The sequence below is a fragment of the Adiantum capillus-veneris genome, chromosome 1 (genome assembly GCF_014529385.1).
Source record: "Adiantum capillus-veneris isolate H3 chromosome 1, ASM1452938v2, whole genome shotgun sequence".
In the NCBI taxonomy this organism is placed as follows: domain Eukaryota; kingdom Viridiplantae; phylum Streptophyta; class Polypodiopsida; order Polypodiales; family Pteridaceae; genus Adiantum; species Adiantum capillus-veneris.
In genome coordinates this window covers 141251594-141323682 of record NC_140931.1, presented here as the reverse complement: position 1 = coordinate 141323682, position 72089 = coordinate 141251594, and the positions used below count along the sequence as shown (strand labels likewise).

General features: G+C 42.3%; 2 protein-coding genes across 5 annotated transcripts in view; both read left to right on the top strand.

Annotated features, from left to right (window-relative positions):
- Positions 1 to 22131, top strand: part of LOC147465707 (signal peptide peptidase 2-like) — a 32074-nt gene extending 9943 nt beyond the window's left edge. The window contains exons 6-9 of the mRNA XM_086521522.1: positions 11250 to 11349; positions 11833 to 11889; positions 11981 to 12215; positions 21775 to 22131. Of these exons, the coding sequence (XP_086377648.1) occupies positions 11250 to 11349; positions 11833 to 11889; positions 11981 to 12215; positions 21775 to 21923 (541 nt within the window). The 3' untranslated portion in view covers positions 21924 to 22131. The remainder of the gene's footprint in view (positions 1 to 11249; positions 11350 to 11832; positions 11890 to 11980; positions 12216 to 21774) is intronic.
- Positions 22132 to 37882: 15751 nt separating this feature from the next.
- RLF (reduced lateral root formation) lies at positions 37883 to 66412 on the top strand. 4 transcript variants are annotated; one of them, XM_086521509.1, is made up of 5 exons: positions 37922 to 38393; positions 39006 to 39426; positions 65414 to 65548; positions 65640 to 65690; positions 66055 to 66412. In XM_086521509.1, exons 1-5 carry the CDS (start codon positions 38361 to 38363, stop codon positions 66372 to 66374), a joined length of 960 nt encoding a protein of 319 aa, XP_086377635.1. In that variant the 5' UTR covers positions 37922 to 38360; the 3' UTR covers positions 66375 to 66412. The 4 variants fall into 4 exon arrangements, with proteins under 4 accessions (XP_086377642.1, XP_086377635.1, XP_086377645.1 ...); XM_086521519.1 differs by having other exon boundaries at positions 37951 to 38393; positions 66062 to 66376; XM_086521512.1 differs by lacking the exon at positions 37922 to 38393 and adding an exon at positions 38474 to 38663.
- Positions 66413 to 72089: the final 5677 nt, after the last annotated feature.

Below are 72089 nucleotides of genomic sequence, written 5' to 3'. Positions count from 1 at the left end.
TGAGTCACGGCCAAAAGAAGTATCTCTCTACCCCTTTCATGGTGGTAGCAATGCCGCGGTGACTAGTAAAAGGTGGACAGTGGCATTCAGTCATAACCTTATCCCTCACCGGCTGTGTAACGCACAACATAGTCTTTTTCATCAAGTAGCCTTCCCGAAGGGAGTATCCCGCTACTGTCTCCCCATCTCGTATCCGTGTGAAAATATCTGCAAAATCTGTATCTGTGGCATACTGATCGACCATATCCTTGAAGCTCCTATGATGTATTGCGGAAATAGCCAGAACCAACGGTTTCCGAGACAAAGCATCTTCCACCACATTCTTCTGTCCCTGCACATTGACAATCTGGAAGTGGAACTGTGACAAGATGTTCGCCCACCGCATCTGCTTTTCCGAAAGCTGCTTCTGTGACAAGTAGCGCAAACTCTGATGGTCTGTAAAGACATTAAAATCCGCTCCGAGTAGGTAATGCCGCCACTGAGTAAGAGCATGGATAACCGCCAAAAGCTCTTTCTCATAGATCTGTGCTGTCATCTCCGGCCTAGAGAACAAACGGCTCTCGTAAGCAATGACATGGCCTTCTTGCATCAAGACCGCACCCAGACTACGACCAAAAGCATCACAAAATACTTCAAATGACTTTTGCAAGTCCGGCAAAGTCAAATCTGGTCCTGTAGTCAATTTCTCTTTCAATGTCCGAAAGGCAGTCACCTCTGTGGGTCCCCACGAAAAAGGTACTCCTTTCTGGGTCAAGGTATGCAAAGGGGAAGCAACCTCTGCAAACTTTCGTATGAACCGCCTATAGTACGAACACAGTCCCAAGAAGCTTCTAACTTCATGGACATTCCTCAAATCGGGCCAATCACGGATAGTCTCTATCTTGGCCGGGTCCATTTGCACTCCTGCTGCTGCTGACACAATGTGTCCCAAAAAAGCGTATCTTTGGTAGGAAAAATTCACTTTTCTTTTTGCATTAATCACTAACGTGTGATCTCGTAATGCCTGAAAGACTTGAAGCAGATGATCTCTGTGTTCTGCCTCATTCTTGGAGAAAACAATGATGTCGTCAAAGAAAGTGCCAACAAATAGATTGTACTCTCGAAAAATCCTGTCCATCATCCGGTTAAATGTCGCAGGAGTATTGGTTAAGCCAAAAGGCATCACCAAAAACTCAAATAACCCAAAAGTCTTGTAGACATCTCCTGGCGCTATCCCGATGTGATGATATCCACTCTTCAAGTCAATCCTGCTAAAGCACGAGGATCCCTGTAACTTGTCGAGTATATCATCGATCCTAGGAATCGGAAATCTGTTCTTGATGGTGATTTCGTTGAGAGTGCTATAATCGATGCACATTCTCCAAGATCCGTCTTTCTTCAAAACCAACAACACTGGAGAGCAATACGGTGAAGTACTAGGTTGGACAAGACCCTTTTCCAAGAGGTATTTCACTGGGTTCATAATCTTTTCATTCTGTACTTGGCTCACACGGTAAGGTGGCCGATTCGGTGGCGTGCTTCCAGGTATCAAATCAATGGTTTGATCTTCAGGCCCTCTGAAAAGCAATCGGCATGAGTGTGGAGAAAAATCTTGGCGTTCTTTTGATCAGGTCAAAACATATTCAACCTTTATCCATCGTTCAGTTCTCTTCCAAAAGAATGAGTAAGAAACTGAAGTTCATCAAATACAATCTCTAAGCCCTTCATTTATCAAAGTCGCTTTCTCGGCCTGGTAGTCAACCACGGCGTAGTTCTTATGGTACCAAGGGATCCTGAGTAGAACGTCACTCGCGTGCCCTGAACACCCCTGTCATTGCAAACGAAGTTTGCCAATGCTCGGTGTAATGGTAACATCCCATCCGGGTGCCAGTCGAACTACCTCCGTCTATGGCGTTAGTCTGTTGGGCGTAATTCCAAATCGAGCCGCCAATTCCAAGTGAAAAGAAGTTGGCCTTGGCTCCTTCAAAAGAGCCTCCCGATCCTTCACTTTGCCCCAAAAGCGGCAAAGTTTGTACTTTCATTCATTAAATTCGGTGCAGGTCCCATGCCATGTGGTACCAGTTCTGCTTTTCTATCTGCCTTTTCTGCCACATTCCTCAGCTGCTCTCGAACGCTCAGGCCTGTCGTCGTCTTTATCATTCTGTTCTTTCTGTGCCTTTTTAGGGCACTTCGCGGAGATATGTCCCTGTTTCCCGCATCCAAAGCACTTTCCCTCTCTGATGAAGCGAGCTCTCTCCTCAGGAGTAAGGTTGGGTCGTGCATCATTTTTCTCTGGGTTGCTCTTTTTCTTTCTACTTTCATTCCCAGAAGTCTGTTCGGCTCGTTGTGTCATGGCCTCATCTGTGGGGTAGGTCAGACTGCCAGAGTGAATGGCAAAGCCCCGCTTCGCATGACTCATCAACTCCTGAAAAGAAGCTGACTTCTGTTCCAAGCAGTGATCTCGGATCTCTGTAGGTAGACCCAAGGTAAACCGCTCAATCTGTTCTTTGAACGAGATCTTCTTGAATGAAGAGGCGGGTAGAAAGAGCTCCAGAATCTTTCACAGTAAGTATTTACTGTATCGCTCTTGGTCATCCGAAGATGGTTCCAAGCAGCTCGTATATCTCGTTCAAACTCTTGCATCAACCAAGAAGAAATAAAAAGCCTCTTAAATTTCAGCCATGTAACTGGCGCAGTCTTGTTTAAAAGAAGCGTGGACCACCAAGTACGAGCATTCCCCTTAAAGTAAGAGTCCGCTCTCCGAATCTTGGAGTGCTCTGAATAGCGTCCTCCCGCGAAAGCAATGTCAAACTGCTGAAAAAAGACACAGCCTTCGAAGTATCCGAGTACCCTGAAAAAGTATCAAACTTGATCGAGTGGCCACCTTCCTTAAACTCTCGGACTTTCTTGCTTTTATCTTCGAGAAAGTCATACTGGTTGGCTTTGTAAAAATTCTTCTTGTTCGCATAAAACTTTCCGTCATCGGAATCTGAGCTGTCTGTAGACGAGTCCTCAGTAGAACTGTCAGTCTCTGGGCGAGATGTAGCCTTCTTTGCCTTTTTCTTGCCCTTTCGGAAGCTTTGTGTCTTGCTTCGCTTTTTGCCTTTTCTGTCTTCTTCGCTCTAATCCGAGGAGCTAGAAGAACTGTCAGAAGAAGAAGAAGAAGAACTGGGTACTCCTTCAAATCGAACACGCTTCTTCCGTTCTTTGCCTTATCAAATGTCAACCGACGACCCAAATATCCCGGGAAGTCAGTGCCTTTCTTCTGCTTTTTGCCGTGCTTTTTGCCTTTCTTTTGCACGTCGAAAAGCTGAGCAATCCATGCATCAACCACGGTCTCTAGTTCCTTCTTCGTATATTTCTTGGAGGCAGAAGGTTTCTTGAGAGCGGGTTTCGGGAGTGGTGTTGTGGTTCTCTGCCACTCCTTCTGTACCTCTTCCAAAGAGGTATGGTTCATATATTTTGCCATCTTCGGATCCTTGGCAAAATTGAGCATCATCTTTGTTGCATCGCCAATCAATTGATGACGCTCCATCTCTCTTTGCTCCGCCTGAGTAGGCCGAGGCGGGCCATACTCTCTGTCTGAATCTTCGTTGTGATCCCAACCCGCATCTCCAGATGCAGAGGGAGTCGACTGATCATTGCCTGAAGCCATAGGTGCCGCGGAAAAAAATTTCGGGGATCGGATTTTCCATAGAAGAGAAATCAGTCGTGCTCTGATACCACTGTAACAGACTTGGACACTCCAAGTCAAGAATCAACCGCGATAGCACCAAATAACCACTTCAAAACAATTCACAGATCACAATAGATTTGCACTGGCCCGGCGGAGTTCCGTGCCTAGAGATATTGGCCCCAAAGACTGGCGTCCCTTTCGGTATTTCTTTTTGTATTAATCAATTCAAAGTACAAGAGAGTGGGTCGGGATTCACTCTCAGACTCTGCGTCCAGATGCTCTGAGGAGTGAGGCCCTCACCACTAATTTAAAGGTTACAAGGGATGCCCAAAAGCAGATTCTCTTTCTCTCTCAATGAGAGTCAGTAAAAAGCAAGTTCTCTTTTTCTCTTTCTTTCTCCCAAATCAAAGCGAAAAGCTGAGATTTGCGTCGCTCAAAATTTCCCAAAAAAAATAAATATTTTTTTAAAATAAAATAAAATTAATATTCCGCCTCCGCGATTTTCGGAAATTAGGGTTTTTGGCAGAAATTAGGGTTTGCAGGAATTTTAGGGTTTCTGGCAGAAATTAGGGTTTCTACTGTCCGCCACATCATCACTTTGTGACAGCAGCCCCTTGCAAAAACGCTAATGTCGAGGTGATGTTCGCACTCCAAATCCCTACAGCCCTTCTCCTTCTCGATAGTGCTGATTCTCTGCCATGATCATAGAGACCCATGCTCTGATACCATGTCAAAGTCGACGATGCGGAAGCGTAGAGACCAAGGAGAGAGAGAGAGAAATGAAATGAAATGTTATATTAACGTCTTCAAAAGGCCAAAGTGACCTATGAGACCAGAAAGTTACAATGTGGTGGATCTGATACAAAGTCAGAGTCAAAGTAACAAGATGACAACAAAGACAAAAATGAAATGACAAATGCCACAATAAAATACTATGGAATCCTAAACTACTAGGTGTGAACAGCAGCTAGCTGGGATATCTAGATCACAAGAGATCCAGCATCGGTCGCTGGCGGATCTCATCAATCTCCTCCATGGTCAGTAGTCTGACCGGGCGTCGTGCATGTCGAGCCAAAGTGATCCGAATCCTCTGATGCAGCCTCCGTCGATGCTGTGTAGTCCTCCGCAGTGGTGGGCGTCTGGATCTTCCAAGCTCAGTCGCTCGGTCGATCAGTGTGCCTCTGGTGTGAGACGACAAGCTCTGTTGTGGTAGTAACTCCTCCGGGTGTCCAATGACAGCTCTAAAGAAATCTGTGATCTGTCTCTGGGACTGGCTAGCCTCTCCTCTCATCAGGCTCTCTCTGTGTCTGCGTAGCTCGAGCAAAAACAAGCCCAAGCATCCCTGATCCTCGTACTGCATGACTCTGGAGAATGGTCCAAAGCCCTCTCTGAACAAGCAATGGAAGCGGCCTCGTATCTCATAGTAGACGGGGCAGTGGCATGTGTAGTGCAACTCTGTCTCTGGCTCGATGTCACACAGGGGGCATGTCTTGGCCTCTGCTGGTACTCTGCTGTATCTCCCAGTCTCGATCCGCAGCTGGTGTGAAGATGTACGTATCTGGCCGATAGCACATCGTATCCCATGAGACAAGTGAGTGCATCAGCATATAACAATAATGGAATCCATGTCCCTGCCATCTGTGCACCTCTATCACCATCTCTCTCAATGTAGTCAGAAACCTCATCCACATACATACCAAATAGAGTAGGAGAGAGCGGACAGCCCTGCTTCACCCCAATAGTGGAGTGAATCGGGGTGGATAGACCCTCTGAGGTGCGTACCTGCCCCACTACTGACCTGTATAATGCCATGACCCCCCATATGAGCTCTGTGGGTACTCCCATCTGCTGTAATCTGCGCATCAATCTAGCTCTAGGCACTGTGTCAAAAGCTTTGCGGAAATCCACAAAGCTACAATAGATCCGTTTCCCACGCAATCTACCCTCCTCAATGATGGCTCTGAGTGTCAAGATATGGTCAAGAGTAGAAAAACCCCTCCTAAGGTATGTCTATTGTATTCTTAGAGAGAGAGAGAGAGAGAGAGAGAGAGAGAGAGAGAGAGAGAGAGAGAGAGAGAGAGAGAGAGAGAGAGAGAGAGAGAGAGAGAGAGAGAGAGAGAGAGAGAGAGAGAGAGAGAGATGAAATGTTATATTAACGTCTTCAAAAGGCTAGAGTGACCTATGAGACCAAACTGATACAAAAGTGGTGAATCTGTTACAATGTCTGAAAAGTGTGGAAGTGTGAAAATAAATGTGAAAAACTAAATACAAAGTATTAGATAAACTTCTTAGGAGCATTCTGGGTGTCTGGCTAGAATGCTTCTAATCCTTTGTTGTAGTCTCCTCCGGTGAAGTGTGCTTCTGCATCTCAGTCGTGGTCGTCTCGATTTCCTAAGCTCAATTGCCCTGTCAATGAGGGTGCCTTTCGTATGAATGTGGGTACTCCTTTGTGCTCGCTGCTGGCCTCTTGCTTCTCCTTCCATTCCTGCTTCTCTCGATCCGAAGAAATCTGTGATGTGCCTCTGAGGCTGTAGTGCTCTTTGTCTTCTCATTAGATTATCCCTGTGCCGATGTAGTTCCAATAGGTACAGGCCTAAGCACCTTTGATCTTGGTATTGCATGACTCTATCTAGAGGTCCAAAGCCTTCTTTAAATAGGCAATGGAAACGCCCACGTATCTCATAGTATACGGTGCAATGACATATGTAGTGTAATTCTGTCTCTGGCTCCATTCCGCATAACTTGCAAATTCTGCTCTCAGGTGGGATTCCCCTAAATCTGCCAAATTCAATTTCCAGTTGGTGTGAGGATGTACGAATCTGACCAATAGCACATCTCAAACCATGAGACAGGTGGGTATCCATGTAGCTCGGGCGAATCACAAAACCATCTTCAGATAGTTGTAGGAAGTTTTCTTTGTTGTCGGCCATCTTCGTGCCCAATTCTTGTGTAGGGTCTACCCATGTCCTCTTAGTGTCCAACTGTATAAGATCCTGGCGGATGATTTTATTATGTAGGGTCTACCCATGTCCTCTTAGTGTCCAACTGTATAAGATCCTGGCGGATGATTTTATTAATCTCCGTTCGTGTGATTGCCAGTGATGGAGCCTCAAGAGAGTATTGGAAGGGGGGTAATCTTTCCATACTGAACCCGTGTCTCTGAAACCACGAGGACAGTTGCGCATACCAGCATGATGTATCTCCTTTCATTGCTAATTGTCGAGAGGATTCGAGGGCCAATCTAGTATATCGGCAATTATTTGTATCCCTTAAACCATGTATAAAGGACACCGATCTGGTAATAGCTTCAATTTCTATCGGAGGGGCAGCTAGCTCCGCTCGGGTAATTGCGTGTGGTACGGAGGCCTTGGCTCTAATCATTTGGGAAATCATAGATACCAAAGGTCTCTCCATTGACTTCCAATTATCCTGATCCACAGATGGTTCCCAAATCTGGACCCCATAAAGCATAGCCGAAGCCACCACAGTATCAAAGAGCCAAAGTTTTGTTCGTGGTTCCTGAAACTGCACTTGTGAACACATCCTCTCCAACCCTCCCAAGGCCGCAGAGGCTCTGGACAATCTAGCATCCGCTGCTTTCTTAAGAGTAAACTTCGGTCCTGTAAATACCACACCAAGGTATGTGTATGCATCTGTGTACTCTACTGTATCCTGGCCATATGCAAATGTAGGTGCCGATCTCCTAACCCACTGCGGTGTGGTGTTAAACACCATAACTTTGGTTTTACCCAAATTTACCGATAGTCCGTTGTCCTCCGCGAATTTATGTAATGCATCTAACTGCCTCTGCATTCCATCTGGTGATTCTGCTATCAATACAATATCATCTGCATACAACAACAAAGGGATCCATGACCCTGCAAGTTGAGCACCTCTGTCACCCTCTCTATCAATGTAATCTGATACATCATCTATATACATACCAAATAAAGTAGGGGACAGTGGGCATCCCTGCTTTACTCCAACAGTGGAATGAACAATGTCGGAATCCCCTTCTGGAGTACGTACATAACCAGTTACTGACCCATATAAGGCCATGATCCCCCAGATAATCTCTTTGGGGACCCCTAACTCTTGCATTTTGCGCATCAATCTGGCCCTTGGTACTGTATCAAAAGCTTTTCGAAAATCCACAAAGCAACAATACATCCTTCTCCCGCTTGCTCTTCCTTCCTCAATAATGGCTCTGAGCGTAAGAATATGATCTAAAGTGGAATAACCCCTCCTGAATCCAGCTTGTCTTGTTGCCCTTATGCCCTCATTCTCTGCCCATCAACCTCAGCAATGAATACCTGAATGCGTGTATACAATGGAGGCAAGGGGTTGCTGATATAGCAATCTCACTAAATTGCTCTACCCAAGACTTTGACAAATAAGTAAAATAAATACCTAAAAGCCAAACTAAATAATGGGATCACATTGGCAGTTCACTTGAGATGCCAAAACTCTAACTGATCTCTCTTGCTGAGAGTCTCTCCCTGACATAGTGATAATGCACCTCAATGTGCTTTGTGCGAACATGAAGAACTGGATTCCTCGCAACAGCCAGTGCGCTCTGACTGTCTGTGTAGATGAAATTGCAATGTCGTGTCAAACACCCAAATCAACCGTAAGGTGTCTGAGCCATACACACTCAACTGTAGCTGTGAAGATTGCCTTGTACTCAGCTTCACAAGAGGAAGTGGCCACAGTACATTGCTTCTTGCTCAATGATGATATGCATGAGCTGTCGAGCATGAAACAAAAACCACTTGTGGACACTCATGTGTCATAACATCCAGCCCAATTTGAGTCCGAAAAAGCATGCAAATCTAGCGGCAATGATCCCCCTTGGGATAAAGCAACCCAAGATGTAAAGTGCCACTCAAGTAGCAAAAGATCCTTTTAACAGCCTGCGAATGCTTAGACCCTGGCCTATGCAGAAGTTTGCTAAATTGTGAGACTGCAAACTGAATATTCGGCCTCGTATTGCATACATAAATAAGGAATCTAAGAGCAGTTTGATAAAGAGTGGTATCAATAAGATCTCCAGCGTCATGAAGGCTCAATTTTAAACGTGTTTTTATTGGAGTAGCAATAGGTTTGTAGTCCTCAAGTCCAAACTTACATAATAATGTTTCTATGTATCTTGCTTGAGACAAAGCAATCCCTCTATCACACTTGTCACTGCTTAAACTGTATGCCCAAGCTATGATGCAAAAGCCTCAAGGATTTCGTCTTCAAAGTGGCATTCAATTCAGCCTTGAATTCAACAATGTGCGTCTCAGTTTGAGAAGTAATCAGTAAATCATCTACATACAAAACAAGGATAAAAAATTCATCAGCCTCACGTTTGACATACAAAGTGCTCTCAATTGGATTGTTACGAGACCCTTGTTTAACCAATAGAGTGTCAGCTTTCTCATATCAAGCATGAGAAGATTGCTTAAACCCATACAAAGATTTCTTATATTTGCACACTTTATTTTCTTGTCCTTTCTTGACAAAACAGCGAGGTTGCGTTACATATACTTCCTCAAATATATCACCATTCAAGAAAGCAATTTCAATGTTTGATTGATGTATATTCCGTCCAAAATGAGTTGCCAATGCACATAGAAAACGAACAGTCATCATACAACAAGTGGGAGCAAAAGTCTTTTTTAGTCAATGTCTTTTTGTTGTGCATAACCTTTTGCAACAAGTCTAGCCTTGTAGCGATCAATCTCACCATCCGGCTTATGATTCAACTTGTAAACCCACTTCGTACCAATGGCCTTTTTGCTAGGAGGCAAATCACATAAAGTCCATGTGTCATTGTCTTTAAGTGCACATTATTCTGATTGCATGGCAGCCATCTTTTGGATTTTGTGCTTCGAAAGAGGGTCCTCTTTATCACATAAACTAAAAACAGCCAAAGCATAACAATCTGACGCATATGATGCATGGCGAGAACCTGAGCGAGTATGACTAGATGTAGGTGCATCCGATTATTGTCATGCATAGTATGCACTAGCCATTTTGGCATACCCCTAGACTCTTGCTTCTCAACCCTTTTTACATCATGTACATCATGTGCATCTGTATAAGTAATAGGCTGATCTGTAGCATTTTCCACCATAGGTTGTACATGTGCCTCATTGGAACTTACATTCAAGTTTCCAACATAACAAAGTGTCATAAATGTCTTGTGAGCTTATATTACAATCTCTGATACATGATAACAAAGATTGAAAAGAATCTTGCACAAATACAATATCTTGTGAAACCAAGATACGTTTTGTTTGCGGATGGTATAACTTGAAACCTTTGCTTTCAGGACCGTTATCAACAAAATGCATTTGACAGGCTTATCATTGAATCTTTTGCACTGCGCTTGTGGCACCAAAGCATAAGTAAACAACCAAAAATCGTGCATGTGATCAATAGATGGCTTTTTATCATGTCATGCTTTCTAAGGAGTCATAGACTACAAGGCTTTTGTAGGACACCTGTTAAGTACATAAATAGCACACATGACAGCCTCAAGCTTAAACGAATGTGGTAAAGCTTGACTCTCGACCATACATCGTGCCATCTCCATAAGTGATCTGTTTTTTCTTTCAGCAACACCATTTTGCTGCGGTGTATACGGCACTGTACATTGGTGTTTTATCCCACGATTGGCCAAAAATGCATTAAATTCATGAGACATATACTCCCCCCCTCGATCTAAACGGAGGGTGCCCATAGTGCATTTAGAGACATTTTCATCCATAACCAAAAATTGTTTGAAACACATGAACACTTCGGACTTAGCTTTAAGCAGATACACCCATGCATGCCTACAATAATGATCAATGAAAGTCACGAAGTGCAGGTAATTATCCAAGGATGGAGTTTGCATAGGTCCTAGGCATACTTCATTAAATCATCAATGATGTGAGCACAACCTATTTTGGCTAAACCATCTTGATTACAAATTGCCAACTCTTGTAGTCCGGTTGCTTCACAATCAGAAATCCTAGAGGGATATGGTTCAGCAACACTGACGTTTTCTTTGCTGGACCACTCCGGCTCTCTGTATCGATTCTCTTTCTCTATCTCTCAAGTTGTTTGAGCCATTTAAGCTAAAGTTGTGGCTGTTCTTGGAGTTCTTCTAATATTATTGCAGTGCAATATCTTCACCATCTTCTGCAGTGCCAGAGGCTGGTTATAGTTTACCTGCTGTTGGTGACAGAAGCTTCCCTAGTTGGTGCTTCAAGAGCATGCTATTGGAAAATAAGGATTTAGAAATTATTGAAGTGGTGTTTATAGGAAGGATACTTTTTTGAGGTTTTTGATTGTAACTATCTGAAACGAATGCATTTACCTAGACGATCAAACAAGAAAAACGAAATGTATCACTGGTGTTGGGGACAGTTCTAGCAAATGTAGGGCCATCTTGGACAAGTTGAGAAATGTTCTGAAAGTTGGTGGCAATGCAAGCATGATTGTTTTATGATGAATTGTTTAGTCTTTTCTTGTTTGGTATTAGAAAAAAAATTGTGAAGTACTTTAGTACGCATATAGCATTAACTGCACATAAGGTTTTGATGCCTTTTCCATTTGACAGTTTTACGACAGCTGCTGCAATGCTCTGTGGTTTGCTTCTTTATGATGTATTCTGGGTGTTTGGATCGCCTCATGTATTTGGAGACAACGTGATGCTTACGGTAAACTTGCCATCTGTTTATTCTGGAATTATCTTCCCATCTGTTTGTCAAGGAGACTAGGGAGAAGGAAAGAGGGAATTGTCATGAATAGTGCAAGAATCACCGGTCTTCTTTTCAATGAAACGCACAAGGGAAACATTCGTTCTTTCTGATTGTTGACCAAGCATTCTCATGAACTTGTCAACAGAGCTGTGGCTAGAGACATTAGTATGTAGTTTTGGACATCCTTACTGTTTACGTTAAGGACATCAACTTTTGCAAACTTACCCCGTATGACAAAGCATTCTCTTGAACTTGTCAACTGGGCTTTGATTACAGGCATTAGTATGCAGTTTTGATGTCCTTACTGTTTACAAGGGTCCGGGACTGTAACAAGTCTCACTCAACCAGAGTTTCTTAGGGTTATCAAAGAAGTTAGTTGTTGATCCAAGCAAATGCATCTACACTTGAAAGATATTAGTAAGAGGCCGGTTCTTGCTGCAGGTAGCTACCTCAACAGCCTTTGAAGGTCCAATGAAGCTAATTTTCCCCAGTTGGAATGTAAGTTTCACTCAGCAGGTTTCAATGGCTCAATTTTTAAATTCTTCAGCTTTTTGCTACTTTTATAACCGAGACATAATTCGATTCACAGGTCACTTCAGGCAACCCATATTCTGTGCTGGGCCTGGGTGATATTGCAGCCCCTGGTCTCCTGATTGCCCTAATGTTACGCTTTGATCGATCACGTTCGACGAATTTTGAATCTGATGTTATCCTTGAAAGGATTGCTCCAAAGATTGCAAGTGCAGCTCGCACCCGAAGGGCTGACAAGACTTATTTTGTCACATGCATGGTTGCTTACCTAGTTGGACTGGCAGTCACTTTCGGTATTATCTCAACCAGCGTGTTTCAATCAAATGTGTTTGTCAGTTTAAATGTGATACTTAATGAGAGGCTGCTTTGTACCACCTTTGAGATAAGAGATTTAATGGTGGCACTGAGGTTTTCTCTTTCCAGAGCCATTGGCTATCACGGTAGCTCACTGTTTTAAACATTTTGTACTATTTTTCATGATCAACAAGATGAGGAATTTAATGTCAGTCAAGAAGTAGTTTGATTACTTATGATTTTTGGCTAGTGAGAAGATATCACCAGGTAGATTTTTAGTCCTGCATTAATAGCATTTTTGATTACTCTCCTACTTGCACCTATCTGGCTCCTTGAAAAAGAAATTGATGCATTAAAAGAAAAGACTGAGAAGGATGAATACAAAACAAGAAAAGAACACACACACACACACACGCACGCTGCACGTGCATACTCTCTCTCTCTCTCTCTCTCTCTCTCTCTCTCTCTCTCTCTCTCTCTCGATCGAGACAAGCAGATTTAGAGGAGTACCCGCTGAGTCCAGGATTTGTCAGGTGTGCCAAATAGAGCCAGAGACAGAGCTACATTACATATGTCATTGCCTAGTATACTATGAGATATAAGGCCGCTTTCACTGTCTATTCAGAGAGGGTTTTGGGCCACTTTCTAGAGTCATGAGATACCAGGATCAGAGATGCCTCGGATTATACTTACTGGAGATTCGCAAACACAGAGAGGACCTCTTGAAGGCACAATGAGAGAGATCCAGGGACAGCGGAAGATTACAGATTTCTTTCAGTCACAGACAGAGGAGTTCGAGCAGCCCCCACAACATAACAACACCATAGGCACCAGAGGCATACTGCTTGGTCAGGCGATAGAGTTGGGGCGGTCCAGTCCCCCACGGATGAGGGGGCCCTCTCGATATCGACGCAGATTGCGACAGAGGATCCATACCATACTGGCGCGACATAGGAGCTGTCCCGGATACTGATGTATATGTATATGATGCCTCGACTGTCAGAGAGCCCCATTGTATCAGCTCACCCTTTGTATTTCCTATTCCCTTTGTGTCAGCTTTCACCCCACCCCTACCCACTATTTTCTTTTCAGTTCTTTGTACTTTTTGTACCCAGACCTGGCATTAGATTCACCACATGTAATCTTTTGGTCTCATAGGTCATTTTGGCCTTTTGAAGACGTTAATATTACATTTCATTTCTCTCTCTCTCTCTCTCTCTCTCTCTTTCTATCATGGTGACACTTATCCCCATTTTGTACCTTTGTGGCATTATACCATTGCTCAGCTTACCAGCCACCCATAGGAGTCGGTAGCACTCATCTCAGTTTCTAGTTTGTAGTTTTCTTTGTTTGTACCCAGACTTGGTACTAGACTCACCATTGTAATCAGTTTGGTCTCATAGGTCATTTTGGCCTTTTGTAGACGTTAATATATCATTTCATTTTATTTCTCTCTCTCTCTCTCTCTCTCTCTCTCTCTCTCTCTCTCTCTCTCTCTCTCTCTCAATGCTAGGACTGCCCACCACCAGATAGTATTTTATGATACTTCAGAGGAGATGCTGAGGGAGCTAAATGTTGCAGAGACGGGCCTGTCTAGACTATCATAGGATGTGGAGCATACTGAGTATGGACGACACTCGATAGACATGGGGACTGCACATAAACCGACCATCGTGAATGGCCTAGAGAGATTTCTCGCTACGGGATGTTTTACATGCTTTCCACACAGACACGGAGCCAGCATAGTGGATTATGTCTCTAGTATCAAGTCTCACGGTTGGACCTAGACCTGTTGGTGTGGCAGTAGATCATGCCCTTGTATCGATGACCATCTCTTTTCAGTTTAGTGTAGCACACAGGCTAGGGATAGCAGCCCCTACTCGCTACTCCTTCACGCTGGAGACAGACTCTGTATACATAGATGGGATCTACAGACGCCTGTGCATTGAGGAGCCAGGGCGACCTCTGGAGGAGCTGACTACCCACACACCCAGCCTGAGCAGAGACGACGTTCTCAGAGCATGCCCCAGAACAGTTGGTATGATGAGGAATGTCGTGAGACGAGCCAAACTTGAGAGGGAGGTGCTTTTGGGGGACATCACTCACAGACGGTCACGGATTGATTTCCGACGCCTAGTGCGGCGGAAGAAGAGGGCATTTTTGGCTCGACTAGAGCAGGATCTATACTAGCTACTTGTAAGGTGCAGCGGAAGTGAATGTTGGACTATGCTCAAGATAAGTGCTCTGAATTGTGCTCAAGGTTCCTTTTACTTACGGAAGGGAGAGCCTTCCGTTCCTTTAGTGAGAGAGTGCAATAGACACAAACAAAGTGGTGAACACTGTGAATGAAGGTGCCGAGACTGAGAGATAGAGAGAGAAGAGAATACGACACCAGAATGTTGTCAAAACCCTCCTCCGAAGGCCCCACTCTCTATGGCGAGAGCGGTCTACTTATGATTGCACAAATCTCTACAATGCTTGGACTTGCCGACGATGTCGACGACGATGAGACGGGCTGAAATCTGAAAATGCTAAGGGCTGAAATCTGCAAATCTTTATCTGCTGAATTCTGACTCTATGTCGGTGACGATGTCGATGACGACGGTATGACGACGACGCGCTGAAAACGCAGATGCTGAAATCTGCGTTTTCCGGGCTGAAACTGCAAACTTCGCGGGATCTGACCGTGCGGCGAGGATCCGCTGCAGGAAGGTGAGATCTGCGAGGTTTGGGGGTTCTTGTGCGGGTTCTAAATGCTGAAAACTGAAAAACGCTGATGCTTGTGGGGATTCCGTCGCGAAGATCTGCAAAAACGCTAAAGTGTCTTGCAGGTGCAAAAACGCTTGGGCTGAAATTGGTCTTGCTGTGGAGAATTTGCTAACGCTGGGGCTTGTGCTTGGTCTGCTATCGCCGGGAATCTGCAAGAGCAAAAACACTGGCTAATCAGGTCCAAAAACGCTAGCTTTCTGCTGTGAAGCAAAAACGCTAGGGCATCTGGGGATTCTACTGAGAAGTTGCCTGTTGAGTGAGTGCTCATGCTCCTGCTGCCTCTTCTGCGCAAAAGTGCTAGCACTAGGTTTCTATATATACTTGCTTAGTGAAATTGCCAAACCTAGTTCCCAACAAAAGTCACTTAAAAATAATAAGTGAAAAATGTCAAAAATAGGGAAAATAGGTCTATGCACTGTAAAAATGCTCCTGATGGGAATCTGATGATCATGCTGTGTGCAACCAGAGGATATGTATCTACTCAAAGTGTCTGGACATGCACGGTGTGCGAACAGACTCACAAAAGTGCCAGATCACTTCCTAATCTAATTGAACCGAACCTATGTCATGAAGTAGCTTGTCCGCGTACACATAGGGTTAGATGTGCACGTGACACTATTCTTGAGTCAGGACTCACGTGAGGCATGCAACTCTTTCATGAGCACTCCCCACCCCCTGCCATTACCTCTACAAAGGCCTGGGGCTAGTACGCATCATCTTTGTACACAATTCTTGGACAGCCGCCTCTTCCCGCCTGACCCATTCCCACACACACGTGTCCTTTTTTCACCGTTGAGATGGTGAAGAAGGCCATTTATAGGATGGGGATTGGGAGAGCATATGATCATGATGGCTTAGTGGCTGAGCATTTTATACATGCCAGGGATCTGCTCGCATAGCTTCTAGCAGTTATGTTCAATCGTGCCATGTGTGAAGGCTTGCCTGACACTTGGAGCTTATCTACTATTGTACCTATCTTCAAGTTAGGAGACCCTATGGAGCTTGGGAATTATCACACTATCATGATTGGACACACCCTGGCATCCATTCTTGAGCAGCAATTGAGTAGATGGATAGAGAGGGAGCTTGGGAATTATCACACTATCATGATTGGACACACACTGGCATCCATTCTTGAGCAGCAACTGAGTAGATGGATAGAGAGGGAGGGTATACGCGTAGCCGGGTAGGCAGGGTTTAGGAGAGTTTTTCCTACTCTTGGCCACATCCTGACGCTTAGAGCCATTATTGTGGAGGGCAGATCACATGGGAGACGGATCTATTGTAGCTTTGTGGACTTCCGCAAAGCATTTGACACAGTACCCAAAGGTAGATTGATGCGCAAACTACAGGAAATGGGAGTACCCACAGAGCTGATTTGGGGGATCATGGCATTATACAGGTCTGTAGTGGGGCATGTACGCACTTGAGCGGGGCTATCGACATTAGTTCACTCCACTATCGGAGTGAAGCAGGGCTGCCCGCTCTCTCCTCTATTTGGTATGTATGTGGATGCGGTTTCTGACTATATTGAGAGAGATGGTGATAGAGGTGCACACCTGGCAGGGACATGGATTCCACTATTGTTATGTGTTAATGATATTGTGTTGATCTTTGACTCTCCAAAGGGGATGCAACGTCACTTGGATGCTTTGCATAGGTTTGCCCATGAAAGTGGTTTGTCTGTCAACCTTGGTAAAACCAAGGTTATGGTGTTTAATACCACCCCATATTGGATCAGGAGGTCAACACCTGCATTCACATACAGCCAAGAGATAGTGGAGTATACAGATGCTTACACTTACCTTGGGGTGGTCTTTAGTAGACCAGCATTTTCATTGAGGAGAGCTGGAGAGACTAGACTGACCAGAGCCTATGTAGCATTGGGTAGATTAGAGAGGATGTGTTCACAGGTTCAATTTCAAGAGCCTCGGACGAAGCTTTGGCTCTTTGACACTTAGGTGGCTTCTGCATTGCTCTATGGAGCTTAGATATGGGGACCTTCATTGGACCGTCATGGGAGGTCGGGTTGCACTGATGGATGGGGGGACATGGAGAAGCCTCTGGTCTCTATGGTTGCGCTTGGCCTAGGTGAGCATGCAACTTTCATAGTGAATGGGGTGATCCAGGTTGAATACTTTGCCAACAGGCTGAGTTAGAACAATGCCCACAGCAGTCTGACTAGCATCAATGTGTACATAAAAAGTGAGACCAATCTGGGGCAACTAAAATGGGTGCCTTGGTGAGACGTTTCTTGAGTTAAGCAAAAGCTTGGGCTTCAATCTTGGACCACTAAAAGGGTACAATGGCACTGACCAGGTGGGTCAAGGGCTGCACAACATGTGTATACATGCGAATGAACCTACGATGATAACCTGTATGGTTTACAAAGCTATGAACACCTTTGGGGTTGATTGAGGGAGGCAACCTCAGAAAGGCCACTATCTTGTCAGGGTGAAGAGCTAAACGTTTGGTAGACACTACATGACAAAAAAGGGTATCTTGAGTGACCATTTGTTGGGATTGAGCTTAAGGCGCACCTCTCGATACTTGTGGAATACTATGGAGAGTTGAGCTAGGTGCTCCTTTAAATTCTCTACTGGGGTGGACCATTGGTTGTCCGAGAATATTGAGAAGTTGTCCATGAAGATTCGGAAATTATCAGTGAGCAGAAGACAAAAGATGATGTAGACCATACGATTGAAGGAAGGTGGGGCGTTTTTCAGCCCAAATGACATTCTCTTGTAGAAAAAAATACCCCATGGAGTCGCAAAAGCGGTCTTGATCTGGTCATCAGGGTGAACTGATTGTAGCCACTGAAACCATGCATGCAACTTTAGAGTATGTGCCCAACCACATCTTGGAGGACTCTTTCTATGATAGGTGTCGGAAAGCCATCAAGGATTGTCACCTTATTGAGAGCGCGGTAGTCGATGCAGAGATTTTATTGGACTGCTTCTTGGGGACGATGACCTTTGGTGATAGCGACTCAGAGTGCTCCACGAGCACGATAATACCTGCTTGCATCTTTTCTAGCTCTAGTCTCACAGCTTCTGCAAACTTGGATTGGGCTTGTAAGCTGGGCCTGTGATTGGCTTAGCCCCATCGACCAGAGGAATAGTGTGGAATCCTAGCGTTGGTAGGATCCCTTCCAAATCATGGTAAGACCAGGTAAAAACATTCTTGAAAGAGTGCATAAAAGAAATTACCTGGTCGAGCAGCGCAGGGTGATCCTACAGCCAAGCGGCTAAAAGAAGGGGCTGAGGGTCGTCATGGTCGCCTAGGTTGACTTCCTTTACTGGTTCAAGATGGGGTACTGGCGAGGTTGTCTATGAAGATATAGCTGCTTCTTGGAGCTTTGAGACATCATGAAATCGTGTTTGATCACTGTTGAAATCAACACATGCTTCTTGTAGCGAGCGGTGGGGAAGTGTGTCAAAGGGAAGTTTATCAGACACAGAGGTGAGCTTTGCCTTGGTCGGAGAGTCAGACATAGAGAAGGTTGAGGGTTGAATGAACTCTTGTAAAAGTGATTTTTCCTCTTCTATAGTCCTTTATAGGCTCACTAAGCCCAAAGGCTTTCACCATAGGAGCATCTGAGCCATCAGCCTTATGACCTCAACACCTTTTAGGGTAGGCAACACATTGGGGCCAGCTATCATAAGGACATTGACAATGGGGTATCCTCAGGCAAAGATTGAATAGAAACCACATAACAAGGCATAGACTTGATAGCTTCCAACCATTCAAGCAGGCCTCTGTCTGGCCCCTCAGGTGGGGTAGGCTGTTCCAGTTCGGGGTTGGACTCCATTGACAAAGAACTATGATGCACCACTGGATCCATCCCCCCTTCAAGGCAAATGGATTTCATTGGGGATCCAAGAGTATGAATCCATATCGTGTCATTTCCCCAACCATGTAGCGCTTAAGTGCACGGTAGCCATGGTCTGCCAATGAGCAAGGGGAAGGTGCCCTCGATCTGGGGAAGACGAACCACAACAAAATCTAGGCTGAAGGTGAAGTCTTGTACTTGCAGAGACACCTTGTTCACTATGTCCAAGGGGTAGGCTGTCCTCTGGTCTGCCAAAGTAAGTGTGAATGGGGCGGGTCGGGTAGGTTGGAGACCTAATGCTAGCATAGTGAACTCAGGCATCAGGGTGATGCTAGATCCACCATCAACTATCAAAACTGAGAATTGCCTCCCGAGAATAGACACACTGAGACGAGGGCTTCTGTAATCAGTGAGGGGAGCAGCAGGGTAGGAAATCATGTAAGACTCTGATGGATGCACAGGAAGGTGCTCGCCACTAGGACCTACTCCTGCATAAAGGGACTATATAACTGCAAGGGTGTCACTTTGAAAACCCACATCTAGCCAAAGCATGTCGTAGAGCGACACTTGTTGGAAGGTGTTCTTCAACATATCCTTTGTTGTAGGCTTTTCTCTTTGTATCAGCGCCTTCTCTGGTACCTTGATCTATTGTAGGTTAGATATTGCTTCCCAACGAAATCGGTGAGCAGGTCTATCCTTGGCACTAGTGGATGGCTCGTTAGCTACTCGAGGAGGTGTATTCTTTGGTGAGACACATGGTGGAAGGAAGACCGAGGCCGAGGGTTGCCCTCTGTGCTCGAGTGAGGACACCAGCGGGATTCTCTACATGTTGCAACTTGTCTTGAGGGCAACCACGTGGGTGGAAGGTGGCGGCTAAGGAATGGTGCTAACTGTGATCAAATCAATCTTTGGAAATGAGAGTTCCGGTGGGCTTTGACCTGGGCTTGAATATGTGGATGCTTGTTGTTTTGGATAGTCCTTATAGTAGTGATCCTTGGCATCAAGGCAATGTCTACAGAGAGGAGACCCTTCGGGAAGAGGACATTTACTCTGGTAGCGCTCATATTCCTCGCATCTGTAGCAGAAGATGGGTCGATTGGATGGGCGAGACGAGGGGCAAGGTGGTCTTTGTTCCTGCTGCATGGAGTTGGATGATGACGAAGCTGCGGGGGGACTAACGGAGCTTTGAGGTGGAAAAGTACCTTGCATACCTTGCATAGGAGGGGTAGTCAGCAAAGGGGGCATGTAATTTGGATGACCATAGGGGGAAACCATGTTGGAGGCAGGTGCCAACCCTTGTTGAAGAGTAGGAGCGAGGCTCTGTTGTAGTTTCTATAATCCCTTTAAGTGTTGACAATTTTTGTCTTCATGTCTAGATTTTCACAAAAGTGGCAATAAGCCCAAAAGGTGCATTCTTTTGGAGGATGCCTTGGAGAGCAACATGAGCTACATGAGACCACAGGCTTAGACTCCTACTCAACCTGGAGATCTTATAGCTCTCTCTTGATTTGGTCCAAAACTTCTTGATGTGTGGACTTCTCATTTCAAAGAGAGAAGGACCTCTCCTCTTGAAGAGCTTGTTGTAATTTCGGTGCTTCAAGTTCCGTGCGCATAGAAATCCCTTGGTCAGATGCACTTTCCATGAGAGTTGAGGCGGTCTCTACCTAATGGGGTCCTTGAATATCTTGGTAGCGGCAACGACGAAGTCCTCCAGAGTTGCTTAGGGCGAGAGTCTCACGTAGCTTCTGTTATGAAAGCACCTGTAACAAGAAAAGTGTGCCGTGCTCTCTACTGTGGGTGCTCCTTAGTGCAATGTGCAAGAAGCTTCACTCCAACAAAATGAACACACTATAGAGCAAATGAACAAAGCAAACTCAAAAGAACTCGACTAACTCATGGAACCGGTATAGATTGTGGCTGGCAGCACACTCCAACTCCAAGCCTAGGACTCTTAGGTACAATGGGGTGTCGAGGCTCCAACTATGCAGGAAGAGTGCAGATGTGCGGTGCTTGACGTGGATACAAGACTCAAGACTCTAGACTCATAGAACATCTATAATTCCTGCCATGCCTAAAACCAACTGAGCATATGTATAACCTTAAAGAACAGTCAACGGCTCACAAAATATCCATGACAGCCAGCTACGCCTATCTTCAAACTGTGGTGGCAGTGAACTGGCCACAATGTCCACTAGACCTGTGTGTTCCATGTGTCACTGCCCGAACGAGAGTCCACCTAGTGTGAACCCAGGACCAACTGTAACTGCAGTGCAATAGCCCTGCTACATTGAGAGGTAGATATCTCACCATGTCAAATCTGGTAGCATATCTTCTTGATGCCAGGCAAAGGTGATGAGGCTATAGAGTCACCTGTTGGCTTCTTCCTTCTCTTTGTGTGAAGAGCCAGTAGGATTGGACTTTGGATAGTGCTGGCAGTTACCTTAGGCCCCAGGTCTTGGAGGTCTCACACCGTTTGACTGACCTGGGGGTGACAGACTTGCTAAAGACCTTTTGGCATTTCTCACATTGCTGCTCCTCAGTTCCAGATGGTTGAGGGTTTCGCCACCTAGCTATTCACTTGATTGTTGACCTGCTCTATACTTCTTGCTAATTATTCCTTTATGAGGATTCTTGGCCTTAGGTAGAGGCATGGTAAGCTGCTAGGGGATCTTGGGCTTTGGTTTGACAGCTTTCCTGTCATATCAGTTTTATGTAAGTAATGAGCATGTGCCACTCAGTGTAGAGAGTACTATCAAGAAAAGGGCAAATTACAGACCACAAGACACTCACAAAGTAAGGTTGTTGAATAGGAAATTTGCAGCTATTTTATTCAGCTTAAATGGAGAAGATCAAGTTGTTGATTCAAATTTTGGGTGATGTATCAATATATAACCTGCTGGTTGTTCGTTAAGGATAGAATTGACTGCTTGGTTAACATGTGCTCGTCTCATCAACAGGTGCGAACTCGGTCTCAGGAGCAGCTCAACCAGCATTGCTTTATCTTGTACCATTGCTTCTTGTTGGTATTTTTTTGATGGCATCGTACCGCTCAGAAGCTTCATTGTTACTCGATTTCATGGACGAAACGCCTGTGGGTGAAGAGTAATGCTTCTAATGGACATTTTTTGTCACCTACAATTGAAGATTATGTTGAGGCAGCTGAAGGTGGGGAAATGGCAAGCTTGTACAGTATTGTTTTGCTGCCCTGACAGACACTTGTAGCCATTCTTTTGTGCTGTTAGCACATTGAGTTCAACAGATTTATTCCATGTGTATCTTTAAAAAAATTCGGTAAAAAGCATGTGTTTTCTCTCTCTCTCTCTCTCTCTCTCTCTCTCTCTCTCTCTCTCTCTCTCACATCAATGTATGATAGATCTATATTTCAGATTTTCTGTTCATTTTCTATCTTCATAGCTTTTTTTTTGGGATGTAACTTTTGGAAAAGCTATTTTCATGGAGGTAACTTTTATAGTTCACTTAGGCCTTTTGAAGACGTTTAATATAACATAACATTTCATATCTCTCTCTCCTCCCCCCCCCCAAACAGGGACCCACACACCGGTGCCGCATGCATGCACATGAACTGGGGACGGGTTTTTCACCATGGAAGATCTTGAGGCCGTTCCATTTATGTTGATTTTTACCTTGATTACTTACAAGTGTTTCTGTGAATTCTGATATTCCAACCATGTAAAACAAGGTGAGTTCACTAGGGCCTACATAAGGCTATTGAGAGGGCTTCAATAATTAAAAGAGAGTTCTTTGTGACGGAGAATACGAGATAGAGACACTAGCATTTTAAAACATTTCTTGTCACAATGAAGTATTAGATTATTGAAATGAAATGTTGCAATGGACTATTTAGATTACAATATATTCCAAAAGATTAGAAAATGATGGATGGAAAAACAGTCGGAAGCATTGCAAGAAATTGAAAAAAAACAAGGTGAAATTGGATGGGAAAGATTGTGTGACCCAATAGCCAATGCCCCTTTTTAAAGAGGGAGGTAAACAAATGTCAACACCCTCTCACAAGGGTCTACAAAAAATAATAAAAAGAGGAAGTTTGTCACCATTAGCTCGCCGCGTGGTACTAATCCACAGGCTTTATCCGATGGTCGAGAAATGCACCCATAATCCAACCCTTTACTAAGGACTACTTATGTAGTCCAAAAATTGTATTGGGTGTTGTTTTGCACTACGTTTCTTGTTGAAACATTGGCATGAGTCATTTTTATATACACGTGTGCATGTCGTGGGTACGTATAGATTTCATAACTAGTCACACACAATTAAAAATATTGTAAATCTTTTACACAAGCACACTCTTGCACACACATTGTTTAAATTAAATTGTGTAGGAATCTTTGATTCTTCATCTATTTAAGTGGATGAGCAAAGAAAAAAAATGTTTTTATTAAAAAAGGTTCATCTCATATCTCATTACCATTCTTTAGCCAATCCTCCATTTGTAGCATGCATGGGATCATCAAGATAACTTTGGAAGACGGTTTTTCATCCCATTTTCATTACAACAATCAATACCCTATATGAAAATGCTAGAGTTATGGTCTCTTGGGTGTCTTTGGATGGCTCCTTATCAAACCGTTTTCAACTTGTCAATCAATCAACTTAGAGTGCCTCAGTACTCAAAAAAACCTAGGTTTAGTGTAATCTCACCTATTAATTTTGAAATTTACCTCTAAATTATAGATTCAAAGGTAGAAAAACCTCCAAAATATAGAGAAGTTAGTATAAAAGCTTTCATATTTAAACAATTCCCTAATGGCTCTACAAAAAATAAATTTCCTAGAAAGAATAGGCAGAGGAAACCACCAAGGACATGCCAAAGACTAAATGAATGCAAGAGAAAAGTGAGTACACACGACCTTTCTTATATATGTGGGAAGAAGACTTTTGACTTTGCATATTCTCAACCTTTCATTTCCAATACCATTAGAGATCTCTTGAAGGCTAAAATAGTCAATTTATGTATCTTTTATCTTTGAATATCCCTCTAATGCACATATTTTTCATTTTTCCCAAATTGTGGGAACCTAATTAGACAATTTATATCTAATTTTTTCAACTTGCAAGTTTTCCAAGTTCTTAGTGAAAAGCTTTTTTTGAGCATTGGGACTCCTCTGCTCTTTCATTGATTGTACTGAATGAACCTAATTAAAAATAGAATGTTCAAGTAACGGTGACAAGCTCCTTAACTGTAATGTTTCCCTATTACCAACTTTCCTCGATATGAAGAGCCATGCCGATTTATCCTCTTCTCATCTCTTTTTTTCCCTACTATCCAACATGATGAAGACCTTTCAAAACCAGGCTTAAATGCATCATAGCGATCTACAAAAATGTTCTTCAAGCTGGAAGAAGGCACCTACACTCAAATGTTGCCTATGTTTTGCCCACCTTCCCAACGAATCTGATAGTTTTGTCATTTTCTCTCTAGACATGTTCTTCCCACATCCCATGTTCACCTCCTTCCCCTTTGAGTCCAAGAGGTCCACCTCATGCACTCCCTCTAGAATGCCTAGGATAAACTTTTTTTAATAGCAAAGATTCCATCAATATCTAGCTAAGATAAGATAACGGGGAAGAAATTCAACAAGAAAAGAATACTTTGTTAGTCTAGAACTTGTCATGAAGAAACTTTGGTAGTTTTCACAAACACAATCATGTTATCCTTGAGAGATTGCCCAGGTACGAAGGAAAAAAAAAACTGTATTGTGCCACTTTGAACACCCTCCAAGAATCTTTATTGATCTTTGATGCACATAAAAGAGTAGGCTCTACTTGCTATTTTTTCTAACAATGCTTGCCGAAAGGCATCTATGTAAGTTTGTCCCTTGGGTCCCCTTTCCATGTTCCTCTCAATCTCTTGGAACTCCTGAAGGGACGTTGTTGTTAAGCTAGCCTCTTAATGAAATGGGGTGACCTTGTGATTGAGTTTATATTTAGGCTAAGATTATAGACAACATTACCACGATGATAAGAGGATGTTCAGACAAGTTGACAAACAAGGAACATTTATCCAATACATAGCATGCATAAGATTTATTGTTTAATCCACATAACCACCACAACCAAAATTGTTTCATTCTCTTGATTTGTCGTAGGAAACCTTGTCATGAAGTCCATGGAATTGCTTTTCATTTCCTTGACATATTGACTTGTTAAAACTTCTTACATTTCAACATAAAGTCTTGGGCATCTTGAAGCAAACTCAATTAATAGACTATCTCTTCACCCATGCCTAGGTCCTCTAAATCTTGGGATGACATGTAACCACACTATCTCAATTCTCAAGAATATAAAGTCTTGGGCATCTTGAAGCAAACTCGGTTAATAGACTATCTCTTCACCCATGCCTAGGTCCTCTAAATCTTGGGATGACATGTAACCACACTATCTCAATTCTCAAGAATATAAGTCACCAAGAAACCAACACTTTCTACTTGTATCCCATCATCAAAGTAGTATCTAACATATCTCTCTTTTCAACAAGTATTATTACCAACCCTTAAAGCATTGCCCAAGAGATATGAACAGCCCACTTTTGAGCCCTTTGCTTTAGTTATGCAACAAAGAGATTCGTTTATGGGCTCTAGATTGGCATTTTCTCTCCTTTTTATGGAGATTCCAATTGGTTGTCCCCAGTAAGAATATTATTTTGATGAGGGACATGAATGCTATAAAACTGCAATCATAAATAACACACAAGATCTTAAGAGAAAAAGATGAATCATGTCACATGACCCATGTAAAAACTCAAGTCCTTGATAGCAAGCATGTGGCTTAACACATCTTTCACAACATTAAGTATCCACATTGCTAAATAGATTAATGCGGATGAATTATGTCATATGAACCATGTAAAAACATAAGAACATGTTCTTGAAGAACGTAAAACTTAAGTCATTGATAGAAAGCATGTGGCTCAATGCACTTTCCTTAGCTTTTACCACATTGTCAAGTTTCTGGAGATCTCCAAAGAACTCATGCACAAGCTATGATTTGATATATGAGCTCCTCACAAGGGCAAGCATCCTTAATATCATGTTGTGACATGATGAAAAAACGCTATAGTCTTTCTAGATATGAGGCCACTTCTAGGCATAATGATGGATCTTGGGCTTGAATGGACATGGGCTTTTGCAGAAACAAATCCAAACTTGTCTCCAACTCTTCGGTGTTTAAACTTGTTCCATTGTGCCTTGTCGCCGCAGTCAAAGGTCCTTACTTTGAGTGATCAATTCCTATAGAGCCATTTGTGCTATCCTCTTAGTGTGAGAGTCTACCTATAGAGGCTGCATAGTCCTCTTTCACTAGGATAATCTACCTAGGGGATGAAGCACTATATTCGCTAGGAATAAATAGATTCCAATGTGATCTTGCTAATGAAGGTGGTAAACCCCGCATTATAATTCGGAAATCTAAGAGAATGTATCAATGTCATTAAATTTATTTATTTACAATATTCAACAACTTGATTTTTGCAAGTTGATAGAGGCATCAAGATTAACACGCTCCTTCCTAGTTGTAGTTGTTGCAATAGCAGCTAAGTTGTTATCATTTACATGATTTCCATGTTATTTTATATGTGGTAGTGATGTGTGTGAACACACTTAGGACTGTTGGGGCACTTTTTCCATCACTTTTTCCATCCATGTAACCCTAGTTCCAACAATTGGTATCATAGCAGGTTGTGTCCTCCCGGGCATAGCCGCTAGCATTGTCAGGACCCCCCCTCTTCACTTTCTCTAAATGGGTGATCTTTGATGAGCATCAAAAGGTTGTGTAATAATTTAGATCAGCTCATAGTATTGGGTGTGCTCAAAATTGTGATTCGGGCTCATTTCGACCTCTGTTTCCAATACATGTAATATTGCACAACAATTTTGTCCTTTTGTGTAGATTTTTTGTCACTGCAATTTTTTGTAGAACGGGTCCGTACATTTCTTTTTGTGTTGTGCTATATAGCACGAGTTATTCCTACTTTGTTTTTCCTCTTTAGGAGTATTTTTCACATCTGGTGTAGCCACTCACCATGGCTGACAACAACACATATGTTTGCAAGATGCTTGCTGCTGCTAAGAAAAAATTGGATGGGGATAACTACCCAATGTCGTCTTATATGATGATGCATGTTCTTGTGTCAAAGGGTGTTTGAAATGCTATGCAGGGCATTGATGTACATCACCTTCTATGGATATAGGCTTTGTTGAGGATATTGCAAGTTCTAGCAGAACTATTATTGCTAGAGTTGTTGCCCACAAGGCCCACAAACATCACTATGCACAAGTTGTAACTTGCATGTAGCCCTTACTGAACCATCCTTTTGAAACTTTGAACATTGCATCTTACCCAAATTACAACCTTTACAAACATGCTTAGAAGGTTCTTCAAGAGGTGGAAAATAAGTAACCATATCAGATTTTTGCAAACGTGGCAAACTAGCAAAATTTAGATGCTCAAAACGTGCATTGTTATATGAAAGAGCCTTTGAATCCAAATTTGCATTTTCAAACTTCTATCCACACTTGTCATACAAAGTGAGCTTATACAACCCCATGACGCAAAATGCTAGATGCAACAATTTCATCACCAATATTGAGATCATGAATTGTACATCTGTCATCCACAAATTTCACAACATGACCAAGTCTTGCAAGTGTAGATACATAGAAAAGATTCTTTTTGATACGTGGTACATAAGGTGTATCAATATGTGTGAAAAAATTGCCATTCATAGCAATTAGCACAATCTTTCCAACTCCCCTGACTAGATAAGAGGCATTGTTGGCACAGGTGATTGTTTTCCCATGAGGGACAGCCTTGAAAGAAACAAATCATGATGAAAAGTAATGTGCTTTGTAGCACCGTTATCAAAGCACCAAACATGTGACTCTACAACAACTGACATAGATGCATCATGGACAAAAAGGGTCATAAGTACATTGCATCTGCATCAAAATCAAAATCTCTATTTATAGAAGATTCTATGATAGATGCGCTAGTAGTAGATCCAACATTTTTCTTCTTGGCTTCTTTTGCCTTCAACTTAGGGCATAGCTTTATCTAGTGATCATTAGCCTTGCAATAATGGCAAGGCATCTTCTTCTTGCCTTTTTCACTAGACTTTTAAGATTATTGCCAGTAGAAGCATATCTGCTACTCACAAAATAACCACGAGAAGTGGTTGAATTGCTATTACCACTTGTCTTTGAGCAACAACAAAAGGTTGTTCAATTGCAAGTTCTTTAGCCTCGTTCTTTCTTAAAAGTGACTCTTGTAGTAGCAATGTGCATAATGTTATCAAAATTGATAGGTTGAGGGTTTCCCTAGGTCATGAGCCTCTAAGTACTAGCAAAAGTTTGGTGAGAGTCTTGCAAAGCGTCGAGAACAATCTCCACAAGAAAATTGTCAGAAATAACTTCACCTGTATAAATGAAATGCTCATTGATATCCATGATAGTAGAGCAAGAAAAATGTTCGTGTGATCTTCCTCTTGCATATTCTTTGACTCCAGCTCTTTAAGAAACAATGCAATTTTAGCATGATCATGGCTTGCATAAAGCCCAAGCAAGGCATGCCAAGCATATTTTGCTGATTTTGCTAAGCGAATGTGAAGAGTAATAGTGTGCATCTCTTACATCCCAACGAGATTGCTCATCCATAGATAGATCTGCTAGAACCCGCAACATCATCAATAGAGCTTGTATCCAGAGAAGGCAAACATACATCAATGCGTTGCATAACATTTTACATGCCCTTTGACACAAGAACATGTGTCATGATGTAAGCCCACTTTGGGTAGTTATCCCCATCCAATTGTCCTCATAAAAAACATTTGTGTTGTTGTTAGCCATGGTGAGTGACTGCACCTAATGTGAGTCCACATCATGTAAGCCCACATTGGGTAGTATCCTCCTCCAATTTGTCCTAAGTAGCAAACATCTTGATAACATGTGTGTTGTTGTTAGCCATGGAAAGTGATTGTACATACTGTGAAAATTGCTCCCAAAGAGGAAAAATGAGGTAGGATTAACAATTGCTATGTATCACAACCCGAAGAGGACTGTGAGGGATGTGTTTTGCAAAAAAGAAAAATTGCATTGCAGGACAAGATTGCTTGTGCATTATTGCTTGTAGTGGAAACGGAGGTTGAAATGAGCCCGAATCAAAATTCTGAGCACACGCACCTGTATGAGCTCACTTGAAGTATTACCGAACTTGATAACGCTCACCAAAGCTCACCCAATTTGGAGAAAGTGAGCAAGGGATGTTGGCGAAGGTGGCAACTATGCCCGAAGGACGCAACCTGCTATGATACCAACTATTGGAATAAAGGCTGCAAAGATGCACACACAAATTGGAGAAGGTGAAGAAGCTCAGGGCACACAACACAAAGTGTATTGATTAGTGCGCAAATGTAAAGAAAAGTTGGCCCTAGAATGATGGACGTAAATACAATGCACGGGGGGGGGAACCTCATAAAAGTGTCCCAATGGTCCTAAATGTGTTCACACACATCACTACCACATATATGGTAACATGCAAATCATTTAATGATAGCAACTTAGTTACTATTGCAACAATTACAACTATGAAGGAGCATGTTAATCTTGATGCCTTTATCAACTTGTAAAAGTCAATTGTTGAACGCTGAGAAAACAATTTTTAATGACATTGCTACATTCTCTTATATTTGCAAAGTATAATGAGAGGTCTAGAGTGATGAGTATATATATAATGCATGAGGAAAAAACCTTATAGCGAGGGGAAAAAATGCCTCAACTGTTCTAAGTGTGTTCACTCACATTACCACCACATAATATGGTAACTACAATGTGCAATTGAACAAGCTTTTGTTGCTACTCAAGAGGAGGTGATACTAGCAATTCAACCACTTCTTGTGGTACTTATATTAGTAACATATCACCTGGGTCTAGTGCTTTTGTTGGCAGCAACTTGTCTAGAATTTTTGGCAAGAAGGGCAAGAAGAAGATGCCTTGCCATTATTGCAAGGCTAATAATCACTCGATAAAGCAATGTCGCAAGTTGAAGGCAAAAGGAGCCAAAAAGAAAGAGGTTGGATCTACTTTCAATGTAGCTATTACATAATCTTCTATAAATGGAGATTGTGATGTTGATATAGATGCAGAGTGGGCATTTAGTGTAGAGTGTACTTATGACCCTTTATGTCGATGATGCATGCATGTCAGTTGTTGCAAAGTCATATGTTTGGTACTTTGATAGTGGTGCTAGAAAGCACATTACTTTGCATCATGATTTGTTTGTCTCTCTTGAGGCTCTCCCTCATGGGAATACAATCACTTGTGCCAACAATGCCTCTTATCCAGTCAGGGAAGTGAAGATTGTGCTAGCTACTACGACTGGCAGTTCTTTTACAGTTGTTGATGCACTTTATGTACCAGGGATCAAAAAGAATCTTTTGTCTATGTCTACACTTGCAAGACTTGGCCTTGTTGTCAAATTTGTGTATGATAGATGTACAATTCATGATCTCAATTTTGGTGATGAAATTGTTGCATCTGGTGTTTTGAGTCATGGGTTCCATAAGCTCACTCTGTATGACAAGTGTGGGTAGAAGTTTGCAAATGTAATTGTGGATTCAAAGGCTGTTTCAGATGTTAAACTTTCACGCGCACGTTTTGGGGCATCTGAATTTTTCCAATTTGCTGCATTTGCAAAAATCTGACATGGTTGCTTCTTTGCCGCCTCTTGAAGCACCTTTTAAGCATGTATGTGAAGGCTGTATTTTGGGTAAAATACAACATTCACAGTTTCCAAAGGATGGTTTAGTAAGGGCTACATGTAGGTTGCAACTTGTCAATGGTGATGTTTGTGGGCCTATGCAAACTCCATTCATTACCTATACTTCATACTTTCATTGATGATTAGTCTAGACATGCATTGGTGTATCTGCTTAAAGCTAAGTCCAAACTGTTCATGTGTTTCAAGCAATTTTTGGTTATGAAAATGCCTCTAAATGTACTATGGGCACCCTCCTTTTAGATCGAGTGTGGGAGTATATGTCTCATCAATCTAATGTATTTTTGGCTAGCCATGGGATAAAACACCAATATATAGTGGTGCTTATACCTCAACAAAATGAAGTTGATGAGAGAAAAAACAGGTCACTTATGGAGATGGCACGAAGTATGGTCAATAAATTTACCACATTCGTTTTGGCTTGAAACTGTCATGTGTGCTACTTATGTACTTAACATGTTTCCTACCAAAGCTTTGCAATCTATGACTCCTTATGAAGCTTGACATGATAAGAAGCCATCTATTGATCACATAACATTTTTGGTTGTTTAGCTTATGCTTTGATGCCACAAACGCAACACAAAAAATTGGATGATAAGGCTTTCAAATGCATTTTCCTTGGTTACCATCCTAAAAGAAAAGGTTACAAGTTATACCATCTGCAAACAAAATGTATCTTGGTTTGATGAGAGGTTGTATTTGTGGAGGATTTTGTTCAACCTTTGTTATCATGTACTAGAGGCAACAATGCAAGCTCACACAACATTCATGACACTTTGTTGCCTAATGTGTCCACTTCGAGTTGTGAAGCTAATTCATGTCAATTTTCATAGCTATGGTTTAGTATATATGGACTAGACGCCGTATGGCAGATTTGGGTGTTGGACAAAACATTGCCAACATCATCTACAATGACAAAGTGCACACACTTGCACAAAGCAGATTGAGGTGCATTATCAGACTCCAAGCATGAGGCATCAACTTGGCTTATATGCCAACACATGACAACCTTGCAAATATGTTCACAAAGGCATTGCCTCTTGAGAAGAAGCTTTCCTCAAAGCTTTGGGCTTGCTTCCCTTTGTGGATTGATCATGTCCTTAGGGCAAGGCACTTTCCTATACACTATGTGCCAACTCTCACTCATCGCATCACTCTTAGTGGGGGTTTGCTACCGTATATGTGGTAGTGATGTGTGTGAACACACTTAGGACCATCAAGGCACTCTTTCCCTCACTAGGATGTTTTTTCCCCATGCATTGTATATATGTCCATCACTCTATGGCTAACTTATCTTTTTTTCTTGCACCAAGCAATACACACTCTATTGTGTGCCTTGAGCTTCTTCATCTTCTCCAATTTTTGTGTGCATCCCTGCAACCCTAGTTCCAACATGTCATATGTAATGTTGTCTTCTTATGCATATATCATGGTATTAATGAATCATTATCAATAGGACAAATGCCAACTTCCTATTGGCATCCTCTTCCTCTAAGTTATCCTCTTAAAGCATCTATGCCTTTCCATAGCGAGGTTGGTTAACTACCATTGATCCTCTCTTCTTCATCTCTTACTCTATTTTATTTCATTGACGTTCTTGTCACTTGTAAAATCTTTGGTGCTACTTCTTAGTATCTTTTTAAGGTGTGGGTGGGGTGATTTTCTTAGCTCTTGCTTTTGCTTCTTCCTCTATGTGCTTCCTTTGTCATTTTTTAGTCCTTTGTTCTTCATTCTCCTTACACATATTTGCATCAATATGTGTATCCTTATGATTCTTTTCTCTCACTATTGCAAGGATGTTTTTCCTTTACTTAAACATCCTTCTATTAAAATTTCTATCATCGTTAACATCCTAACATTATCTTGCTTGTCTCTCTTATGTGAAAACAAAATGCTTGCATTTCCTTGGTTCAACATCTTGCTTTGTCCTTCTATTTATCATCATCATCATACTCCTCTTGTCTATCATCGTTAACATCCTGACATTATCTTGCTTGTCTCTCTTATGTAAAAACAAAATGCTTGCATTTCCTTGGTTCAACATCTTGCTTTGTCCTTCTGTTTATCATCATCATCATACTCCTCTTGTCTTGCTTCTATCATACAATAGTCAAAATCCTTCTCTTATGTCAAAACAAAATGCTTGCATCTCCTTGGTTCAACATCTTGCGTTGTCGTTTTTTTCATCATCATCATCATACTCCTCTTGTCTTGCCTCTCTCATACAATAGTCAAAATCCTTACACCTCTCATGAACTTTAACATGAACTCTATCCCTTGCCAAGTTCCTTTTCTTGCTCAACACTATGATCCCTCTCTTGGTGAAAAGTGCTTTTGTGTGCATTTTCTTTTTGTAAGCATCATTTTTTACTAGGAATCGTAGTCACACTCCCTTACACTCATGCTTGTTGTACTTCGCATGGCTCTCCTACTCTATCTTCCCTTCTTCTTATTTTTCCTCTCATTGTCCCCCCCCCCCGGCCCCCAAATCCATCCATCCATCTGTCTCTCTATCAATTTGAAATCTGCTATCTATCTCCCTAGTATCCTTCTTATTCTCTCTTTCTCCCTCACGATTTGCATCATCATTGTGCACCATTTCTTTGGCCTCTCCTTGCCTTAACCTTTGTCAATGATTATGAATATGATGATTGGTTGCTTAACTGGTATTAGGGTAAGACCAGCTTGTGGCACCATGTGGGAAACCTCTTTAGCCACACAGGAAAGATAAAAAGATGACATGGTCCAATAGCAAGAGCGTGCAACTTCTCTAGACAATGATTGTAAAGCACCAAGTCTACTTCAGTGGCTATTTTCTCATGAAGCATTTGCACTTTGGGCATTATCACTGTGTCTACTAGTCTGGCCGACGGACTGCAGCGGCTGCCTCTATGTGTGTGTGTGTGTGTGTGTGTGTGTGTGTGTGTGTGTGTGACGCACTGTGCAATTGAGAGGCGCAGGGCACACAATCGGAGCAACCTGCTTTCGCCATGTGTCAGAGGGGGTGGGGGGGAATCCCCCTTTTATAATAGTATAGATACTCTCTCTATATATGCTCTTGCTCTTGGCATAACCCAATCCTAACCTCCATATCTCTAACCCTAACCCTAACACCATGGTTAAGCTAAGGCTTCACCCTCCATAGCCCAATGCTAAACCATCGGTGATTAGGGAGTAAGCTTCTGCTACGAACCCAACAAGTGCTATCAGAGCCAATGGTTCCATACCTAGGCCTATCTATCAATAAATCCCTACTTGCATTAACATTCCTAATCATACACTCCCTAATCACTACGATCACTAATTAAGTTTGGACACGCTCTTGGCAATACCTATGAGCCACTACCCTTCTTGATCAATGATGTTTTGATTGGTGGCACCCAATAATTGTGTATGTGTATGTAATTTTTTGCTTAGATTGCTTTTATATGCATTCTTTTTTATCCTACTTTGTCGGATCATAACTCTCGTCATAGGCCACACTGCATCTTGCAACTCATGTGTGTGTGCAAAAGTCTCTTCATAAGCTTCACAAGGCATTGATCAAGATATAATTTGAATTAGTGACAAGGGATTAATGTCTTGATTAAAATTCATCAATTTTAATCAAGATTTATGTGAGTTCTGCTTGTTGAAAGTGTGTGTGAAGGATACCTCCATTCCTTTTTGGGGTGTGTGTGTGTGTGTGTGTGTGTGTGAGCAATTTTTGTGTGTGTGTGTGGTCACTTAAATGCGTGTGAATTAGGTGTGGGAACCACATTTACAAAGAAAGTCAACTTGAGCTATAAAGTTTCCCACTTTTACTCTACTCATCTTGGCGTCTTGCAACCTTCCAAAGCCTCGTGCCACATCATGCCCACCTACCTGGCTCAGCCTATCCACTTCTTTCAAGCTGTCAACACCAACAATGTGCTACCTGGTGCCATCTTGCGGTGCCTGCAACTTCTCAAATTGTCAAGCCCATTCTTGTCGCAACTCCGCAACCTGCTCATCTGCAAATGGTTGCAACACACAACCCACAAATTTGCAACTCATTTTTCTCATCTTTGTAGCACCTCAACTCTATGCTCTTCATCAACCGACCCTCATCATCATTAGCTACTCTCGCCTGCAACAACTGTGCAAAGCCTCGTCATCATCTTCATCGTCGGTAGCTCAGCCCCACACGACAATCGGCTATAGATGCTCGTTGGCACCTTCTCATTGGCTTTGCTTCACCCTCGGCTCAACCACAAGTGGCCCATGCTTAACCAAAAGTGGCCCACACTCACTAGCTACCTTCAATCGTCAAATTCTTGCAACATCTGTCAACACCTCTAGTTGCCATCAAGTGCTCGCGCCATCCGTTGAATCACTGCATTGCCATTACCTGCACTTCTCGGCCTCAACCAGTATCATGAATCGTTCACACCTCAAAGCCCCTAGCAAACCTTGACCTGCTAGCTACCTGCATGCTCACCAGCTCGTAATTATCTTGCCTCGTTACTTGCCAACACGATCTGTAAACTGCACATATTTGAAGTTTATTTTTCTCTAGCTTGTGTTCCCACGGGGTCAATGTACTCTTCTGAACCATGGGTGCTGAATCCATTCTGAGAACCACCATGATGTATCAAGTACTACACCTAGATGTATCAGTAGAGCCTAGGAGTATACCATGACATGAATACCATAAAGTCTTTGTATGAACCCCAAGTTTGGCTTAAGGGGACGATTGTTAGGGTAAGCCAAACGTGTGGTACCATGTGGGAAACCCCTTTAGCCATGTAGGAAAGATAAATGATGACATGGTCCAATAGCAAAAGGGTGCAACTTCTCTAGCCAATGATTGTAAAGCACCAATTCTACTTTAGAGGTTGTTTCTAATGAAACATTTGCACTTTGAACATTATCAATGTGTCTATACTCTCTCTCTATGCTTTTGCTCTTGGCATAACCTAATCCTAACCTCCATATCTCTAACCCTAACCCTAACCCTAACACCATGGTTAAGATAAGGCTTCACCCTTCATAGCCCAATGCTAAACCATCAAGGATTAGGGAGTAAGCTTTTGCCCAACAACTAGACAATAATCTGCCTTTGTTTCTTGCAATGTTGCACTCATAGAGCCTTTTGTTTTGTGAAATGTGGACGGATTCTAATTTTTTGTTGTTGTTTTAAATATCTTACTAGGCCATCAAAGTAATAACTTCCCTAAAACCTTCATGTTTTACTCATGGCTTGTTTTTATAGGTGACACAATCTCTTTAGATTGTGATTGCCAATCTATTTGTATAAGAGTACACCCTTCACCCTTTGAAGTGGGGAATTTGTAAATCTCCCTTATGCCTTGTTAATACGTCCTTTGACAAAGCGATACGATGGAAGGTGCATGTTATGTCTATTGGTTTCATGTGATTGGTGAAATGTTGACCCCCTACTTTATTGTCAAAGGTAATGGTCAACAATAGAAGGAGACGTGCATGAAGGAAATTTAATATCTTGATTGATTCATTTGAATACAAAAGTGCTAGATACACAAAGCGCAATAGTGGGTGATTCTTTCTTATTGGTTGGAGAGGTAGATGTCTTAACAATAGAATCAATCGATTGGTAGGTGCAATCAATAAAGAAATAGTACCAAAATTAAAGCATTCTTTGTAAGTGGTCCTCACAAGAATGACAATTAAGAGCTCTAGAGGCTTCACCTCTAAAAAATTATCCATACAACATTTAATTTAGAAAGTAATCTTGTTAAATTTATTTATTTTACAAAATAAATCACCTCTCACATGGTATACTTCCCCAAGAGCAAGAGCAAGACAACAATTTGAATGCAATCAATTTTCATATCCTTCAAAGGGCACTTATATAAAGTCTTTCTCTCACTATCCAAATGCGGAGAGAGAGAGGAGGAGAAGAAGAGAGTTTTAACGTCGTAGGAAACTATCCAAATGCGGGAGAGAGAGAGAGAGAGCACCCCCAATATAGAAAAAGTATTGACATTTTATACACAAGGCCTTCAAATTATTCAAGTATAGTGTAAAATACATGGCTATAAACTAGCCCGCGTCTTTACTCCTAATATTCTTACATGCAATCTAAGCAATCGATGCTCTTTTTCCTCTTCCAAACACCAGAGGGCATGCAAGGGATTTTATTCATGATTGAACCTGCTCTGTAGGGTTTAGGCTTTGCCTTTGATTATATTTTGTGTTACTGAAACCATTTTCTCTCTCATCATGAATATAAGGCCACCCAAGCTTTTCATGTCATTTATATGAATGATCTAAAACTGCACTTTCTTTAATAATATGCAACAAATTTCCATTTAAAAGATTGTCACCACAATTTTAGTGGCATGTGCTCTAGTATATGCTCTTTACATCCTTTGACTTGTCAAAGTTTCTCAAAATCTAACAACATTTGAAGTTTGTGAGGAATTTTCAAAGCTTTCTTTTCATGAATCTCAATGAGATGGTGAAAGGTGTGCTTGATAGGTAGATGCCACATAAGGGGGTATCCATAAGATATAAAAATCTTCATTAGAAGGCACACCTTTCATCATCTCATTGGGCACACCTTTCATCATCTCAATGGTGTGCTTCATAGTTAGATGCCACATAAGGGGATATCCATAAGATATAAAAATCTTCATTAGAGGGCATTTACAAACAAAAAAAGTTTCGATGAATATGCACTCATAACAATAACAAGCTAAGCAGGCCAAAAAACAAGGTAAATTGTGTTTGATCAATCAGTATGGATGTTGGGAAAGGTGAAAGCATATAAAAAAATTTATATGAAAGTGGGTGCATCCTTGACAATCTTAGATGTGTCTACAATCATGCAATAGTTCAACTTTAGCTGTCTGCCATCAAAAGAAGGGTGGTCTCCCAAGTTTCCAAGTTTTGGCCAACAGTTGTAATTGCAACACTTCTCTTCGTAAAAAGAAGCAACCATGGGGAAAATGATATGTCAAACAAAGATACTCATTATTGAATAGGTGCAAAATGAAGACAAATATGTGCCCCTAGATTTTGGAAATTTCCTTATTTATAGGAATGTTGATCGGATTCCTTCTTGTTGATGCATCACATGCCCTTTCATAGAACCCCGGCCAACAACAATTGCAGCACGCACGTCAAGTGGGCTCTTTCCTTCTCTCACACTTCTTGGATGGAGAGCGTGGGCATCACCTTGGGGAGAGGGTAGCTGAGGGGCGATAGGAGGGGGCAAGCTAGGGCAGCTTTTTGTTTTGTTTTTAAAAATAAAAAAGGGACATTGCCAATAGTGTATGGACTCAACCCGAAGGGATAGCTCAGAGGGCATAGTGCCTAGCACTCATCTACCTTTGTTCGAATAAAACTCTCATAATTTTGAGTGAAAAGTATAAAAAGAGAGTAGCTAAGGATCTCCCGAAATTTCCAAAATAAGTTTGTCAGGCAGAAATATTACATGGTGCAAATTGAATTTGTCTATTCATGTAATGAAAGGGGACCAAATTGGAATTGATTTAGCTGTTAGCTTAGTGACTTAGTCCTCCCCCATAGTTTTTTGTTCTTTCTAGAGCTTAGTGGGAGATATCATTTTGAATCTGCAGCAGAGAGCTTTAAGGGCCGCTTCAAACTTGAAGAAGCTCTTCTCCGCAAAAACCTCGAGGAAGGCGCGACAAGTCATCGGACCCAAAATCCACTACGCGTTACTTTGCTGCAAGCTCAAGCTGAAGAAGCTACGGGCCTTCAGAAGTGGGCGATGGATCAGCCTCTCGATTTCTCCTTTCACAAGGCAAGATCGCTTAATTAGCTAAGTCTTCTTCTTGTTTACCTGCTTTGCACTCATTTTTCTGTTGGAGTGTATGTGGCCTTCGTCATTGAATGGGTTCAACTTGAGGTAACCAGACTTCTGCCTTCGTGTGTCAATGGGTCAGAGTGGCACAATTTTGTGTCTGCTCAATGCCCTTGCAGTGGGAATGCTAGAGATGGCCCTTTTTTGTGAAAAAAGAAGGCAGAATCCCCGGCTTGTTGCTATCTTATCACGAAAAATGGCATATCCAAGGTTTTCCCATTTCCATGTTGTTGTCGATGTTCTCTTTGTTGTCATTATTTTAGTTTTGGCATTAGTTGTTTATGCATCTACCTTCTGCAAGCCTTCTTTCCACTAGCTAGGCCCTTGCACCTGGTAGTTGTTGTAAGAAAACAGGTTCAATGAGCAAGGCTGAAAGCTCACTAAAGCAATTCATCATCTTTGTAGAGGTGGATAAGATAATCACTTTATCACTAGCAGGGTCCTTGAAAATGCATCAACATCCTATCTTGTAAAACTTCTTTTTATCCTTTACAAAAAGGTGTCTATATTCAATTGTTTGCTGATTATGGCGAGTATTTTTTTTGTGTGCAGGATAACCCTCTTGCCGTCACCGATGATGAGCTTGAATCTCCTAAGCCCATGCCAAAGCCACAAGTGCTGTTCCATGTAGCTGCTGAGGCCAATGTAGACCCTGTATCGGATGCAAACGAAGTTGCAGCATTTCCATCTATTGCGGTCGAAGTAATGGAGACTCTCAGTATTTCTCCTACAAGGTCATTGACTAGTGATGAAGAAATAAGCCGTCAGCCCTCTACATCATCTGCACTTGACAGTTCAACTTCAGGGCTCGTTGTAGATAATTCAAATGGTTCAATCCCAAAAGTCCCTAAATTTTCTGATGAGAGTCAAACATCATCTCCCAAACCAAAGGCACGAGCTAAGATTCCATTGGAAAGAGGGTTTACTCAGGTGGACTGGTTAAGGATAACTCGTACCCAAACAGACCTTGCAGGTACACTTATTTATTTTGTGGTGTGCATGTAAAAAATCAACTGGATTGCATAAAAGGCATTACTTACCTCAACTTCATTTATGCCCATGCTGGATTTTCCTTAAGATCAAGCTCAAACACAATTTGCATGGTAATCCAAGGGTTTGTATCTTTGCTTTGCAACTTAAATTTGAAGGGACGTCATGAGAATCTTTGAGCTCTGTTTCGTGGATGGCCAATGAAAATTCTACTTTGTAGATTCCTCCTATATTGATGGTTCCTTCTTTATAACCACCACCCCACCACTGCCTCGACCTTTTTTACATCCCATGGCAGGATCTTATCCCATGTATTCGGGTTTTTTCCCTGTTTTTCTCCTATTGTGATGCCTAAACCATTTGAGGATGGCGGATCTACGGTCAAATTTGACATGTTTTTAGTGGTTAAGGATCAATTAAAAGCCTAGTAATTTCTTCGATGATTTGATGTTGTCTTCAACAACAGGTCCTATACAGAATAATCCAAGCTTGGGAGTTTATAAAGACAATGCTCTGCAATGGTGGAGTGCTCTTATTGCCAAACCCAATGCTACTGAAACATGGCAACAATTCAAGATTGCTTTTGCCCAAAAATACCTCCTTGAAGCTTCTGAGTTAAAATTCTGTCAAACTTGGAATCAATTGATGACGTACCCCAATGAAACACATGATGACTACAACCGAAAGTTTTGGGATGCTTACCTTCCTACTTCTATCTTCAAGGAGTGTATACTCGAGGATGCGTGAGAAATACGGTTGTGGACTTCCTTCTCTATATTACAAATTTTTAGGAGTATTTTTTACAATCAAAGTTTCCACAATGTAAGAAGTTATGGATCATGTCGCAATTGGATAGATCATAGAAAAGGATGGAAGACAAACTTACTTTCACGAATGGCAAGTCTCTTTCCAAGACTACGCCTCTTCTACATACACCCACTACTCATTCGTCTCTTGTTCTCAAACCCTTTACAAATACACTACTTGTACCTAACCGAACTAGGCAAATCTTTTAGAACTTCAACTTTACTCCTATGCAATGGAGATTCTTGAGAAAGAACAATTAATGCTCCCATTGTCTCCAAACTGGACATACTTTTTGCCCTTGTCCCTTATTACAACCTATTTTTTTTTTCAAATTTCCAACCTAATATATGTACAAAACCATACGCTAGCTTGGTTGTGTATGAAATTATTAGTGGTACCTTGTCCATACATATCTTGGGGGCTTCTTTGATCTCCGAGCCTCATAAAACTTTCTTTCATAACATTTTGCCGGACATTTTGGATTTGGCTATGCTTAGCTCTCCTATTCTATTCAAGCCTAGTTAGCGACGTGTAACCTGGCTTTGGTATCGCCCTTGCTTGGATCACTTCATGTTAAGGTTCAAGTTTATTCCAACACAATTGACTTCTATATTATGGTGTCATCTCGATGTGCTCTTGGGCATGTCATGGTTATAAAGAATTCTTCTGTCTTAGACTCTTGAAAGAAAGTCATAAATTGGCACAACGAAGATGGACTGTTACATTGGATGTGAAGCTCCTTCCTGAATAAACAACACTTGGATGTATTTTTTTAGTTTTCTTCTTTTAATAAGTATTTGTGATTGATACATTCCAAATTTGGATTGATGTATCAATATTAATCTTACAGGCTTGGCCACTCCAAAGGAGAAATCAATAGCAACATACAAACAAAACTTGCAAATAATTGAACGTGAATATATATATATATATATATATATATATATATATATATATATATATATATATAGAGAGAGAGAGAGAGAGAGAGAGAGAGAGAGAGAGAGAGAGAGAGAGAGAGAGAGAGAAATGAAATGAAATGATATATTAACGTCTTCAAAAGGCCAAAATGACCTATGAGACCATTAGATACAAAGTGGTGAATCTAATGAAATGTCTGAAGTACAAGTACAAAAAGTACTGAATGTAAAATGTGAAAAATGAAAAATGAAGTGTGAAATGTGATGTAGAATAGGCCCTCAATGACACTCTGGGTGTCGTGCTAGAATGCCTCTGATCCTCTACTGGAGTCTCTGTCGATGGAGTGTGCTCCTGTGTCTCAGTTGTGGTCGTCTCAATCTCCCGAGCTCAGTCGCCCTGTCAATGAGGGTGCCTCTGGTATGAATGTGGGTACAACTCTGTGCTGGTGGTTGGTCTGCTGGCTCCCTCGATCCAAAGAAATCTGTGATCTGTCTCTTTGACTGTCGTACTCCATGTCTCCTCAACAGACTATCTCTATGTCGATGTAGCTCAAGTAGATATAAGCCAAGGCATCTCTGATCCTGATACCTCATGACTGTATCTAGGGGTCCAAAACCCTCCCTGAATAAGCAATGGAAGCGCCCTCGTATCTCATAATACACAGTGCAGTGGCATATGTAGTGTAGCTCTGTCTCTGGCTCTCTATCGCATAGTTGGCATATCCTATACTCCGGTGGTATCCTCTGAATCTACCCGTCTCAATCTCCTCTGTGTGTGTGTGTGTGTGTGTGTGTGTGAGAGAGAGAGAGAGAGAGAGAGAGAGAGAGAGAGAGAGAGAGAGAGAGAGAGAGAGAGAGAGAGAGAGAGAGAGAGAGAGAGAGAGAGGGAGTTGACATGGAAGAATGGAACCCTATTCTCGTATGTATTTGCCTCAAAGATTGGCCCCTTCCAGAAGACTGGCCCCTAGGGCACTTAAAAACAGTACAAGGGATGCCCAAAAGCAGAGCCCCAAAAGCTTTAGTTCAAAGGGACTCGACTTCAAAAGCATCCGACCCAGCGCTAAACTGCCAAAATGTGCCAAAAATCAATAGTGCAAATCGTGGAAATCCGTACAACAGTGCCACGTGGCAGTCAATGCAGTTTACGGAATTCTTACCCAAGTCAAGGAGCTTCTAGAGAGAGGTCTAGTATGGCTAAGTACTTCGCCCTACTACTCTCCAGTTCTATTGGTGAAGAAGAAAGATGGCACGTTTTGAATGTGCATAGACTACGGATCTCTAAACAAGATCACAATCAAGAATCGCTTTCCGATTTCTCGGATTTATGACTATCTATACTATTATAAAAGGGGGAGGGATTTGCCCCCCCCCCCCCGGACACGTGGCGAAAGCTCCTTGAAGCGGCTGTGTTTCCTGCAACTCCGACGACTGAGCACCTGAGAGAGAGAGAGAGAGAGAGAGAGAGAGAGAGAGAGAGAGAGAGAGAGAGAGAGAGAGAGAGAGAGGATAAGATTGTTTTAACGCCGTAGGAAACTATCCCAAGAGACCTTAAAGATCTATCCGACGAGGAGAGTTGAACTCAAGACCTGTTGTTCAAGAGGGAAATGGCATAACCAATCTACCACACTTGGGTGATAGAAAGGTTATACTATTTTTCTCTTTTTATTAGAATACACACACACACACACCTACACACACACACACCCAAGAAGAAGATTGTTTTAACGCCGTAGGAAACTATCCCAAGAGACCTCAAAGATCTATCAGACGAGGAGAGTTGAACTCAAGACCTGTATTCAAGAGGGAAATGGCATAAGAGAGAGAGGCGGCTGAAGGTCGTTGGTGTGACAACCTTGGGCACCTTAAGTCAAGATTCTGTCGCGACACAACAGAGATTCACTTCAAAACACTTCACAAATTTTAAGAGACAGAGAGAGTGTCGACTCGGCTCGGCGTAGTTCCGTGTCAAGAGATATTGGCCCCAAAGACTGGCGCCCCTTTCGGTATCTCTTTTGTATTAATCTTTGAGCAAAATACAACTGCCCACGAGTGCTCGCTCTTAGACTCTGCGTCCAGATGCTTTGAGAAGTGAGCCCCTTGGTCACTTATAAACATTACAAGGGATGGTAAAAGCAAAGCCCCAAAAGCAACTTAATCCCAAAAGCAAATGTTTCCAAAATTTGCCAGCCAAAAGCACTAGTGTAATTTGCGGAAATCTATACAGCCAGGCCACATCAACAACGAGCTTAAAATGCCGAGTTTCGCACATTCTGCCACGTCAACAAGTCAGCGTGAATTGCGGGAGTCCGTACAGCTGCCACGTCAGCCAGTCAGCGTGAATTACGAGATTCCTTACAATCACCCACGTCACTGTCCCTATTGTTTTGCCACGTCAAATCCTGCGTGGACATGCCACATCATTAGTTTGTGACAGCTGGCCATACTAGTCTCAATAAGTTACAGGTGCAAGCATCTTTAGTTGCACCACTTTTGGACCTTATGGATTTTTGGTCATTCCTTTCGGCTTAACCAATGCTTCCGCCACATTCAAGGGAACAATGGATCATATTTTCAATCCATACCGAGCCTTTGCGTGTCAGGTGCACATGGCTCTGTGTGCCACGTGGACATGCGTCATCGACTTCGATAGCCAATTTTGTACCTATCTCTAGATAGGAGTGTCTAGAATCCTAGAAGGATTAGTATTGGCAATTTTGTGAGGTTGTTCGGAGGACGTGCGTGTCCAAACGAGTCCATTAGATTAGGTTTTTCAGTTTTGGAACCCTCTTGCATAAATGGTTTGTACAAGCGTTTTCAAAGATGTTATTACACTACAGTGGACATTTGGCATGACGACCATGTAGGTCTAGGTTAGAGGAAAGTGTCGGTCTAGTCGGTTCGCCAAATGGTTCACCGAGCAGTGAGTTACCGACCTAGCCTAAATTTCCTGACCTAGCAACAAAAGTCCTATAAAGGAAGCAGAAGTCTTAGCGTCTTCTCATAAGTGGAGCTAGTGCTACAGATTGGCCAACGTTTTTGCATCAGCTCGCAGATGAGCTGTGGGTTTTCAGTTTCGAGCTGGATTTGTCGCTGCTAGCTTCCCTGTTGCAGCCCATTGAGCCTCTTCTTGGCCATTCCCTCGTTGCATCAGTGCTCCCATGGCTGCCCATCATCGGCTCCATCATCATCTGGATTTTCAGACTTGCTTTGCGTGGCGGATCGACTGCGTTTTTGCAGCCAACTTTCAGCCCTTGTTTTCTCTCACATTTGGAGCGCAAATCAGCCCCAGATCTACCCCTTGGTGGCCATCAATAACCTCTCATCGAGATGGATCCAAAGGTGCATCAAATCAGCCCCGGAGGTGCTTCATCTTGAAGAGTTACCGAGGCGACATTCCCCATTCGAGTCAATAGAGTCTACACTTGAGGTATTGCATGTGTATACATTTCATTTACGCAATCAAAAGCAAATACCACATCAGCAACAGTGTGGGGGCCCCTTGAGAGGGTTGGTATTCTCCTCTCTCTCTCTCTCTCTCTCTCTACACATCTCTACCTCTCTCTCATTCCCTCTCTCCAAGGAAATAAAAGGAACCATCATTCATGCTAAGAAGCAATCAATAATGCAAGGAAAGAAGTAAAGATTTGTGGAAATATAAAGTCTAGATCTTCACCATTTCAATTCCGTTGCACCTGACATTATGGGATTATTCTTCGATGACATACTAATCTTCTCTAAGTCAGAAGAGAAGCATCGGAAGCACTTGGATATAGTGTTTTAGGAACTGCATAAGTATGAGTTGCATATAAATGTAAAGAAAAGGGAGTTATAGTCTCTCACAATTAAGTGAGTATGGATCCAACAAAGATCCAGGTTGTACAAGATTGGCCCACTCCTAGTACTGTACATGATATATGTAGCTTTCTGGGATTGTGTTCATATTATCCACGATTCATTTGAGGCTTTGCTCATGTAGACCACTCCATGACCTTACTAGAAAGAAGATCTCTTTTAAACGGGGAACGAGACAACAAGCTGCCTTTGACAGACTGAAGTACCTATTGAGTCATGGTCCTATCTGATAGTGCCAACTTAAGGAAACCATTTGAGGGTCACTGCGATGCTTCAGGTGATTGCGTTGGTGCTGTGCGTAACCAAGAAGCTTATGATTATGGTTGCGGTTCACGCCTTATCAACTTGGAAGCATTATCTTTTTGTGATCGAAACCGATCATCAGAGTGTGCGGCATTGTTTTACACAACGGAAATTATCTGAGAAGAGAGGCAAATTTCTTGTCCATCGTTCATTTCCATATCCTTCATACGGTTGGAAGTAAGAATGTGGCTATAGACGCACTGTCTAAACGGCCGAGGGTGAATGCAATAACTTTTGTATATCACCAAGAACTGGAATCACTTCTTGCCCTATATCAAGATGACCCAGACTTCTCCATTTGGAGAAAGCTAGAGAACGGAGAGAATGAATATCCCTATTCAGTTCGGTATGGTTACCTCTACCACCCAAACTAAGCCAAAAAGTAGAGTATGATCGGCATAAGATGCCTGGGTTACTCCAACCTTTGCTCGTGCTTGATCAACCATGGGAGAGTATTGCCATGGATTTTATCATGGATCTTTCTAAGATTGAGACTGGAAATGATGCAATCTAGACCATTGTGGACAGATTTAGTAAGCAAGCTCATTTTATTTTAGTAAGGGAAAAAATCAAAGCAGATCATATGCCTAGGGTTTTCTAGCCATATGATCAAAGCAGATCATATGGCTAGGGTTTTTCTAGCACAGATTTTCAAGCATCATGGAATGCCCAAATCTATTATGAGTGATCGAGTTTCTCGCATGACAAGAAAGTTTTAGCATGCATTGTTTAACAACCTTGGTACGAAGTTGAATTTTCCTTTTGCATATCATTCCCAAACAGATGGGCAGAGTGAGATTGCCAATTTCATAGTGTTGGATATGTTGAAATTCTATGTGTCTGGCTCAGAAAAGTATTTGCCTCTTGTGGAGTATGCGTATAACAATATTGTACATTTGTCTATGGGGAAATCTCCTGTTGAGATTCTTAATGGTAAGCCTTTGCTTCAACCAATCCTTTTAACTAAGGATAAGCTATTTGGAGTAGATGAGTTTGTCTAAGATAGGGACATTGCCTGTCGGCAAGTCAAGAGAGCAATATTACGCTCTAGGAAAAACATAAGAAAGTTGTGGACGCACAAAAGGAATGTGGATTTGAGAGTCGGTCAATTGGTCCTACTCAAGTTTGAGAAGGCAAGACTAAAGAAACAAGCGACTCATAAGGGGAAGGTGGTAAAACTTTCCAACCGTTACTATGGGCCGTTTAAGATAATTGATCAAGTAATTGATGCTACTTTCTGATTAGAGCTATTGCCTAATTGGAGGATCCAAAAAGCTTTCCATGTTAGTTTGCTTTGGCCATATGTGGACCCAGAATTACGCGGAATGGGAACGACGATGGGCTTCCTTGTCTGCGGAACGAAGGAACGGCAAGGAGTTCGGAATGAGAATGGTGTGGAACAGGAGGCATAACAAATAATACAAATTTTAGCGTTATGTGTTTGAATACAAGTATGAAGGCTTTGTTTCTTCTAATCTCTTTGTATGCATTTGGCATATTGCAACAAAGAACTTAAGAGAGCAAATTTTCCAAGCTCTTGGAGCTGACATGCATTCCATGCACACATGCAAGTGACACGCCATTGCCCAAACTTAATCATGGTTTTAAGTGGATCATGTCTCCTTTGCTAATACATGTTTCTAGGAACGCTGTCTTACCAAAAGCAAAGGAAGTTCATGTCTTTTGTAGGCAATCAAAACAGAAAAAGCCTAATCCTAAGAGCTTTGCACACGCGCACACGCACGCACACACAATCGCACTTGAGAAAAGGAAAAACCTTCTTGGCTTCTTGTGTAACAGACTTGGACACTCCAAGTCGAGAATCTACCGCGACACCACAAAAGATCACTTCAAAACAGTTCATAGTTCACAATTGATTCGACACTGGCCCGGCGGAGTTCCGTGCCCAGAGATATTGGCCTCAAAGACTGGCGCCCCTTTCGGTATTTCTTTTTGTATTAATCTGTGTTCAAAGTACAAGAGTGCAGGCACGCACTCACATCCAGACTCTGCATCCAGATGCCCTGAGTTATGAGGCCTTGCCCGCATATTTAAAGATTACAAAGGGATGCTAAAAGCAGAGCCCCTAAAAGCTGAAAATCAAAATCCTTCTAAAAATAAAGCATCAAGTCTCTCTCTCTCTCTCTCTCTCTCTCTCTCTCTCTCTCTCTCTCTCTCTCTCTCTCTCTCGCATAAAATAAAGCAAAGGAGTTCTCTCTTTCTCAACTTGCGTGGAATAAAGCAAGATCCAAAAGATGTCCAAAAGCATTCAAAAACTGCCGCAATTAGCGCCGCTTTTTGCAGGCGTCCGTAAAGCTGTCACGTGGCAAGTTTTCCGCAAATTCTGGACCTGTCGTACAGCCAGCCCCGTCAGCTTTTCAAATCATTTCCATTTCCCCGGGGTGTGTGCATACACATGGGGCAGCCAGCCACGTCACTAGTTTGTGACATACCCCCCTCTTAAAAGCATTGTAATCGTCCTCGGTTACGCCTCCAAAACAGACAGAAGCCATAAACTGTCTTAGCAGACACTGACTGTTAGTACCGACGCACCAGGAACACACATCTAGCACATGTACCAATCAACAGGACATCACAAGACATCACATGACAAAATCACATTCAACATTCATTCAGATCTTAGACCATGATTTATCGGCAATGCAATCAGCAATCGTATCTAGATCCACTCAGGACCTCATAGATGCCCGATTGACTAATCCCTATTGCAACCATGTTTATCGAGATCATTCAGACCAAAATGCTGCAGTCATTTTGTCTATCAGTTCCAGCACTAAAAATCAAGTCAAGAACAAATCAGTTTCATATTCGGGAATTCCATTTCATAAAGTCATACAACAGAATATCGTCAGCTCTCAGTATCCCTGAAGCTCAAAGAGACATCAGTGACTCTAGTATTCAAAATCAAGGCATCTGTTGACAAAGGAGCGGAGTAACTCCCCTCTTGTGCAACCCACTGCAACAGATCTCCGGCCAAGCTGAATTCGGGGTTCCATTTGGAGTAGACTATGCTAAACCAAAAGCTTCAAGGTAAAGGTTCACAATCTGAGGAGTATCTGCTAGGTCCTCCTCCTCCATCCGCTTCGCATCCAATGCAAGATAGTTCTTGAATTTAACCAAAAACCGCCTTCTCACTTTACCCTTATTCTTTCTGTCCTTATGTGCCAAAATCTGTTCAGGAACAAGGATCTCCTCGTTTTCTTCCACTTCGGGTTGCTCATCAGGCTCCCCATCCTTGGGCACATTACCTTTAAAAGGTTTCAAGAGACTCACATGAAATGCATTGGCGGTTTCAGTCGGAAGGCGACATCATTGATCTTTTCGGAGATCTGGAAAGGTCCGTTGTATTGTATATTAAGCTTTGGAAAAAGCCTCTCCTTTCCCTTCTTCTTTCTCAGGCGTCTCAGGCGTGCCTTCTCAAAACGTAAGAGCACCCAATCATCCTCCTTCAATTTGAAATCGCGAGGATGGCGATCTGCTGTCTTTTTCTGTCTTTCTTGAGATTTCTGCAAAGCCTCGTGGACCTTGGCAAAAGCCGTGTCCAAGTCGCGCGTGTACTCATCAGCTTCAAAAATCTTATCTTTCGTGCTTAGGAAGGGTGAAACCTTTGCAACACCTTCAATAATCTCAAATGGCGCCTTCCCCATCGAAAAGTGTATCGTGTTGTTGTAGGCAAATTCCACCAAAGGTAGATACTTTTCCCATTGAGTCTTTTGATCTGAGATATAAGACTTCAATAAATCTAAAACCACTGAATTGGCAATCTCGGATTGCCCGTTAGTCTACGGGTGGAAAGATGAGGAGCACTGCAACCTCGTGCCAATGTTCTCCCAAATTGCCTTCCAAAACAAACTCGTGAATCTGGGTCCTTGTCGGAGACAATCGTCTCAGGCATGCCATGTAATATGAAAATCTGGGCCATAAACAATCTCGCTAAGTGATCCGGCTTGACTGTTTTCTTCACTGGAATGAAATGAGCCTGCTTGCTAAATCTGTCAATAACAGTCCAGATACCATCGTGACCACTCTGTGTTCTCGAGAGATCAAAAATGAAATCCATTGCAGTACTTTCCCAGGGGCGGGTGGGTACGGGCAAAGGCTGTAACATTTCCTGTGCTTTATGCCTGTCAAACTTGACCTTCTGGCATACCAAGCAACTGCGCACAAACTCGTCCACATCCTTCTTGAGTCTCGGCCAAAAGAACTATCTCTCTACCCCTTTCAAGGTGGTAGCAATGCCGCGGTGACCGGTAATAGGCGGACAATGGCATTTAGTCATAACCTTTTCCCTCAACGGTTGTGTAACGCACAACATGGTTTTCCTCATCAAGTAGCCATCCCGATGGAATATCCCGCTACTGTCTCCCCATCCCGTATCCATCGTCTGCAAAATCCGTATCTGTGGCATACTGGTCGACCATATCCTCGAAGCTCCTATGAGAATTACCGTGGAAATAGCCAGAATTACCGGCTTCCGAGACAAAGAATCTCCCACCAAATTCTTCTGTCCGTGCACATGGACAATCTGGAAGTGAAACTATGACAAGATGTTCGCCCACCGTATCTGCTTTTCTGATAGCTGCTTCTGTGACTAGTAGCGTAAACTCCGATCGTCTGTAAAGATAGTAAAATCCGCTCCGAGTAGGTAATGCCGCCACTGAGTAAGAGCATGGATAATCGCCAAAAGCTCTTTCTCATAAATCTGTGCTGTCAATTCCGGCCTTGAGAACAATCGGCTCTCGTAAGCAATGACATGGCCTTCTTGCATTAAGACCACACCCAGACTATGACCACAAGCATCACAATATACTTCAAATGACTTCTGCAAGTCCGGCAAAGTCAAAACTGGTCCTGTAGTCAATTTTTCTTTCAATGTGTGAAAGACAGTCACCTCTGTGGGTCCCCACGAGAAAGGGACTTCTTTCTGTGTCAAGATATGCAAAGGGGAAGCAACCTCTGCAAACTTTCTAATGAACCGCCCGTAGTACGAACACAATCCCAAGAAGCTTCTAACTTCATGGACATTCCTCAAATTGGGCCAATCACGGATAGTCTCTATCTTGGCCGGATCCATCTGCACTCCTGCTTGCTGACACAATGTGTCCCAAAAAGTGCATCTCTGGTAGGAAAAATTCACTTTTCTGCGCATTAATCACCAACTTGTGATCTCGTAATGCCTGAAAGACTTGAAACAGATGTTCTCTATGTTCTGCCTCATCCTTGGAGAAAACAATGATGTTGTCAAAGAAAGTGCCAACAAATAGTCTGTACTATTGAAAAATCCTGTCCATCATCCGGTTAAATGTCGCAGGAGCATTGGTTAGGCCAAAAGGCATCACCAAAAACTCAAATAACCCAAAAGTCGTCCGAAAGGCTGTCTTGTAGACATCTTCCGACGCGATTCGGATCTGATGATATCCACTTTTCAAGTTGATCTTGCTAAAGCACGAGGATCCCTGAAGTCGGTCAAGTATATCATCGATTCTAGGAATCGGAAATCTGTTCTTGATGGTGATTTTGTTGAGAGCTCTATAATCGATGCACATTCTCCAAGATCCATCTTTCTTCAAAACCAACAACACTGGAGAGCAGTACGGTAAAGTACTAGGCTGGACAAGACCCTTTTCCAAGAGGTCTTTCACTTGGTTCATAATCTCTTCGTTCTGGGCTCGGCTCACACGGTAAAGTGGCCGGTTCGGTGGTGTGCTTCCAGGTATCAGATCAATGGTATGATCTTCAGGACGAGCGGGTGGTAACTCGCCTGGCAGGCCCTCTAAGAAGCAATCGGCATGAGAGTGGAGAAAATCTTGGCATTCTTTATCAAGTTCAGACATATTTGTCCTATCCTCATCACTCAACTCTTTCATCAAGATCGAGTAAACAAACAGACCGGATTTTATTAATTTTGAAATGGCCGAAGCCGATACAATAGGGACAGACTCGCCCTTAAGTTTTACATCGAGTACAATGGTTTTGTCCTTCTCTGTGGTCAATGTTGCTTTCCTCGCCTGATAGTCGACCACGGCGTTGTTCTTGTGGTACCAGGGAATTCCCAAGAGAACATCAACCTTCCAAAGGCATTATGTAAAAGTCCTCATGCCACAAATACCCCTGACAATGCAACCGAAGTTTGCCAATGACAGGTGTAATGGCTACGTCCCTGCCGGGTGCCGCTAGAACTGCCTCTGCAAGTGATCCCATCCGATCAGGAGTGATCTCGAGCCGCGCCGCCAATTCCGGTGAAATGAAGTTGGCCTTGGCTCCTCCATCAAAGAAGATCAGGGCTTCTTGGTCTTTCACTTTGCCCCAAGCTCGACAAAGTTCTGTACTCTCGTCCATCGTGCTGGGACTGGTACCCACGCAATCTGGAACCAGTTCTGTTTTCATCTTGCCTTTTCTTCCACGTTCCTCAGCTGCTCTCAAACTCTCAGGCCTTTTGTCGTCCTTGTCGTTTTGTTCTTTTTGTCCCTTTTTAGGGCACTTCGCGGAGATATGTCCAGTTTCGCCACATCCAAAGCACTTCCCCTCCTTGATGTAGCGAGCTCTCTCCTGAGGAGTGAGTTTGGGTCGTGCATCTTTCTTTTCTGGGTTGCTCTTCCTCTTTCTACTTTCATTTGTCGAAGTCTGTTCGGCTCTTTGCGTCATGATCTCATCTGTGGGGTAGGTCAAACTGCCTAAGTGAATGGCAAAACCCCGTTTCGCGTGACTCATCAACTCCTGAATGGAAGCTGACTTTTGTTGTAAGTAGTGATCTCGGATCTCTGTAGGAAGACCCAAGGTAAACCGCTCAATCTGTTCCTTGAACAAGATCTTTTTAAATGAAGAGGCGGGTAGAGAAGAGCTCCTTCTTGGTCATCCGAAGATGGTTCCAAGCAGTTCGTATGTCGCGTTCATACTCTCGAGTCAGCCATGAAGAAAGAACAAGCCTTTTGAATTTCAGCCATTTAACTGGCGTTGTCTTGTTTAATAGAAGCGTGGGCCACCAAGTTTGAGCATTCCCCTTAAAGTAAGAGGCAGCTCTCCGAAACTTAGAGTGCTCTAAGTAACGCCCTCTAGCGAAAGTGATGTCAAACTGCTGTACAAAAGACAAAGCCTTCGAAGCATCTCTATAACCAGAAAACGTGTTAAATTTAATTAACCGTCCACCTTCCTTAAACTCTCAGACTTTCTTGCTTTTGTCTTCTAGAAAGTCATACTAGTTGGCTTTGTAAAAATTCTTCTGCTTTGCATAAAAGTTGTTGTCATCAGAGTCCGAACTAGACGAGTCCTCTGTAGAACTGTCAACCAGGGGGCAAGATTTAGACTTCTTTGCCTTTTTCTTGCCCTTTCTGAAGCTTTGCTTTTTGCTTCGCTTTTTGCCTTTTTTGTCTTCTTCGCTCGAGTGCGATGAGCTAGAAGAATTGTCAAAAGAAGAAGAAGAAGAAGAAGAAGAAGAAGAACTAGGTTCTCCTTCAAATTGAACACGCTTCTTCTGTTTTCTTCCCTTTTTAAAAGTAGACTGACGACCCAAATAACTCGGGAAGTCAACGCCTTTCTTCTGCTTTTTGGCGTGCTTTTTAGCTTTGTTCTGCGCGTCAAAAAGTTGAGCAATTCGTGCATCAACCACCTCTTCTAATTCTTGCTCTGTATACTTCCTGGGAGTAGGAGGTTTCTTGAGAGTGAGTTTGGGGGGTGGTTTTGTGGTCTTCCGCCACTGTGTGTGCACCTCATCGAAAGAAGTCTGGCTCATATATTTTGCAAATTTCGGGTCCGTGGCAAAATTAAGCATTGTCTTTGTTGCATCGCCGATCAGTTGTCGACACTCCATCTCTTGACGCTTTGCCTGAGTAGGCCGAGCCGAGCCGTACTTGCGTGAATCTTCGTTGTGATCCCTTCCCGTATCTCCGGATGCAGAGGGAGTCGACTGATCTTTGCCTGAAGCCATAGGTGCCGTGTAAAAAGGATCGGATTTCTCGTAGGAGAGAAATCGGACGCGCTCTGATACCACTGTAACAGACTTGGACACTCCACGTCGAGAATCTACCGCGACACCACAAAAGATCACTTCAAACAATTCACAATTCACAATTGATTCGACACTGGCCCGACGAAGTTTCGTGCCTAGAGATATTGGCCCCAAAGACTGGCGCCCCTTTCGGTATTTCTTTTTGTATTAATCTGTGTTCAAAGTACAAGAGTGCAGGCAGGCGCTCACATTCAGACTTTGCGTCTAGATGCCCTGAGTTATGAGGCCATACCCGCATATTTAAAGATTACAAAGGGATGCTAAAAGCAGAGCCCCTAAAAGCTGAAAATCAAAATCCTTCTAAAAATAAAGCATCAAGGCTCTCTCTCTCTCTCTCTCTCTCTCTCTCTCTCTCGCGCATAAAATAAAGCAAAGGAGTTCTCTCTCTTTCTCAACTTGCGTGGAATAAAGCAAGGTCCAAAAGCTGTCCAAAAGCATTTAAAAACTGCCGCAATCAGTGCCGCTTTTTGCGAGTGTCCGTACAGCTGCCACGTGGCAGGTTTTCCGCAAATTCCGAACTTGCCGTACAGCCAGCCCCGTCAGCCTTTAAAGTCATTTCCATTTTCCCGGGGTGTGTATACACATGGGCAGCCAGCCATGTCACCAGTTTGTGACATCTCGAATGTTGCGAATGCAATGGCCAAACTCTTCAGCAAATTGAGTAGAAACAACCTGAACATCCATTTGCTCAGAGGACATTGTGCTCAGACTATGAGATTGGCCGAAACAAAGCGTTCCATCCGTTCCCAGGCCGTTCCGGCCCGTTCCAGAGCGTTCAGGCCCAGACGTTCTGGTTTGTCAGGTCTTCCCAGAACGGGCAGCTGTTCTGAAACGTTCTAGCCACTCCCCCGCCCCTGGAACGCCGTTCCGGCATTCCAGGCCCCTAGACAAGCTTCCCTGGTAACTCTGGTGGTACCGCCTTCAAGTTGACCTATTGCTGAGGAACTCCTCGAGTTTGAGGAAACAGGAGAGATACTCTAATCGAGGCAAATCATTCATCATCAGTAGCGGCCACTAAAGTTCATAAAGATTACACGGAAGTATTTGGTAAAGTTGAAGAACTATTCTACGTTGGATCCTCAATGGATGACCGAACAGAAATTAGCACCGTATCTCGAGATTCTGGAAGGATATGAGTAAGGGAAGGACACCTTGTGCCAACAGAAAAGAACAAACGAGACAAACTTTTTGCACTTCAAATAACATTGAATTGAAAGAGATGCACCACACATGAAACGAGGAGTGATGGAGTTCCACCCCAAGAGAGCACTGGCCCCAAACCTTGGCGCCCCTTTCGGTATTTCTTTATATTGCTTTAACTCAGTACACTGCCGAAACCCCTTTGCTCTGCACTTCCATGCGGGAAAATTGCCAGAGAATGGGCCCTAAGCACGTATTTAAAGACCCTTGGCATGAGAATGAGTTTTTATGAAAAACCTCAAACTCTAAAAGCATCTGGTCCAAAAAAAACTGTCCAGCGCAAAAATTGGGAATTCCGTACGTTGCCACGTCAGTAGTTGTCAACGCAAAATGCGGGTTCTGCTCTACAGTTTGCCATGTCAGCAGTGTCAGTGGAAAACGTGGGTGTAGTCTGCACAACTAGTTGCGTCATCAGATTTACGCTTGTGTATGTGGGGGGGTCTTGCTTTATTCTATAATGTCTAATGTCACGAGGGCCCCATCAGATGGGGTCCCATAAGTTGGTGGGAACTTTTTAAAGACTAGGCCACTCAGCAAGACTCTTCAAATTTTGGAAAGCTCATCACATTAAGATCTTGAGAGCTTTATGAACACCAAGGAACGCATAGCTTCCACATCCTCTCACGAGCTTCACTCTATTTGTACTTCTCGACTCCTATATGCTCTCTTTTGCATGGTGGCTGAACTTATGTAATAGTGCTAATAATTTTTCCTTTATTTTACACAATGTAATGTATTTTTGAAGTAATTAATCAAGTTTCCCCATGAATCTTACCTGCTTAATCAATGTGGCGTCTTTGAATCCCCGTTTTGCTAATTAGGTTGTGCATAATAGTAGGTGTGCCATAGAAAAGGGGCATTGCGACATTCATTGTGTACACACATTGTCTCCTCTTGCACACAAGGAAGAGCTATGCACCAAGAGTTGCATTGGGAATTTGGATTGACAGGGTGCATTCCACTCTAGGAAGGAGCATACATTGTGTTCCAAGTACGGTGGGTCATTTTCCTACAACAAACTCATTGAATTGACTCAAGGCAACTTACATTAATACAAAGAGCCTTCACCTGGCAACGTGTACAAGTAATCAAAATTGAAATGTAGCAACCAATGTCGGAGTAAGGAGCTGAAGGTGCAGAGCGTGGAGTACGGGCATTGTAATGAGTTCAAGCAATATAAAGAAATACAGAAAAAGGCGACAACGTTTGGGGCCAATGCTCTCTTGAGGTGGAACTCCGCCACTCCTTGTCTCGTGTGTCCTGCACTTTCAATCTCTTTCGGTTGTTATATGAAGTGCTTAAAGTTGTTCAGTCTGTTCTTTTCTATTGGCACGTGGTGCTTGTCCACGTGACAGTGGTATCAGAGCGACGATTGAGAATTTGGATATGTGACACAAAGCAAAGTTGATCTTCTCAACGAACTCTACGCATTGATATGAACGGATTTTATATCCAACTACTTTGGAAAATTAAGATTTCTGTAGAAAATTTCGGCATGTTTGGAAAATGTTTTTGGAAGATCTTGTTATTTGTGTACAGATAACATGTAATAGGAGCAAGGAACTCGCATCTGTAAGCATTGGGAAGCATGGAGCTGGACATCCACTCTTCTGCAACAACGAGGTGAGCCATCTCCTTGGAGTTTTACCTGTTTTGCAGGTGCATATGAAAGCAATTGGGAGCAATGACGACTCAAGAATGAACCCGATCACGATTCAAGATAAGAATCATGAATTTTGTTTGAAATTTGAACGAATGATGAAATAAGATTCTAGTATATCAAGATTCCCATATGAATGAGATGACTGGATATTGTGGTGAGTGCATCAAAAGTTCCGAAGGGATGAGATGGCTAGACAGGGATTTAGGTGTATCAAGACTTCTAGACGGATGAGATGACTAGACTGAATGATTGAAACACTGTGAACTAAGTGTGTGATTTGTGAATTGCATGTTCAATGAAAATACGTTGTTGTGGGCTCTAGTACACGAGTACATAGAGTGAGTTTCCTGAAGAAAGTTTCTGTCTTATAGTTGTTTTGTAGGTGTAATCGAGGACGATTACTTTCTTTCAAGAAGGGAGGATGTCACAAACTGATGATGTGGCAATTTGTATGAACTTTTGCAATTTGTGTTGACATGATGATATGGCAGCTGTACGGATTTCTGCAAAACGCACTGGCTGCTTTTGGGCCAGATGCTTTGAGTTTCAAGCTTTTCATGTAACTGCTTTTCGTAGGCCAAGGGCCTTTAAATATGTGCAGAGGCCTCAGTCTCTGGCACGCTTCAGTGTAAAGGTGCAGAGCGTGGAGTATCAGCATTGTACTGAGTTCAAGCAATATAAAGAAATACTGAAAGGGGCGCTAGCGTTTGGGGCCATTGCTCTCTTGGGGTGGAACTTCGTCACTCCCCGTCTCGTATGGTGCACTTTCTATCTCTTTCAGTTTAGTTGTAATTTGACGTGCTTAAAGTTGTTCAATCTGTTCTTTTCCATTGGCATGTGGTGCCTGTCTCGGTGATAGAAGCGTCCCAATTGGATGGATGAAATTTTCGGTAGCTCCGGGATCGAAGAAAATCAGGGCTTTCATGCCATATGCTTTGCACAATTTATTTGAACTTTCGAGGTTTATGCCATAAATATCAGGTACAAGTTCGATAGCTGGTCTAGCTTTCTTAGCCAGAGGTGGCCCTCTGGATCTTTTTGTTGTCGGAGCGGAAGGTTGCTCTAGAGACGTCGGGACTCTTTGAGGACATGTATTGAAAGTATGTGCACTTTGATAACACTCAAACATCGGCCTTCTTGTAACAATGTTTCTCGTTGATGCTGTGTCAGACGAGGTCTTTGAGGTTGACTTTTAGGAGATTCCCGGGGATTTGGTTGGTGTTGCCGGGAGTTCTAGTTATTTGCTGGAGTTGCTTTTGTAGTGAACTCGAGCTTTTCTTTCATAAGTTTGTAGCCGACTGTGGGATGGTCCATTAGCTTTTGCATTGTCGATACTTGTTTAGGTAGATAATATTCCTGTAAAGGTGACGGCAATCGAATGGTGTATCGCTCGCATTGGTCCTCCAAGGAAATCAACTTGAAGAAAGACGCTAGAAGGTAGACGTCGAGAAACCTTTTGTTATAGTCTTCCATGGTCTTTGTGGCAAGCATTTTCAAGTTGCCCTATACCAACAATATCTGGACTTCAACGAAAGAAGTCATATAATTGTGTGTAAAAATTGTCTTGAAAGCTTGCCATGTTCTTAGAGCATGCGGTTGTGTTGCGATTGAACTTCACCACTACATAGCATTATCTTTAAGAAATCCCGTTGCTCAAGAAATCTTGAATTCTTCTGTATAGTTCCTGAAAGCATAGATGTTATTGAATTGTTGGAGGAACTGTAAAGCTTTCTTCCGATCTTTCACCCCTAAATTTTATTCTCGTGTTGCCATCTTTGATTTCTTTTGGTTGGTTAGATGTGTATCCCAGGTATGGGTAATAAGGATATCCATACGGGCTCCAACCATTGTATCTTGGTGGCAGTGGTGGTGGTGGCAACGTCGATGGCAGAGGCGGTTGCACTGGATCAGGGTTAGACCGGTGCACCATATTTTAAAGACTCCCCCGATTAGAACAGACGGTTGAGAAGATTGCCGGTTAGAGGCTCGCATATTTTCGGTGCCAGAGGAGGAGGTACCACCTGGGGCATCAGAGGGGGTAACATGTAATTTAGAAGATGTTGGAAACCCTGCAACATTGGGAGAGTTTGTTGCAGATGCCGTGAAAGAATGTCGCAAAGCTCGTCGAGGAGAAATTGCAAATACTCTACCGAATCCATAAACGCCATGGTGCTCTATCTGTCCTTGGTAGGACCGGTATGCTTTGAGAAAAGCACACGACTGGAGCTCTGATACCACTGTAACGGGAGGACACCACGTGCCAACGGAAAAGAACAAACAAGAAAAACTTTGAGCACTTTAAATAACACTAAATTGAAAGAGATGCAGGACACTCAAGACGGGGAGTGGCGGAGTTCCACCCCAAGAGAGCAGTGGCCCCAAACCTTGTCACCCCTTTCGGTATTTCTTTATATTGCTTCAACTCAGTACATTGCCGGACCCCCCTTTGCTCTGCACTTCCATGTGAGAAAATTGCCAAAGAATGGGCCCTAAGCACCTATTTAAAGGCCCTTGGCCTGAGAAGTCCAAAAGCATCTGGTCCAAAAAAACTGTCTAGCGCAAAAGCAAGGAATTTCGTACGTTGCCATGTCAGCAGCTGTCAATGCCAAACGCGGAATCTGTTGTATAGTCTGCCATGTCAGTAGTGTTAGTGAAAAACGCGGGTGCGTCCGTACAACCAGCTACGCCATCAATTTTACGCTTGTGCGTGTGTGTGGAGACTAGGGCCCCATTGGATGGGGTCCCATAAGTTGGTGGGAACTTCTTGTTAAAGACTAGGCCACTCTGCAAGACTCTGTAAGTTGGGAAGACTTCTTGTGTTGCTTCTTCTCTTAGGGTTTAGTCCCCATTGTCGGGATGTGCAGGTCGGCTAGGGTTGGGTCTTCAGTGGCTTGACACGTCAGTGGTTTGTTACAATATGTACAAGCACTACAATTGATGACAATGTTTTAGAAGCCAGAGGGATGTTGCTAAATTGACTATTTTTTTATTTTCTAATTTCTATGTGTACATTTGAACTGTTAAGTTTGGAATTGTAGATCTACAGGAACTGATAAAAGCCATTAGGAACGGTCATCTTTGATGTGTCATATGATAGGTGACATGAAGCATCGCGAAGGAGTGTTCTGTAAGTTCGGTGAAAGAAACCGGTCAAGGGATATTCCTGATGCATCATAGGATGGGTGACAAAAGCATCGGATAGGAAATATTTTGTTGGTCTGAGTAGGAAATCCGAGCTGGGTAAGAAATTGCACGTAAAGATGCAAGCACATAAATAAAAATGGGTTCTAAGAAGCTTTGAGTAACAACAGGATATTTTTAAGTGTTTTCATGCTTTTCGCGAGGAAGTCTATGTTTGCATTGGATCTGTGCATGAGGTTGCATCCAAGGATGCCTAGGGAGTGCTATGTAAGCATTAGTTTTCAGCTCACAAGCTTTTACTGAGTTTTTAAACAAGTTGACACTTATTTTAATAAGTGACCAGCTGCCCACTTAATTGAAAAAAAAACAACATAAAAGGAGACGTCTCCAATCTGGCTAAAACAACAGAAAGCTAGCAATCTCTCTCCTCTCTCTAGAACCTGCCGCCACCCTCTTTGTCTCTCTCTTCTCTCTATTTGTCACCCCCATCTGCTATCGTTGGGAGAAAAAGCACGAGCGTCCTTTGCTATTCCGGCCACTGTAACAAACTTGGGCACCCCAAGTCTAGAATCTGTAGCGACACGATAGAGAGAGAGAGAGAGAGAGATTTAAAACACTTTAAAAATTCATTCACAGTTTAGTTGAGTCGACACGGCCCGACGTAGTTCCGTGCCAAGAGAGATTGGCCTCAAAGACTGGTGCCCCTTTCGGTATTTCTTTTTGTATCAACAATTGAGCAAGTACAATTCACCCTGGCTCCCTTCTGCTCTTCGGCTTGTCAGCTCTGAATGAGCCAGAGGGGAGCCTAGGGTCTTATTTTAAAGGCCCTTGGCCTTGGAAACGCAATTTACACGAAAAGCGTGAGTCCAAAGGCATCTAGTGCCAAAAGCTAGTGCCTAAAGCAGCCAATGCAATTTGCGGAATTCCGTACGGCAGGCCACGTCATTAGTGCAGATCGCGGATTTCCGTACAACAGCCACATCAGCAAATCGCTCGCACTTTTTTTTAAAGGCTAGTGTCCCTATGGGCCTCTCGGTACTTATCCATAAGTTTGGGACAACTTATTAGGTGTCCCCTCAGCATTTGTCCATTAATTGGCATGCCACGTCAACAATTTGTGACATAACCCCTTCTTGAAAGAATGGTAATCGCCCTCGATTATGCCTGCAAAACAGACAGAGGCCATAAACCAATTCATTAGACACTAACTCTTAAGTATCGACGCACGAGACAAGACACATCTAGCACTTGTACAAAGACAACAGTCACATCACATGAGAAATCTCATAAAGATTCATTCCAAATCTCAGCCATGACTGCCAGCAACATATTTAGTAATCGCATCTAGATCCATCCCGGACCTCACTGATACCGGATTAACTAATCCATATTGCGATCATGTCTATAGAGATTCTCAAGACCAAAATGTTGCAGTCATTTCATCTTTCAGTTCCTGCACTCAAACAGATCACATGAGAGAGTACACATCATTCAGGTTCAATTTCGGGAATTCCCATTTCATCTTTCATAAAGTCATACAACATAATATTGTCATCACAGCAGTATCCCTGAAATCCAAAGGAAAATCAATGACTCTCTTCTATCCAAGTAATCTGTGGCAGGAGAGCGGAGTGACTCCCCTCTCGTGCAATCCTGTTTGCACCAGATTCAACCTTGCTGATCCACGGGATCTTTCGGAGTAGATGTAGCTAAACCGAAAGCCTCAAGGTAAAGTTCCAAAATTTGAGGAGTATCTTCTAGGTCCTCCTTCTCCATCCACTTCGCATTCAATGCCGGATAGTTCTTAAATTTCACTAAGAACCGTCGAATTACTTTTACCTTTCACTTTTCTTTCCTTATGTGCCAAAATCTGTTCTGGAACGAGTATCTCCTCTCTCTCTTCCACTTTGGGTTGCTCATCAGGCTCCCCATCAACTGGCACCTCACCCTTAAAGGGTTTCAACAGGCTCACATGAAATGTATTGTGAATCTTCCAAGTATTTGGCAACTTAAGTCTGAAGGATACATCATTTATCTTTTTTCTAATCTGGAAAGCCATAATATCTCATGCTAAGCTTTGGAAAAAGCCGCTCCTTTTCCTTTTGCCTTAGACGTGCCTTCTCAAAACGTAAAAGCACCCAATCACCTTCCTTCAACTTCAAGTCGCGTCAATGTTGATCCGCTGCCTTCTTGTGCCGTGCTTGAGACTTATCTAGAGTTGTGCTTCAAAAATCTTGTCTTTAGTGCTTAGAAAGGAGGGACCTTCTTAGCACCTTCAATTACCTCAAATGGCGCCTTTCCCATCAAAGAGTGAACACCAAAGGCAAATATTTTTCCATTAAGTCTTTTGATCAGAAATGTAAGACTTCAATAAATCTAAAACCACTGAATTGGCTATCTCAAATTGCCCATCAGCCTGCGGGTAGAATAAGGACGAGAATTGCAACCGCGTGCCAATGTTCTCCCAAATAGCCTTCCAAAACAAACTCGTGAATCAGGGGTCTCTATTGGAGACTATGGTCTCAGGCATGCCAGGTAACCGAAATATCTGAGCAATGAACACTCTCGCTAAATGATTTGGCTTGACTGTTTTCTTTACTGGAAGGAATTGAGCTTGCTTGCTAATTCTGTCAATGACAGTCCAAATGCCATCATGCCCACTTTGAGTCGTCGGGAGATCAAAGATGAAATCCATAGCAATGCTTTCCCAGGGGTGGGTGGGAATGGGTAAAGGCTGTAGTAATCCCTGTGCCTTATGCCTGTCAAACTTGACCTTTTGGCATACTAAACAACTGCGAACAAAGTCGTCCACATCCTTTTTGAGTCTCGGCCAATAGAAGCAACGCTCGACACCCTTCAAGGTGGTATCGATGCTGCCGTGACTCGTAAAAGGTGGACAATGGCATTCGGTCAAGACCTTTTCTCTCAAAGACTGTGTAACACATAACATCGTTTTCTTCATCAAGTAGCCATCCTGTATGGAATATCTTGGAACTATCTCCCCATTTTGTATCCGAGTCAAAATGTCCACAAAGTTAGGATCTGTGGCGTATTGGTCAAGCATATCCTTGAAGCTTTTGTGATGAATCACGGAAATAGCCAAGACTAGGGGCTTCGAGACAATGCATCTGCTACTAAATTTTTTTGTCCCTGAACATGGACAATCTGGAAGTGAAATTGTGACAAGATGTTAGCCCATTGCATCTGCTTTTCTGAAAGCTGCTTTTGTGACAAGAAGTAGCGTAAACTCTGATGATCCGTAAAAAGTGTGAAATTGCCTCCGAGTAGATAGTGTCGCCACCATGTAAGAGCATGGATCACTGCCAATAGCTCTTTCTCATAGATCTGTGCTACTAATTCTGGCCTTGAAAACATTCTGCTTTCATAAGCAATTACATGGCCTTCTTGCATCAAGACAGCTCCTAGACTATGACCACAAGCATCACAATAAACTTCGAACGGATTTTGCAAATCTGGCAAAGCCAACGCTGGTCCAGTAGTCAATTTTTCTTAAGTGTCACAAAAGGAGTCACCTTTGTCGGTCCGCACGAGAAAGGGACTCCTTTCTGAGTCAATAAGTGCAAAGGTCAAGCTGTCTTTGCAAACTTCCGAATGAACCGCCGATAATAAGAGCACAAGCCCAAAAAGCTTCAAACTTCATGGACATTCTTCAAGTCACACCAATCGCGGATAGTCTCAATTATGGCCGGGTCCATGTGTACTCTTGCTGCTGAGACGATGTGTCCCAAGAAATGTATCTTCGGCAAGAAAAACTCGCTCTTGTTGGCATTAATAACCAATCTATGATCTCGCAATGCTTGAAAGACCTGTAGCAGATGGTGTCGGTGCTCTGCTTCATTCTTGGAAAAAACTATAATGTCATCAAAGAAAGTGCCCACAAAAGATCGATACTCTCGGAAAATCCTATTTATCATTTGATTGAAAGTTGCTGGAGCATTTGTAAGTCCAAAGGGCATCACCAAAAATTCGTATAAACCAAAGCTTGTCCGAAAGGCTGTCTTATAGACATCTCTCGGAGCAATTCTGATATGATTATATCCGTTTTTCAAATCAATCCTGCTGAAACAAGAGGATCTCTGAAGTGTGTCAAGAATACCATCGATCCTTGGAATCAAGAATCTGTTTTTGATGGTGATTTTATTGAGAGCTCTATAATCAACGCACATTCTTCAAGATCCGTCTTTCTTTAGTTAATAATACCGGAGAACAGTAAGGTGATATACTAGGTTGGATGAGACCTAGGTTGACACATACGGTCACGTACGACGGGTACACGTACGAAGACGTGGGGTACTAATGGAACTAAAAAAAATTAGACGTACGGTGACGTAACGTACGATGCAAAAAAAAATCATGCGTCTTACACACTACAAGAGAGACTAAACCAAGAAGTTTTCAAACTCAGAAGTTAGAACATGATAGATCGTAGAGTCATGACATAGACCTTAGTACTTAGTACTAAATACTTGTAACTTAAGTCTTACAAGTTAGAACATGAAAGATCTGTCCATGGACATTGGTAACGGCAATGTCCGAAGAAAGAAGAATCATGATCTCCAAAGTGGTGGCGGCCATAGTAGATCCGCTACCTGAGCCTCGTCGCACATAGGTCATGGTTGTTTGAGCCAATGCAGCCATTGGGCTCTTGGTCAAATACAGTCGAGATGCAAAACAATCCCACACCACAAATCACCCCCGCAAAAAAAAAAAAAAACAAGTCATGTACGGAACGTACGAGTCGTACAGAACGTCTCGTACGTTGAACGAGGACAACCCTGGATGAGACCCTTTTCTAAAATTTCTTTCACTTGGTTCATGATTTCTTCATTCTGGGCTTGGCTAACTCGATAAGGTGGCCTGTTTGGTGGTGTGCTTCTAGGAATCAAGTCAATGGTGTGGTCCTCGGGACGAGATGGAGGTAACTCGGCCTTCTGAGAAACAATTAGCATGTGTGTGCAGAAATTCTTGTTGTTCTTTATCCAAGTCAGACATGTTGGTTCGTTGTTCTCGATTCTTTCAAATAGATTGAGTAAACTAAAAGACTGGATTTCATTAATTTTGAAATGGCCGAAGCTGATACAATAGGGACGGACTCGTCGTTCAATTTTACATCAAGTACAATTTTCTTGCCCTTCTCATTCGTCAAAGTCGCTTTCTTGGCCTGATAGTCGACCACGGCGTTGTTCTTGTGGTACCAAGGGATTCCTAGGAGGACGTCACACTCTTCCAAAGACATGATGTAAAATTCCTCGTGCCCTAAATACCCTTGACAATGCAAACGAAGTTTGCCAATGACAGGTGTAATGGCAACATCCGTTCGGTCGCCGCTAGAACTGCCTCCGCCGGTGGCCCCATCCTGTCGTGCGTAATCTCAAGTCGAGCCGCCAATTCAAGTGAAATGAAGTTGGCCTTGGCTCCTCCATCAAAGAAAATGAGGGCTTCTTGATCTTTTACCTTGCCCCATGCGCTGCAAAGTTCTGTACTTTTGTCCATCTGACTCGGGTCGGTCCCCATGCAATCCGGTACCAGCCCTGCTTTCATGTTGCCTTTTCTGCCACGTTCTTGTGCTGCTCTGGAACTCTCTGGCCAAAGCACCCATGCCGGTACTCCAAGAACCGATGCATAAACACAAGCACCTTTGGCCGCCATGTTGGAAAACGCAGGCTTCTGCCCAACAAGCCTGGAAACGATTTCGACTCGCGTCACATGCTGGAACATGCCTCATGCTAGCCAATGTCCACCTCACGCTGGATCTCTTTCTGAAAATCCTCTGGATTGAGGAAAGAGTTGGAACCCCTGTTGTTGGTAGATGATGTGGGTTTTGGCTTTCTCTTCGTCCTGAACCTCTTCATGGTCAGTCTCTTCTTCGGCTTCCTCAACTTGTTTAACTGCCAATTTTTTAGAAGGATGCAAGTCATTGATGTTTATGAGGTGAGATGTAGTACTCTTTATCAAAGCCTAAATAAGAAGAGGTCCTCCAAGGAGGTCAATGAAATGATGACAGATTGTACCAACATGTGGTTACTTGAGAATGCAGGCTTAAAGGGTGCTACAAATAGAAGGTTAATTACAAAGGCAGAAGTTAAACAGCATCGAAGCGAGGACGATGCATGGACGATTCTGAAAGGGCGAGTGTACAATATTACGCCGTATCTGAAGTTTCATCCAGGAGGTGGGTTTTTTTTTCCCTTCTGTAGGCTATTGATACCAAATGATTGCTATGTGAAGCATGGTATTAATGGTTTTTTTCTTCAAATTCTCAGGTGTGGATATGATCATGAAGGGCGCTGGCAAGGATTGTACAGCTCTTTTTAGTATCCTTACATGTCTGTCAACTCTTTGTGAACAATAAGTGGGGACCGTAGATATTGATCCTAATTTTAACCCCATCATTTGGCACTTATGACATCATTATGGGTGTCGTAGTAGTTGATTGATGCCATTCACGATGGATAGCTGCTGTCTTATGAGTGATCACACTTTCTTCTAGAGGTGAATTTGGGCTTTTATCGGTTTGTCTAGAAATGTGCTTGCGAGCATGTGTGTCTGTGTGCATGCATGCGGTTTGTTTCTTTGCATATAAGACAGCTTCCATGGGCACCTAACAGAGAAAGTATGGCATTTGCACCATGAGTTGTTTTTTTATGTAACTTGTCATGGAGTTGATGTTCTTGACAGTTCCAAGACAAGTACCACAGCTGGGTGAATGCAGAGTACCTATTAGAGAAGTGTCTAGTAGGTTTTCTGGACACGGAAAGTTGACAGCATTCTTTGTACTCTACATACTTCCAACAAGGCACTTTTTTTTTTTGCATTTGTATCCTATACCAGAAAGTTGCCCGGGATCATTGTCAGCTTGGACCGCGGCACCCATTTTTCCCATGTTTGGGACAGCAAATTTTGGCAAGCTGAGCTCAGCATGTGCTTTCACTGATTGTACTGGCCATGGTGGCATGATTATTAATACTGCTATTACTGAATTCATCTTAATTATTTAACATGCCATGGAATAACAGAGTGAGTTTGATTTTTGCAAGTTACAAGTGTATGTGTGTGTGTGTGTGTGTGAGAGAGAGAGAGAGTCCTGGGAACAATCATAAAACATGGAATACATCGATTCAATGGGTTTTGGACTCCAGACTTCATATTTGGAAGAAATGATCTCAAACCCTTCTTTTCTTCTTATTCACACTCAAGATCACTTTTTTGTAAATCTATTTTGATTAGTTTGCAAGTCACCAGAAAGATCAGATACAATGGGAGGAACACAAAAGTGTTCTGTGATGTGAAGACTCTAAAAGCGAACATAGAAAGGTTGTAAGATGTCCAGGGATACGTTCCCAACATCAAAGGCAAAATGTAAAAATTGCTCAAGTGAAATCTTAAATGAAGGAAAACGATCCGCCTCTTGTTGATGGAACATGCGAAACCCATGTAGGTGTCACAAGGACCAAAATCTAATCCATGTGAAGAAGATCGCAAATTGTTGAAGGGAAGTTGGGAGAATGCCAAAAACCCACAATTGTTTGTGGAAAACTGTTGATGGAAATACAAGGCGCATACAAGCAAATGTGCGGCAAAGGAAGGCCTGGGTGAAATGACAATCCCAAAGCAAGATGTCTGACAATCTCATCATTGGTTGAATATCTGACACACGAGGAGTTGTGACGCACTGCAAGGAGAGCTTCCAACAAACAACGAAAAGAAATAGACACTCCTTAAGAGGCAAGCGGCTCTTCCAAATCGTAGTAAGAGACTTTCTCTACCATTGATCATAGTTATGCAAAGACCAAAGCGCAATACAATGACCAGCCAGCCAAGACTCATGCAAAAGAGAAGCATAAATGTTGCGGATAGCGATGGCATCAAGAGAAGTGTCCCATAACGTCCAATCTGTCATACGATATCCCTTGGCCAATGGTGGAATGGGGAGGAAAACAACCAACATATGCTTCAGCACACTCCAAATCTAACAATAATGCACGCCCAACCCAAAGCATGTAGCTATGTTCGGATGAATCCACCACATCATCCACCGGATGTATACCTCGGTAAGAAAGGAAGTGATGCTTTTCAAGCGTAGCAAATTCCCATTTGGTGGTTGTCTACCATGTCATGAAAGATGATTCTTAACGGCTTTCCAAGCAAAGAGCAAACTAGAGGTGCCCGAGCAGCCAAGAATGTGACCGACCATCTTGCCGAACACAATCTTCTAGAGGGAAGTCTGCCAATGACCAAAGTCGAAAGTGGTAGCATGTTGGCATAGTGCAACAATCATAACATCCATGGCTGAGACTTCTATGCAAGAGTAGGCAATAACATGGCCTTCCTTGCTAAAGTGTGGCGGCGAAGGTCCAAAATATCCAGTCTCCCAAAACTCTTCAAAGTGCAAAGTTTCTCCATTGATAACAAACGGAGGCCTTTCTTGTGAGAACCAGTGCTCCACAAATGAGATACAATATTAGACATAAGCAACGAGAGGCAAGAATGAGGCCAATGCAACAACGGCAAGTAAAACTAAACATAAGCCATCCTGATGCTCTGGACAGTACGGAGTTGGAACATGTAATGGCCATGTAGACACTTTCCAATAATGCAGTTTGACATGGTGTCGTTGCATGACCCAATCCACTTGGTAAGTATTGGTTACACCTGCTAGCCAATAGGATACCCCAAGTGCTTAACAACCACATGTGGATCAAGAATATCACCGGGCCACAAAAGATGATGCCAATGATATGCAGTAAGAGGCATGAGGGAAGTATTTTATACTTTCCAAACATATTTTGGCAGCATTGTTGGCATATATGTTTAATAGAACTATGTGTGAAGGCTATCATGAGAGCTAGAACACAAATACCATTGTGTTGAAACATAATTTCTTGGAAATCCTACCATTCCCACCAACTATTGTACCATCATGATCAGCCATACACTAGCGCTATATGCCTCCATCCTTGAGCATGAAATATACAGATTTGGCCTCACAAACAAGTAAGATTTGAGACAGAGATACTCCACTCTAAATTGCATTCTTATGTCGAGAGCATTTGCTAGAGTAAGATCTTGGGTAGGCGAGGATAGAGAGAGAGAGAGAGAGAGAGAGAGAGAGAGAGAGAGAGAACGACACAACAGAGAGAAGAAGGGGGTCGCTAGAGGGAGAAGAAGGTAGCGAGTGAGAGAAAGGATGAGAGTGAAGAGAATGCCTGCACCACGTTGAACTTAGATAAAGTCTTAGCTTTCAATGAGCCTAGGAAATTGCTAGGAGAGCATCGTGGTGGTGGTGATGATGATGAGAACAAATTAGAACATAGACCTGGACTTCTAGTGAATGTGGTCATTTTGGCGAAAGAGATTAAACACTACATTGCACACATGCGAAAGTGGGCCAAGGGAGTGAGAATAGACGACAATAGCATTCCTAAGAGTAAAAATGCGGAAACAAATTTTCAAATAGAGCCCATTAGGTCTCCCCAATCTCAAAAAAATAAAAATTCTTTCAAAAACATATTACGTGCATAACTGAAGGGTGAGTTTCGGAAATGAAAAGACAGATGAAGGTGGAAAGTCAAAAGACGAATGAAGATGGAAAGTCAAAGAGCAAATGAAGATGGAAAGTCAAAAGACCTTTTGTGTCTATATAAATAGGCTCTTTCATTTTTCCTTTAGCATTTTCTTTTAAGTTCTCTTTAGCGTTCCCCTCTCTGTCTCTCTCCCTCTCTCTCAATGTTGTATTCATCTTTCTTAAGTAATATTGTTGCAAATCTATGTGCTTCGTCATTGCTTTTTGTTAGGTGCTATAGATTGACGCAACATTTTTCTTGTTTTTGGGTGGAATCTTTGAATTAGGAGCACCTTTTAATTTTTTAAAGCCATTATGAATACCTTTTAATTAGAGAGTAGAAGCTAAGGATAATGATAATAGACTCTATCAAATGAGACGAACTACATATAAATACATTGGCATGATAGACCATATTGCAAGGCTTGGTGAAAAAACAAAATTAGTAAATCAAATCACCTAAGCCTTAACACGATGGAATTCTAGGAAAGAGTAACTAGTGGTTTAGAAAATGCAAAATAAAACAAACAAAATATTTGTTAGCAATATGAGGTTAACCATTTCTAATTGAGTTTTATTTAAATTGGGAGGTGTACTTTTATGTGCAATGATTACCTAGGGTGAGTGCGAGTTATCCTATGCAAGGTAAGTTTTGGACTTCATGGAGATGTTATTTCTTGTCTTGTTTGGATGTTGAATACTTTTATGTGCAAGTTTGGTAAGGGAATACATTTGGGTCTACCTAGAGGTTATATCAAATGTTACTACCACGAGAGCAAGGGGTAGTTTGTTATGCACATGCACAGCCTTATGGAGGTCTATAATGTGTTGCACCTTTTGGTTTATCCAATGCACCTGCTTTGATTTGACATATGTTTGTACGAGATATAGATGATGATGGAAAGGGGGAGAGAGGATTTCAATTTACCTAGTTCTACATACACATGTTTTTTAAAAATAAAAATTACAAAAACAAAACAAAACTAAAAAATATATCTTTTATGTGTTAGTATATTTTGCTCTAAGGTTCATTATAAAAAAACCAAAACAAACGAAAACCGTAAAAATTAGGAGTAGGATCACTACATTCCTTTTGGGCGTGTAGTTTAATTTCTTTTTTGGATTAAGTGATCACCTTTGTTATTTACTTCTTAGTTTCTATTGGTACGATTTGAGTTTTTGATCTATAATTCTCTATAAATGTTTGTTAGTGAGCACATATACACTAAATGTTATCTTGTTTATATTACTATGTTTAGTGCTTATTAATTTATCATTGACCGACTAACTAATTGAGTGAATTGCTAAAGAACAGAATCTCTTTCATATTTTATAGCAAGTCGTTCACATTTGAGAAGAGGAGGAAGTTATTTTTCAAAGTTAGAGAGAGATTGCACAGTGTGTTTCTTGCAAGGAAAATGTGTATTGATTGTGTGTGTTATTTAGATTGTGTGTGTGTGTGTGTGTGTGTGTATTGAATGTGTGAGTTATTTAGATCGTGTGTGTGTGTATATTGAATGTGTGAGTTATCTAGAATTTATGTGTTCTTGCAAGTGGAGAGAGAGAGAGAGAGAGAGAGAGAGAGAGAGAGAGAGAGAGAGAGAGAGTATTGATTGTGTGTGTGTGTGTGTGTATTGATTGTGTGTTATTTCGACTGTATATCTGTGTCTATTTCTAGAGAGAGAGAGAGAGTGAAAAACGAGGAGAGAGAAAGAGAGAATTGAGAGCATATGTGTGTATGCAAAAGAGAGAGAGGAAGCATTGATTGTGTGCATATTAGTGTGTGTAGCCGTTTTACTTAAATACAGAAGCACAAAAGAACCAGACGGTTCAAAGGATAGCTGGATTTAGACAAGTGACCAGGGGTAGCACCAAAAACAACTGAGCCTTAAAATTATTTTTGTACATTGTAATAAGAATGAGGTCTCATTCTAGTGTAAAAGTAAAATGGAATTTTTGTATTGTCTGCTACCAAAAAGTAGGATTAGTCTGATACATGAAGGATGAACAACAACAAAGCCAAAGAGATTTCAAGAAAGAATAGAGTCCTCACTTGCATCCATTCAAACAAGACAACATATATGTTACCCTTGAACGTGTCTTATAGGTGCAACGGACTTTATCAGTTGTTATGTCCATCTTACAACCTTTTTAACTTAAAACCATTGTCCAAACTAAATCATTTATTTCTATGGAAAATTTCTCAAGGTGTGAGTTTATTTTGGTTCTTTTTAAACTTGAAATCAAAAGGTCATCACTCCTTTAACACTAGGTTGGTAATGGGACACTTTTATGTCCTGTTAAGTGACCATTTTCCTTGAATTATGTCAAGAGTTTCAAAATGGATTTTGAGGTGCTATCTATCTAGAAAGTTGTCTCATGAGCTGAAAAAAACTCGACATTTTTTTGGAATATCAATTCCATCTTTAACCTTGTCCTTGCACAACATTTCACAACCTAAACTGTGTGAAAAAACGGGTCTTGTTTTTCCCTTTTTTCAACTTTTTGCAACTATACCACTCTAGAATTCATGTTTGTGAGGTCTATAATGCTAGAGAACTATCTTTAGTACTCCTTAACATATCCTGATGCTTCTAGGGAGAAATAAATATAAAAGTTGTAAGTTATGACCAAATTACAAAAATTGTCAAATCCTGTATTTTAGCCAATTTTAGCTCTTCTATGATTTTTTTGGTGGATTTCATGATATCCAAATGCATTTTTTATTTTCTATGTCGCATATTGTAACATAAAGCTAATATTTCTTGAGTTTTGGGGCACCTAATACCCTATTTTGCATAGTACACAACGATGGTTGATTTTTCCAATTATAGAAGAAAAATGAAACATCTAGTATATCAAGTATAGCTTTTTCAATATCGTTAGTTTCTTGTGACAACTACATGCATTTTGTAGGTAGTAACCATATCTAGTCATAAGGATCAAATTTGGCTAGATATTGAATAGTTTCTATGGGATTCTACAACGCATAATGTTGAACCCAGTTTTTTCATGTTTGCTGTATTTAGCACTTCATCTTTGTCCCCAAGATTCCCCTTGGTAAGAGATGTATTATTCTTTTGACATGCTCCATGGCTCCTTATGAACATAAAGGACAATAGGGAACTAAGAAAACATGCATATATTATTT

What these genes read in the sequence shown, in the direction of transcription:
- RLF (XM_086521509.1), top strand. Translation starts at nt 38,361, where the DNA reads ATGGATCAGCCTCTCGATTTCTCCTTTCACAAG. An exon ending in TCGATTTCTCCTTTCACAAG is followed by an intron (nt 38,394 to 39,005) that starts GCAAGATCGCTT and finishes TTTTGTGTGCAG; the next exon opens with GATAACCCTCTTGCCGTCAC. An exon ending in GGATTGTACAGCTCTTTTTA is followed by an intron (nt 65,691 to 66,054) that starts GTATCCTTACAT and finishes TGTTCTTGACAG; the next exon opens with TTCCAAGACAAGTACCACAG.